Source organism: Temnothorax curvispinosus, unplaced genomic scaffold (assembly GCF_003070985.1).
Source record: "Temnothorax curvispinosus isolate PA1 unplaced genomic scaffold, ASM307098v1 QBEX01017960.1, whole genome shotgun sequence".
In the NCBI taxonomy this organism is placed as follows: Eukaryota; Metazoa; Arthropoda; class Insecta; order Hymenoptera; family Formicidae; genus Temnothorax; species Temnothorax curvispinosus.
Genome location: NW_020227740.1, coordinates 1 through 60,152, shown reverse-complemented (window position 1 = coordinate 60,152; position 60,152 = coordinate 1). Strand labels below are relative to the sequence as shown.

The following is a 60,152-nucleotide window of genomic DNA, read 5'->3' as shown; positions in this document are numbered from 1 at the left end:
AACGAGATATGTTACTCCAACAGCATTTTGTCATTATATGTTGCGAGGTTTGTACATTTTACATAATATTACAAGGACCATAATGAGTACCTTGTTAAAGTTTCTGTTGTTATAGAAGAAAAGCATTTGCCTCGGCGTAGATTACTGTTGCAAAGTTGACCTCTATACACGCTCGTCCTGAAATAAGCGATTCATTTATAGCGAAGAACTTCCGAAAACAGGAGACTCATTTAACAAATTTTGCTCTACTATGATTGAGTTTCGTAGAGTTCGTAGCATGTTATGTCGGCAATCTAATGCAACTCGACTATTAGCTGAATGCCGGACGCAGCTGGTGAACTCGAGAATCGCTTCCAGTGTCGGGCAAATATTCAGAGCTCAAAATTCGAACATGATGGACTTAGCGTGACGAGAATTAATTACTATACATGTTGCGTCAAATTCATTATTTCGCTCGCATATGTCTTGAATTAAAGAACATACATATGCGCGATAAATTTAATACAAAGAAAAATATTTTACGCTAAAACAAAAAGTTTTGCAAAAAAAAATTCGAGTAACGAAAAGCATTCCAATTTGGAAACAACAAAAAATCGGTATAGCCGAGGGAAATATAGTAAAATTTGTACTTCGCGAGAAGCGCTTTTCTTGCGCGCCTTTGTGTATTAAAGCCATCATTGTTTTCGAATCTGTATGGCGCGATCAATCCTCTTCTTTCTCTGCTTTTTCTGTATGATATTCTCTTTATAATTCCACTTTTCTTTGTCATGCTCGGAAACCGCCGAGTGAAATCGCCTCCGGAGCTGGTGTCCAGCGACGGCGCTTTAGCGCTTCCAGTAGTTCCGGTCGAACCGACAACTCGCGCTGCGGTTTATGAATTACGAGACGTGATCCGCGCAAAGCGACAAACCGGAAAAGGAGAGAGAGAAAGAAGGAGGGAGGGGGAGGGGAGAGAGAGAGAGAGAGAGAGAGAGAGAGAGAGAGAGAGAGAGAGAGAGAGAGAAGGGGGAGAGAGAGAAAGAGAGAAAAGGGGGAAAGAGAGAGAGAAAAGGGGGGAGAGAGAGAGAGAGAGAGAGAGAGAGAGAGAGAAAAGGGGGAGAGAGAGAGAGAAAAAGGGGAGAGAGAGAGAAAGAGAGAGAGGAAGAGAAAGTGAGAGAAAGAGAGTAGTATGACGGGCGTGGGCGCGTCGATGTACTGTCGTCGTCGTCAAAGGGTCCCAGGCTAACTCGTAATTAATCGAGTTCCGCCCGCGGACGCGCAGCGGACTATTCCCGCGAGCCGGTTTTCTATCGCCGTACTTTGTACCCTGTGTTTTCCAAACCGGCTGCTGCCGCCAACCGGCTTTTAATTGATACATCCTGCTCGTTAACCGTGCCGCCGGTCATGGCTCTATCCTCTTTGCCTCTCTTTCTCGCTTCCGCTGTTGTCTCAAATGCGCCGTCGGCGAAAGGTTCTGTGTGTATATGTGAGTGAAATGTAACTCGGTCAACCATCCGCGCCACAATGATTCCTCTCTTTTACCAAAATTTAACCAAAAGATAGATTTTCACTAAATGGTAATAACGAAAATCGCATAAACATTAAAATTTTATAAATAAGCTCTTAACAGATAATTTTTATATTTTGTTTTGACGTATATATCAAAATTACTTAATTAATCTTTATATTTATATTAGTTGATCGAAATTATTTATTTATGCAGAAAAGAATTCCTTCTTTTTCTACTTCTTTTTTCAAATTTTTATAATTTTTTTTAAATATATGTATATACCTATAAGTAATTGATATGCAATTTTTTAATAAGAGATGTGTTACATTAAGGAAAGCATTTAATAAGAAAGAAGACAATTTTCGATAAAATTGGATCGTATACCTCCATTTATCCCTTTCTCAATAATCATATTTACGATCATAACTCTACTTTAATCGCACAGTCTCTTTCGCATTATTCTAAATGTAAGGAACAGGAATTCAAGTAATTAAGCGCCGAGTTAAATCTTCCTCGAGAGGAAATCGGATTTAAATTACTCGCACGGACGCATTTGAATTACTCGCGCCAAATATTTCCCGATAATTACCTTTTCGTAAGACGCCCGCCGCCGTCCAACACGAGTACCGTGGATGATAAAGAGAATTTCTAGCGGAACTCGGACCACAGTTCTTCGTAATCCGTCTCAAAGGTGATCGGTACGCCTTCGCCTCTTTCGCGAGGGAAACTTTGCTGCACGTATATCTCTCCGGGCGGGGTGCAGTAGTATAAGTCGACCAATGGATCGCCCCGAGGCGTCCGAAGTTTTAATTAATCGGGGGCACGGGCCTCGAGATATTTTTATTAATTTTCCCTCCGTTTTCTTTCTTTCTCTCTCTTCCTCTCTCCCGCCTCCTCAATCTTCCCCCAATATCAGCGCCGTCCCGGACAACTCGGCCGAAGCAGCTTCAACCCTCTTCAGAGACCCGTAGGAGGATAATTGTGCCGAAGTTTTAACGGTGTACGCGCAAGTCCAGGCGAGATTACGATTATCTCGAGTAAACTTTCTACGTATCTCGAGATACGCGCGACGCATTCCGCGAGCCAACGTGCCGCCCGCCGCGAGAACGAAAAAGGAAAACTTGCCCGAAGTACGTTGCGATAATTTCGTAAATTATGGGGGTTACGCGTACTACGAGGGTATTTAACTACTAGTAATATTTAACTGATTTTTTCTCGCCGAATTATCGCGTTCCACCACTGCGGCGGGAACACTTGAAGCAAAACTCGTGTTTCAAATTATAAACATAGAGATCATAATTAATTGTAGGAAAACGATCTTGATGAATCCTCGACGTTGACATACTATATGTGTTTTGTGTAAATTGGAACCTGTATTGCAATTTGCGATAATTATGTGAGGCATGATTATAGTGGCGACGATAATTCAGATTGGCTCTGAATATTAATGCGTGCATTATATACGAGTTATAAACCGTGGAGCGAGATGAATGACGCGCTATACGATAAGGATACGACGTATTCTGATCAATGCTACGATCTTCGACTGAGTTGCTAAATTGTACCAGCGAGTATGACGCTGTTAGATCCACGAGTGGCAATCATTAAGATAACCGGAGACACGCTCGTAATATTGCAATGCGGCGATTAATAACGGTGATAGATTTGTCATGTTGGGATTAAAATCTACGACTATGACCAGTCGAGCTGTGGCATGACGTTCCGTGCGATGCACATTTAACTATTTATGTGCAACAGCTACTCTATTTTCTACTCCTTAAATAAAACAAAACAAAAACATTTTTTTAATAGCGATTGTTATAACACGATACCTCGTCCTTCTATAAAAAAATTTTATAAAAAGTATATAGAATTTTTTTTGCTTGAGAGATATTTGAAAATATTTCACATAAATATAAACAATTACACAAAAATTTCGTATATATTAGAAAAATAAGTTAGATTATGTGTGACTGTAAAATTACAGAAAGTACTTATAATAAATATAATAGAATTATATAATATTTATTCTAATATATTGTATATTCTATATATTTAATTATTACTATATTCTGATATTCTACTCTACGAATAAAATATCAGAAAAAAATAGTGGGCATAGTAGCTTTTTTAATTGAGAGAAAAAAATATTAAAATTAATGACCAAAAGATATAACGATTCCGCGCACATGCAAAATATGATACTTTTTATATGTCATTGTTCAAGATGTCGTGTTGTTGAATATCGATCGTGGAAATGACAGTATAATACAATACTCGATTTCACAAAAAACAGTACGTTATTATTGAGTAATTTAAACTCTATTCAGACTCCATTGAGCGCATAATAAAAGAAACACGGTAGCAATAATGGATATGCGTGCACAAATGTAACGTAAAGCGATTACTGCATTAAAACATACCATGTTTAATTATTAAATAAGAGAAATTACGTAATCTATAATTTTCATATTCTTTTTAATGCAATTTTTAAAATGCTATTTGTCAATGTATTATTTCAACCGCAGAAAAACGTAAGTTTCAAATTCTAAGTATAATGTAAAAGCACAATGTTAATCACCGGCGTCATCTGTTTGGCTTTACAAAGGCGTCCTTTATCAAGTTAGCTCTTTTGTGTCACTGCTCATGGCAGAAACTTCTTTCTTAACCGCTTTTTACGAGATGCTGATGAAGTAAAATTTTATTAAAACGATAATAATCGTTAAGACCGTGCTACCGGCTGTCAGACTGTGGTAATATAATAGCTGTGCATGTCATGTTCCTAGGATGCGCCTTAAGTACGACGTAAAAAGTATTTAAAATCTCCTCCTCTGAAGGGATGCTCTTTAGTAAAAAAGATATTTAAAAAATCATTTTCCTATAATATAATCGCATATTCTCTCAAGATTCAATTTTGCCTTGGGTGGATTAATAATTAATTGTATAGGAAAACAGAGCATGTGTTTTTTATCATTGAGTTTTATTTAAATAAATCTGCACGAAAATTCGCTCAGTAATAAACGCAAGTGCGCTTTTTATTTTCTACAAGAAACGCCGTCTTCTTTCTGCTAAGAATCTCTTAATTACCACAATAGTATTAAAAAAATATCGCAATAGAGATTATTTCAACTTCGGCAAAAATATGCGAAGTTAATAAAATCCAAAACAAATTTTCCGCGTGGTTTTGCATTAATATAGCTGTCAGCATATCCAGTATCCCGAAGGACTCGAGTCCTCCTCGGACAGCCTCGCGTCCTTTTGTTCGTAAAGAGCGGAACTCAATAACCGTGAAAGGAGATTAAGCTTAACAAAGTGTCCTCGAGTTTGCCAAAGCAACGAGTTAAGCGGAATCCCCAACTCGTTGTCGATACCCAAGACGAGACTTTGGCAAACTCGTTAACGAGCGAGAGGGGCCTGTTGACCGCGGTGACCTCGATTTGCGAACCGAACAACGCGACACATTTTTGCGACTTCGAGCTCCATCCCCCCTAAGCTTTTAATCGAATAAGTTTCGCACCTGAGAGTCGAAGTATGAAAACGAAATTTCGAGCTTGTTGTTTTATTATAAAATTCATTAGCTTTTCCAAACCCAAACAATCTTCTCTCCATTGTTTCATATTTAAAAAGAGAAAGAAGAAACAGTTAATATTGCAAAAGGCGCGAAGAGTCTAACTCAAAAGCAAAATAAATTTATTATTCATTATTCTACTCAGAATAATCTTTACTCAAACAAGATTTTAACTTAAAAAAAAAAAATGCATGTTGTGTTGATCTGTATTTGCATTATTTTGTCGAATTTCAAATTTCCTGCTATTTTAATTCGTGTAGTTCTTTAATTATCAAAGATATTAAGTCAAAAATATATGCATTAGAGATCTAAGTGTCTCCCTAAAGAATTGAAGGATTAACGGTTCCGAAATCACAGTGAGTCCTAAAGAGAGCAATGTACTTCCGTTCACGATAAGCTGCCATCCGCGAACTTCTTAACGAGCCGAGGCTCTAGCGCACTTGCACGTTGCGGTTTTGACTCCAAAAATTGCAGAACTCGCGTCGGACGGATTCTGACTGTGTGTGTCGTAGACTCGTCAACGAGATTACCGTTAACTCGTAACTTCGACTGAGGTAGCCTCCAGAAGTTGCTTCTCTCGAAACTTGTCCCTTATTGGAGAGAGAGTAACTCCTGTGGGCTCGACCACGAAACGAGATTATCGTTAACCCTGTAGTTAATCGATGAAATAAACCGATTCCGGTCGAAATAATTTTTTCATCAACACACCGCAAGTTTAAATTACAACAAGTAATATTGATGGTTTCATTTATTCAGTATCATTACTCATTGTTAGCTTTCATCGAAGCGCATTTATTCGCAATACACATATCGTTTTATGTGTATATTTAAGAGATAAAAGACAATAAAATCAAATTTTCAAAATCATTTCCCAAATATTTATTATAAATGCACTTTTCCCTCGAGTATAACTTTGTTATATATTACGTGAATGTTGACATTCTGTTTGACGACATCCTCGAGAGAAAAGACATTGTGTAGAGCGTGCAGGAAACACGGAACTGGAATACGAATCCGCCCGCTCATCCTTATTGATCTACACAACGCAACATTGCAAAGCACATAAATGCTTACGGCAAAGTAAACACTTTTCCAAAAATATACGTAATTTGCCACATTCCCCAAAGCAGTATCTGCTAGATAACAGTAAAAATAAGAGATTAGTATATTACGAGATCTAATTTAGATTAACGATATTTATAATATCTCACAAGCAAAATATAACCACCACTTCCGGATTAACACTCCGATGCACAACTCAAACTGCCTGAAAATTACGCACAAAAATAACTAAATTTATATATTACTTACATGATCTCTATAATGATAAGTAGTGCATTTAAAATATAAGTTCTCAGGATAACTTTTAGAATAAAATTTTCAAAGCTATAAACAAAAAGACAGTTATGCAAATTTTAATTCCGCATAGTGCAGTGGAATGCGATGAAAACTTGCGCGAAATTAAGACAACAAATTGTACGAAATTTTCTGCAGCGTCACGTGCAGCGATAAATTTGTCCTAAGGAGCTGATGGTTTTATCATGCATAAAAGAGATTTTCTTTTTCAAAAAGAGAACACCATGCGCATGATGTGTTGCTGCACGAAGCACGTGCGCAGTTGCATCTGCACCGAGAAATCTTTTAAAAAGACGAAAGATAGAAGTTTGCATGGTCTAATTTTTTAACGAATAACGCGTGGTTTTAATAGCGAGCCAACTGTGGAAGAGTCCAAATATGTAGAGTTTGTTAGAGAACGCAAATGCGTTTTTCTTTCCGGTGTATCATGCGAGCGTAATGCATTTTTTTCCACACATATACATATATGCATACACAACGAATCGCTAGATACAATTTGGTAAAATGGCCGTGGGAACGCATCTCGGCGCGAGGACGCTCCCTTTTGCCGATTTATGACGCGCAAACCGGCCGAGGCAATGGCGAAACATCGAGAGGGTAAACCACTCGTGGAAATTGCCGCGCATGAGTGCGAAACTTTTTTTTTTTAATTTATTCGCGTACCGTCTGCCGACGGGACGAATATTAAGATTAACGTTCAAAGCCGGTGGAAGGAAGAGGCACAGAGGAACGAAGCGGAAGAGTTGATTCACGCTAACTTCGACGATAAAGTTCTTCGAAACATATCGAGATCGCAATTACCGGTCGCCCGCCCACAACCGAGAATCGACGGCGAAAGTTGCCAAGATCGCGCACAGCGACTCTAGTTGCTTTAAATTTCCATGCTTCACTTTCGCGGAGTTCTCTCGAGAAGTTTGATGATCGCGTCGACAAGAGTGACACTTTTTCTACCCCGGGAGAGTAATTTTCAGTCTCTCGGTTTATGCGCTGCGCGCTCGCTATCAATTCGATTCGCTTTGAGTCATGAATTTTTACAGTTTTTTTTTATTAACACTATCGGATGATCTTTTGTATTTTACACTCTTCGTTATCCACTTTAGCTTCAATTTTCTGTTTTATATCTTTGAACGCACTTTGTTTGAACAAAGAAGGACGCGATGGTATATTTTTTTATTTCGATATTGCCTACTTTCTATTATTACAAATATTTATTCAAAAACGTCCGTTCCGTCGTTTATGTGCGACACAAAATGTTCAATCGAGTAAACTTTTTCAACTCGGAAGGTTCTTAGAATCTCTCATTAAATAAGTTCATAAAATAATTAGCCAGGATGAAAGCAATACTAACGAATTATGAGGCCTCGCATGTCGACTAGCCGTTGGAAGTTTATACTGGCAAAAGCTCGACGTACTTTATATTATAAGTTCTCTGCACGAGGCCAAACTAATTAGATATGTATGAATAGCCCGAGCGTCGGTCGGGGACATATAATTAATGCGGCCCGCCGGCTAAGTGAGAAATTAATTATAATATGGAAATTGGAGTTGTGTGTGTTCTCTTTCTTTCTCTAGCTCTTGTACTCACCCCGTTTCTATTATTACGTGCTAAAACTCTATATTTGGACATATTTGGACTCTTCCACAGTTGGCTCGCTATTAAAACCACGCGTTCGTTGAAAAATTAGACCGTAATGTCGTTTCTTCAACGAACACTATTTACACGTGTAGCACGTGTGAATTTTAGGCTAGTAACTAAGTCGAACTCGTATTTGTCAATACCTAGTTAACCGTCACTCACATAGATAGGGTAATTCAGAACTCGGTCAAACTACTAAGCGCAAGTAGGTACCCTAAATAATTGCTTTGCATAAAGCTAACGCACCATTTTTTAATAATTCTGGAAAATATTTATGTACTTACTCGGATGCTCAGGCTCGTCGCTGTTCGCATCGTTATCGAAAGAAGTAGTTCCTTTCGACTGTGCATTGGCGAGCGATATCTCGATGCACGTCACCACTATCAATATCCGCAGCATACTGACGAACGTCTCTGTGATTTTACCCTCGTACCATCCTAACGTGGTTCGCGTCTCATTCGATTCTCAGACAATAAACTCTGTCAACAGACAATTATATATTGCCAGTAAAAGAAAAATGGAACAAAAAATGTACTTTACTATAAAAATATTTAAATTATCTTTTGTATATTTCGTATCATTCACACACAGAAAGAACGGTTTTACTGAAGTATATTTAGCTAGATATAAATCTAAAAATAATTTTGTTGGAACATCAAAATAACTATGCAGAACACTCAAACTGATTGCTAAAAGTCAAAATTTTTTTACATTATCATCATATTTCAGCGGCCTACTATAATTATGTTGATAGTGCAACAAAATTATTTTCATCTGTATCTAGCTAATTTTTAGATACTTCAGCAAAACCGTTCTTTCCGTGAAATTAGCACTACAGTGCATATAATGCTGAATCTCTTACCCTTTCATAATGCCGTTAAAAAATATTAAATTAAAAATTTTAAATGAATATTTTTAGAGAATTTTTCGTTTCTCAAAAAGCTATCGTTATTTCCCCTTAGCTTTAACATCATGAAATCCATCTCTTTTCTTGAGATAGATTTCACGATGTTAAAAGCTTCAAATACCAGGTATGGAGTTTCGCATTTCTGGATGGGTAACATTTTATTCGAATTCGTTTTCAGTGAAATTTCACGCCACGATAGCATCGACACGTGTAGCTGGCATTTAGCAGCAACAGCCACGTTTGATAACGCGTGACGCGTTCATTGTTAATTTCGCCGCCGTGTTTGGCGCGTGCTACGATATCGGATTAACAGCGATCGACGGTTTATCAGGGTGGGCTTCAGCACAAAACCAGGGTCAATCGATCATTTCAAACAACACGCGTCAAAAATGCTGTCAAGTATTTTGCCTTTTCCGGAAATTTTTGCGATAGATGTTCTCCCAATGAATTTTCCAGAACTGCTATATAAATGTGATCCGAAAATTCTCCCATTGTTTCCAACTAATAAACTACTTTCTATTTAATCTTTATTAATTAAAACTCTAACTTTAATTAAAAAATTAATTGTACAATTGTCATGCCATGTTGTGTATATATATATATATTTAGTGTCAGTTTGAAAAAAAACATTTAAAAATAAAAACCTTGGTCAAGATAGATATAACCGTACATTTTGCGTATACACAATATTTGTTTACAAATTTAATCTTTTTTTGTCCGTTATCCGTTTTTGACGGGCTTGAAGATAACACGATAACTTCAAAAAATCAAAAAGGTTTGTTTATTCGTAACAAAAAATAGTCATACTCTGTTGCTCTGTATTTGCGCAACGTATCCAACTTTTTTATTATTTTTCAAAGTATACCGAACGTCTCTTTGAAATCGTTTCGATGACAATTCACGGAAGCTTGCGCGTTCCGTTCTTTCGCGCGGGTTATTCTTTCCGGCAGAAAGATACGTCGCGTCGTTGCGAAAAGACGGAACAATGATGGGATTTCCGCGAGATTCGCGAGGAAAACGAGCAAAGCCACGACGCGAGCGAACCGACAGGTGCGCGATCGATCGTGAGATATCAACCGATTATAACGGAAAATTGTCCGCATCTCACGATGCATTTTTCTTCACGATAGATTTCGCGCATCGTCGAAGAGAGGATCGGGAATATGAAAGTAATGATGATGCACGGAGAGAAAAATGTTCGGGTCTTCCGAAGCTCCTCGCGCATATCGTGAAACTCGTGGGAAATCTACAAAACGCGGCAGTTGGATGGTATCCTTTGTGTGGGGACAATGCAACTTATTCGTGCCAGGCCTCGCAAACCTGAATCAGTTTATCGAAGCAACGTCTTATCATTCCGATTACCTACGTCATTATGTAAGCCATTTATAAATCATTGAATCATTCTCGCAATAAATCAATTATTATCATCGCTGCCTGTCGCCCGCGATTTTCATGATTGAAAAGATTTTATTTAATGAAAAAAAAAACTTGCTGTGTAAATTCGTAATAAAAGAATGCAGTTAATTAGATTACACAAGTAGATATACAAAGCAATAAATCAAATATTGTCAATTCTATTTAGTGGATGTAACGCTTGCTTCCTAATATAGAAAGATACGTTTCATAAAACAAGTTAAATAAATTTGCAAAATAAATTAAATAAATTTGATAAATGCATAGCGTATTTATTGGGTAAAATAGATGCATGACGCGAGAAATCAGCTATTTTTACATATATGTTATTGCGTTACATATTTCCTGATATATTATAAAAGATTTATTTCATGAAGTAAAAATTCGTAAAATAGTGATGGAATAGATGCACGACACATTCATTTAATTATGAAAATAGATATAAAGTGACGATCTACGGATTGTAAAAGAAATAACACGGTGTATATAAATTTACAAAAGATCAAATTACACAACAGGCAAGTTTTCATTAAAAAAATATAAACGTTCAAGAGATTACGTGATAAACAAATAGCTAACAATATAAATACTCACGATGCTGTGCTTTGCACTTTGCACTCAACAGAAATAATTATTTATTCGTTATTCGCGTTCGTTCGCGCTCGATTGCCTAATCTGAATACGATTTTAGAAATTGATGGTCTAAATGCATGACTATTTTATCCAAAGCACAAGAGACAGACCTGGTTCCTCTGTTTGCGCGATTTTAAAAAGCAGTTGTCGTAATTTTCAAGTTCTTACAATGTCATAATTACAGTATTTATACGGTAGATCAAATCAATATTGGAATTCTATCACAACAATGACGCTACGCAAAGGTAAATGTTTCGTGATATATTACTACTTGCTAAAAAAATAAATGGTGCGCCGCGATCGTAGTCCGATGTAAACGCGACTACGTTGTTGACGAAAAGCCTGCAGATATGCCCAGCACGAATAAACAAAGTCGCGAAAAATCGGTGCTAGCACACACGAAATAACATGCACTGTTTATCTGCGCAGGTTGTAATGACAACGAAGAGAACTCGTTACATTCTAAATTCTTTTATATGATCCTATGAAAAGCACAAGTATAAATATAATATGTAAATGTAAATATAAAAACACGCAGAATATTGCGTAAATCCCTTAAATATTAATAATAGATTTTTTTGTTAAGTAATATGAAGTTGCAACTGGTAATCTTCTTTATTTTTCTCGTTAATATGAAGATTAATAAAACAGTATTATAATCAGCATGCCCTACAAATCTCAAAGCTTTTCTTTTCAACCTTTCTGAGCAAAAACTGATTGAAGACAAGATCGCAACGGCTAATAACAAAAAAAAATTAAAGACGATCCGGTGAAAATCGAATTATTGAAAATTGACCAGATAGAGACGGAGAGGTGGGAAAAGTGAAAAAAGTGAGATTGAATTTTATACGGTTGGTTTAGTCGAAGGGCTGCTGGTCGCCAGATTTAATCGAAGATTCCTTTTCATCGACAATTTGCTATCCTCGATTCTTATCCATTCTTTCCCACTTTTTGCTTTCTCATCCAAGGATCGTGCAATCTAACGCTTCCGGTCATTTCCGGCGAGTTGTAAAGCAACGAGCATACTATATCTCCCGAGAGCGGAGCGCGAGATCGATGTTCTAGTGAACGAACTACGTCACTTCCTCTTGCTGACGAGACTTGCGAGCTTGATGATTTCGCGAGGAGAACACGAGAAGGATAATACAGACTAAAGTTGTATTACATCTAACGAGGAAATGCCGTAGATAATGGAGAACGAGATCTGCATCCCCCTTGCGGCTAAATTTTCGGTTACGACGGTTAGTTAAGTAGCCCGATAAGATTTTAACGCGTATCAATGATAATTACCGAGTCGATGATAATAATCACTAACCGTATACTTTTTTAATCTCTAAATCTTTTTATTATTGCTCATGCAATCTAAAATGACTCGGAAAAAATACTTTGAACTATCAACGAGATTTATTTAATTTTTTTTGTATGTCTTGTATCAGTTTTGCATTTTTTAATAACGAAATGTCGTTTTCGATAAAATATATATGCACTGTTTTTTCCAATACTCTCTATTGGCGACATTTCTATCTATAATTTTTACCAATAATTCCGTTGGTTATCGAAACACCTCGTTAGTTTTTACGTTGTTTGGTCGATTAACCTTCGTCTGTAATTTGCAAAATTTCGACATGGTATTTTTAATGCACAAGTTTTCCCGATAAAGTAAGTTTCGATACGCCTCGGATAATAATTGAAATTCTTTTCATCTCGATTTGGCTCTCGATACTTTACCTCTCGTATATTTACGCCTCGAGTAAAAAACTTCTCTTTACTTCCGGTTGAAAGGAAAAACGCGACAAGCATTGCCGCCCAAAGTAAATGGATAAACCAGTGACTTGAAAGGCGTGTCTACGCTTCACCCGCATAATTTCTGGAAAGCAAATAGTGCAACGATTGGTAAGAGGTGTATCGATACTATCGATGTAATGTCAATTCTTAAAAACAATTCTTTTCACGACTACTTTCCTCCGACATACCTATTATTTCTCAAAAAGAATTTCTTGAAAATCTCATTAATATTAGTATCACAACATCTTTATCCACGTTACATATTTATGAAATAATTTTAATTAAGTATAATTTAAGTATAACAACATGAAATATACGATTTTTATTTCGTTACATTATCATTCGCTTCATTATGAAATTTGCACTTCAACAAACGGTAATATCATAATTAAACATAATACAAACTTTTTTATAAAAAAAGAAATACGTAATATTTACAGAAATAAATATTTTACGTTATAAATTCAAAGTTTTTCCTCTGTATATATAATTGTATCTAATTACATATATAATTATACATACATATATAATTATATATAATTATCTCTTTAAAATCTCGTATTAAAAATGGTCTCTTTGTTTTATATCTTTCTTTAACGGTATTACAGTAATGAATTAAATTTTGAACAAAATAGAAAATAAATCATGTAAGAAAAATTCATAAATCAAAATGGGACTCTTTTACAGCAAAATTCCATGGCAGCTAAGTCAAGCGAAGAGACGGCGAGTGATTCGATTTCTAACGATAGATATAGTGACATAATCGAAATAGGCACGCAGACCTTCCGTCAACATCGCAAAACACGTACTTCGTACTTCGTGCGCACGGAAGTGCTTTTTGTTCTTACCGACTATTCCCTCTCTTCGGCTTTTGTCTCTATCGATGTGCGCACTCGAAGTGAACGCCGGAAAGTGGTTACAACCCGTGTTAGTACGACCGGCGGAAAGGAGAGTCGTTCCTCCGACGGCGACGTGTTCTACGGCGGACACGCGGAGATAGTTCTATCTATATCTTCACGCCGAATCATCGTATTACAAATTACAACCATTACGCGACAAAAGATTTCTTCGGAGAAAAAGACCATGTTAAAAGATAATAACAATTTTATGAAGATTGCGATTCTCACGATAAGAGGTATATATTCTCGGTTGCATCTTAGAATATCAAACAAGCTAAATAAATTATCTTTAGAAATTGAAGGAAAAGTATATTCTCTAATCTTTCATTATTTACCTGCACAGCATACACTTTATTTTTTCATGTTAAAGATCTGAATAAAAAAATAAAAATTAGAAAAATGAGAATTATCCAATATCATTAAACATAATACACTTGTCATCTTATCTTTAACCCTTAACTAGCACACGTCCGCGATCGAACGTTATAACTGCACACGGGAAGTTGTACACCCCACACACTTTGAACGTTGGATACGGCGAAATGGAGACTCCAATAGGCTTGGAAAAAATCAAGTACATACATTAAACACTGGAAAATGATATATACCCATTAGCCTAAACTATGAAATTTTTTGTTTTGAGGCTTTAAAAAAATTCTACACTTGGGGTGTTCAGCAGCCCAGCAATTCTATAAGTCTGATTCGGATTGTGTTTGGAAGGGCACTGACGATTTCTGCCAGGTGGAACGTATTGGAATATGTCATTGGTGACTTTTGGGGTGTTTGACACCCCGCGTGCTAGTTAAGGGTTAAGCTACGAAATGGCAACAAATATCTTTGTTTTAAAATATTGACGTTAGAAGATAGAGCAACTTAATTAACAATTAATAGCCACACATTTAAATTAAATGGATTAAAACATTTAATCCATTTAAATCATCTGTAAATTCAATATTTAACATATAATATCTTAAATATTAAATGGATTAAATGTTTTAATTTGGATGCGTGGCTATTATAATTAAAATAGTATGAGTGTATTATTAGTCTACTCTCTGATGTGTTTTCCCAATTTTAACTACTTATAAGATCTCATCAAAGAAAACAGTATCATTTCCCATGCAACGCCCATAAAATTCAATATGCCAATCACACAAACTCGAGCCGATTCGAAAAAGAATCGAAAGTTTCCAGCTAATAATCATGACGTCGAATTAGCGCGAAGAATAATGGGGTTTGGAGTGAACTGAGAGAATAGCTACCCTAGGAAATTCCGATAGACGAGATATCGAGGAACCCCGAGCTGCTTCTGGGCTTTTCATGAAGCTCTTAAACGGCCATTACCGGGTTCGAGTTCGCGAGAGCGACCTCCCTGATACGACTCTAAAGATCGAAGGAGAAATCCGCGGAAATTCGTCTTGACAGGCATCACAGACGAGTGTTCGACGATAGCGAAACGACGGCATCGATGTGAACAATGTTAAATGGAAAATTAACTTGCTTAAGATAACCATCATTTTCAAGAGAATAAAATTAATTTTTCCTATTGTCGTCACCTCTAATGGATCACTTGATTATGTTATTTTATTAGTCACTCGATTCTTTCTTAAATTTTCAACAGCTGATTATAAAGAATATGTGCGCGAAGTTACGGAAAGCAAATTATTACAATCTGTTTATGGATACAAAAATTAGAAATTATATTTTTACATTAAAACAATCGAATAATATCAAGAAAATGTAATTTATTTATTATTACGTGTTAATATACACGCAATTATGTAACTGTGTTAATGTTGTGTCCGTGTATTAATTTATCTATAAATTAACTTTAATGTCGCATTCAAATTGTAAACGTTTATCCATTAAATTTAAATTTAATTTTAATTTTAAAAAAATTATACAAAGTAAAATAAATGCAAATACATGTATTCCACATAGTGTTCCCGTGTTCGAAGATATCTGGCAGCTTAGCAGGAACTTCCCCAAAGAGACATTGCAACAACAAACACGTCTTCGATGTCTCGAAGTGGAGATAGGGATCGTGCTCTAACAAGTTTTCGTGGAACACGAAAAGGCGGCGGGCCGTTTACGAAACTGAGGCAACGAATTTGTCGAAAGCTCGCTCGCAACGAAACACGCTCCCAGAATTTTAGGTCAATCGCTCGCGCAACTTCCTCTTCGAATAAACGTGCCGCCCATGTTACAAAAGTATGTTGTTTCTGCTTCGACCCCAAATGTCTCCAGAGGGACTGGTTTATTGTACGCAGGCCGCTTAATTTGCCTTAAGTGCACGGCTAGTTGATGAAGGTACCCTCCCTGCATTTTTTTATTCTCGCGCCGCATCGCGCCGTAAGTTGTACCACGGAAGTTTCGAATAGTCCGAATAGATAGTTATTTGTACTTTCGTTGGTAATGCTTTGCAAGTTCACGAGCGGAAAGAGCTTCCTTTTAGAGCGTTACTTGCCTGACAAGAAGTCGCGTTGTTTCTCCCGACGTTTAAATGTTGTCTGCTCAAATGTCGCGGACAAAAAGAATTAGAAGCAAAAAAAGCAAAAAAACTTTACAATGTTGAAAACCACCAATGTGTGATGTCGCGAAATGTGGACAGTATTAACGAGCGCGCAGAGTAGCTAATTAACAAAATCGGTTTTTATGTTGATGATAAAATATCAAATAATTATTTGGAAGATAGTAACTTTTAAATACGTAAGAAAAATAAAGAAAAGTTAGATGCGGGGACCCTGCACCTCGTAAATAGTAATAAATTAAAGTTCAAAACAAGTACAAAACACATTATTACATTTCTAATTCTATTCCGGTATTCATAATCCTATCTCGTATGCTTACAGATCGACGACAATAAATCATTGAGTAATGATTGATTGTCGTCACAATTGAGATTATTTTTCATCAGCTTCTAATTGAAATGCATTTTCCGTCCGCAAGCCACTTCACGTGTGCATTCAATTTCGCGGCGAATGTTCACACAATGCGATATGTTCATTACATATGCATCGATAAATAAATAGTAAAAAAAGCTTTCAAATCGTCATAATGACAACTATATGTCGTTGTATTGACAAAAGTCAATTTGTTATCAAATAAACGACATGTGTAATAAAACAATTGAGCCTTGACGTGTTGCTTGAATAAATAAAAACCATGAGAAAATTTTCAAACTTATTAAAATATTCTTTACATTTTTATTTATCTATCCCTGCAATTAGATATTTCTCGTCTTATCAACTAAACTCGTCTAATGATCGACAATTTCTATCTTCTGACCAATGTACAGTAAGTAAATTACATAGTCATTATAATAATAATAAAAGAAACAACGCATCAGACATACCAAGCAAAATATACTCTATGAAACTGTTTGGTATTAATTGTAAGCAATATTGTGAAAAAGTTCGGCAAATATATTTATGTAAAATCGACGAGTTCTTTTTAGTAAATTTAAAGTATATAGTATTGGGATGATTTGTCAATAAAAACGATTAATCAACCAACTAACGAACCGTAAAGCTATTGATTTCGTTCGAACGCAATCCTTTCACGAGTGCAAAAGGCATATTGTTTTATTCGTATACATTTATCGAAAGCTAGTTATTACGTTCTGCAGTAATCAGTCGGAGGCAGGAGGAGTCGGATAACAACTGAAGCGTGGCACATCTATCCTGTTAATGTTTTGCCGGATTCGGAACGGAAAATGCTTTTGCGGCTCACCATGAATGCATTCTCTGTCAATATAATTTCGACGGAAGCTTATTGGTACTGGCAGTACGCTGTGTATTTGATTTTCTGCGGTGATTGTTATTTAACTTTCGTAATATTGCAATCAGATACACTAAATACAGATATCCAATGTATTTATAAATGAAGCTCCGATATTTTTTCGAGCCGCATTCATTTTCTTGTTGCGTATATACATTGCAATTATATTTGATGGCAAAAAAATTCCTTGGGTATTATAGCGAGTTGTATCGTTATTAAAATTGTGAGTTATGCCAACAGAAATTCATAAATCGTAATATATGTATAAACTATCGTTGAATAAACCATCCTCTTTCGATTTGGTAAATATATTGATATAAATATCGACAAAGTATATAGGATTACTATCTCGTTTGTAAGTTAAAACGCTGACAAACGCTAAAAACACTATAAAAAAAACATTCACAATTAATCATATTCTTTACCGTATTAAAATACAATGTAAAGAATATCAATTATGATGATGCGTAAATAATTTATTTGAAAAAAGAATCCATTAGCTTATTAATAATTTAAAAGTAGAATAACTGTACCCATATATAATTGTAGAATAATTACGTAAATTTTACTTAGTCACAAAGTAAAACAATTATTTTTTTTTCCAGAAATGATATTAAATATCAAGTTTAATTCTTCTGTGAAATAAAGATAAAATTTATGTGCGACTGATATTGTTCAATAATACTTTTAATGTGTCTGCAATCTTGCATATAGTTTGACATTGTAAAAAATTTGAAAATTAAACAAAATTTATTTGAAGACTACATCGAAGAAAATGAGGAAAAGAAATATATGCAGCGAAATTGAGCCCGACAGGGGGAGCATAATTAAGTTCGTACGGACCACTCCTCTGGGTAATCTACAATTTTTCAAAGTTGAAAACACACTGGACGTTCCGAACTACTATGATTCGCGCTACAAGCACCACCAGGAAGATAAACGGAATTAGAACCGTTACCTGAGCCGTCAATCCCTTAACACTCGATCAAAACGCACTGCCAGATGCAGCTTGCACACACGTTACACGCATCACGGCATCGCCGCGACAGATCGTCCCGGCGTTAACGTCACCCCCGGTCGTCACCGTCGCCGTCGTCGTCGTCTTCGAATGACGTCGTGAACACGTGGTGTCACGAGCTGTCATCGACGGTCGCAACGATTTGCGACCCTCTCGCCACTATTCACTAGATCCCGGAAATCATTCCCATCGTCGTATCGTCCTCGAACGTGTGTCGCATTGTGTCACGCATCTATCAATCCGCACCGCCAAGAATCACGCACGTTTCTATTCCTTTTTTTTTCTGTCGTTGGCTTACACCGTCACTTCGAGAATAAGCACTATCCTTTAGCGATGGAAGTCAAAAACTGAGGAAGATCGCCGTTCGATATAGACGTCACAATGAAACGAGAATTAGCGCGATCGTTTCGCATTCGAAACGAACTTTCAACGCGTTCTAATTTTGATCGTTACCTACTCGAGAAGATTCGCGACGGATCCGAAGGATCGCCGAGATTCGATCTTCCCGCGTGATAAACGAAACACGCGCGTCGAGCTCCGCGATGTCACTGGATGCTGCCAACGAACTTTCGCGCACGGACAAACGTACCCTACTCCCGATCTATTCCCACCCTTGCTACCTCCTCTCCCGCCCGGACGGGGCGCTACCCATCCCGCGCCGCGTACACATGCAGACTCACCCTCCCGTATGCCGACACCCGTGCTTCGTGCAAGCTCGATAATCTTCGTGCAAGCTCGCGGAACTTCAATTGGGAGACGGGGGTGAGTACGCTACGGGGGTAACAGAATGACCAGGAGGCAGTTCGAAAAAGAGGAAAACGCGCTTTCCCTCGACGTGCACTCGCAGAAACACGATGCAAAGGCGACGATGCATCAGCGTATGACCAATGAATTAATTTTGTATTATATTTCAAGAATAAAAAGTTATAATGAGAATAATGAGAATCTATTTGTAATTGTTAAATATGTATACTAATTTCTCTATAGATATTTATATTTATTATGTAATTACATAAATTATATTATATATATATATATATATAATTTAATGTGTTTATTTAATACCTTGTTACTATATATTGCTAACTAATTATTAAACTTCAACTATAATAAATAAAATTAAAAGTAAATTAGAGTGAAATTTGTATCTAGCATGAATTATTTTCTGAAATACATTGCAAAAGATATAGGATATACATTTCTATCTCAATGCTAATGTTTTCACGATTTTTAAGTATTTCGGTACCATTGTGAAACAAATAATAACCATTATCAGATATCAAAAATCGATAACGTCATTCAATGTCAATCAAAAATCTCATAATTATCTATCTATCAATTAAAATTATAATTAATTAATTGAGCTCATTAGATTCAGATTCGGAACAAGAAAATTCGTTGAGAGTTGATGTTATAGCGAATGAAAGAGATAAGAAATACGATGCGCGATAACTTCCTCATTTCTGTCGACTAGAGCTATTACTTGATACTATAATTAAGATCGTCTACTGGATTAGAGCTCACATTTACATGAATGATAAATCACATATTTAGAAGAGAAGTACTACTCGCTTCCTTTCTCATAATTTTCTGGTTTAATATTAATTATTGTTATTATTTATTGTTGAAATAAAACCGATTTTACGATTTCCTCGCGTAAAGTAATATTTATATTTCATAACAGTTTTACTCTAAAATTTGTTTTAATGATTTAAAACGATTTGACGCATATAACAATTTCCAACAAATTATAAACAATTAATAAATTCATTGACAAGTAGTAGTTTACGAATTCGGTGCTCGAAGAGCGCGAAATGATTCCATTTTCGTTCGACATTCCGTATTAATGAGGTTTAAAAATAATAACGGATTTCGATAAAAACGTCGTAGGGACATAAGCGGATTTAACTCGATGCACTGAAACGGTTGGCATTTCGATAGGTACGCGAATTTTTTACCGTTTTGAAACGATTTATATACGTAGTGCATCCATTGTAATCGCCACGGGATTATCATAAACGAGAGATCGCACATTAAGCGCAGAGAGAATACTGAAATTCCCGAAATGGATTCCACTTTTTAAACGTTCAAACAAATGAGACCGGATAATTGTTAATAGCCAAAAATGCAGATGAAAATGCATTTGCCATAGTAAATATCCTCATTGTTTTAATTCACAGTCATCGTAACATAATAAGCATATTGCGCAAAACGTTATAAATGTGTGAGTAACGCTTTAACCTTTTCACTATCAATTTCTATTCTTTTATAAAACGTATAATATTTTCTTTTGATAGCAAAAGGTTTAAAACAGTCATTGTCACTTAAAGTATCACGTTTATTCTGTTAATAAATTCTACAAAACAATATAAATACAATATAAAATACAATATAAAAAATTTAAATTTATCTTTCTTATTGAATATTCTGAAAGTCTCGAACGAATCAAACAGAACATTTCATCTCGCAACTATCGTGCGATTCGTGCGTCGTACGCGCGACGAAAAACTTTCTTACTTCAGACTCTGACGAGCCAATTTGTGTTATAATCACTCTGGTTTTCGAATCGCTCGGCGTGCAGCGAACTTCGGGCGAACGCTAACGAGCAAGTCCGTCGCTCGTAATTAGCGCTTTCCAAAACTTAGTAGGAAACGTCGACGGCCGACTGGAATATAGTGCGATTACGGGGAGGCACGGATAGGCGCGAAAGCTCGAAAGGGGCTCGACAATCTCGACAGTCGGTCCCATCCGAGATGTGACCATGTGGAAAGTAGCTCGTTATACGCGCCACCGTAGGAAACTAATTACCGTATCACTTGACCGTTCGTTAGAAGCCGACGCGTAGTTTGCGCAGTTCCAATCGCGATCGCACATATGACAGCGTATATCTTCGTATGTGTGAATCGATTTCGCGCCGCAACGAGATGCACGTACGTCGATGTTCTCCGCTGTTTGCTGTCGAGTCGCGCGATACTCTATCTCAGAAACCTAACTGCGATTCCCCATACCATGGCGATAGAGATTTCGCGCAGGTATAACCTCATTTCTACGGCTGGTTTATAGTTATATGGCTTTGTGATTGGCTGCGTGAAACTTGATACATCGAATATGGAAATGGATGTCTTCTCGCGCGATACAAATAAAACGTGTATGCGCTGCGACGCGCAGTGCATCGCGATGACATTGCATTTAAAATACCATAATTAACTCAACTTATATCGATAATTGCAATTATATCATATTGATCCTTCATTTCGAATGCGGTACTTTTAATGTAATATACTTTTCATCTTACTTGAATTATATTTTTTGCGATCTTAGCGGGTTTTCGAACCAAATATGTTCTTCTGGCCTATCTATGTACCTATCCAACCTTTCAACAAAATTCATACGCAACACCCTTTATCATGGTCCAAACGACATCGCAGTGATCAGCTCGGTAACCGGAGATGACTGCGAGTTCGATACATCCGTGTTTGAGATCTCTGATCAAGGCGACATCGAATTTGCAGTCGGGGGCATGTACATGCCAGTTCGATGCACTTGAAATATGTAAATGTGAACGCAAATGTGAGAAGACACTCGCAACCTGGATATTATCTCGGCAAACGTGAAAGAAAATCATGAACGTGGTGTCGATAAACGGAGCACGTCTTATATATATACCGTAATGTTCTTGAACATGTATGCGAGATGTTGAAATACACTTGCTGAAGGCATTTCAGAAATCGTAAATTAATATTTTTTTATGATGTAAAATTTTACAAAAAGTAATTATTTTTATAGGATATAAAATTTCATCAAAGACAAAAACATTTCCGACCTTTTATATTATTTAGTAAAAGTATTTTTAGTTACAAGCTGTCAATTACACCTGATACATTGCCTTTGTTCTCATTTTTGTATCTCAATCATTTCACACTTCTTACATCTGTTCATCTATGACTGTCGCGATACGCTATGTGGTAGATCTAGTTGGCAACAACCAACTTTCACAATGTTCACTTTGAGGTGGTGGCTTCACATGATTGCGCACGTCGGTTGGTTTCTGGTTGCGAAGACAAGCGTTATCAATTCCGTTCTACACAACATGTATACTTCCGCTTGCATACATAGGCATACATATGTATGACTGCTCGCATATATAGTGAGAGAAGTAAATTCATATATTTCGCCATGAAGACCTACGAAAGATACGACGTGTGCCTTAACTCGCGTGTACGAGAAATTCGCTAGTAAATCCTTGCTTTTACGAACTCAAGTTAAGCTAACACTCGAATGTTAAATCACTGCGTCACGCTACCTGCCTGAAATTTGAAAAATTTTCGTGTTTCGGAATTTTGGAAGTTAGAGTTGGGATCAACGCTTCAGCTTGCTTGTTGGATATTTGACGAGTACAAGTGCGCTATGTGTATATAGTTAATTAAAGTACACTTTCGCGCACAGTAAAAATTAAAGAAGGAATCCGAGGGGAAATTCACAACCCAAAATTTTTTACACTGCTGTACTGCCGAGCCAATGCCGAATAAAATTCGGACACTGCTATATAGCAATGCTATGCAATGCTTCCTGTATTGCCACTGACACCAATCATTATTACCACTACACAACCACTGACGACAATTTGTTAGTCTTTAATTGTGACTGAGAAAGTCATTATAAGTAGTCGACAAGGGCATCACTTACATAAAAGTTCGAGACATCATTCGAAAAAGTATCATTCGGAGAAATACAATAAATATATATAATGGTAAGCTGTGTATTAAACGTTAATTTGTTACAATTAATTGGACAATTGATTAAATTTATTTTACACTTGTAAGATTTGTATGTAAAACATTTTTAAAGAAATTAAAACATAAAAAGATGTCATATCAAGAAACAGTAATCTCTTTTACTTTACTCTTTTGCAATGTATTTTACAATATTATAAAAATGGCAGTCAATCTCGCCTTTCTTCAAGTATTAATTTATAAAATACATGTAATAATTTTAATCATCCATTTTATCTAAAAAAGAGTACTCTTTTTTAACTCATTAAATGTTTTGAAATTTTGATGAAATATACCATTGATAAAAAATCAATATTTATCTACTTATTGAATATCTTTTTATTCGCATCAGGAGACAGACGATTCGCTTGCGATGTCATCACGTGTAGGAAAAGTATATCTCGAGCAAGGATCTTACATTTCGGATTTTCTGTTTGAAATCTTAAATCGATTTAAAGAACTTCGCCGGCAAACGTCGCCCTTCGTGATCGAAACCCATGAGAGCAGCGATCTTTCCCATCCGACTCGGACGGCCAAATTATATTCAGATAATTTGACTTCCTTCAAATTCCACGTGCGGTCGCGTACGAAGGATTCCGAAGCGCACCTAGAACGTCCCTAGGACCCGAAGGAGCCGATCTTATCGAAGGTTTTTCTTTGTCGACTTCGTAAGCGTTCCCAAAATCCTCGCGCGCGGTAGAAAGGATTGGATCAGCGATTGGAATTCTGAATCCGGTGAAATCAGTGAGGCGAAAATGCTTGATACGGCAAATTCGAGATCTCGGTCCATGAGAAGTGCGAGAAGAGGGCAGAGAACGACCAGCGCAGGGTGAAGAAGAAAAACAACGGACGTTTGCGCGCGGAACGAAATAACGGGCGTTTGTGAGAAGAAAGAAGTCTAACGACAAAAATACGCGTTGACCGTTGTATTTCTCGTTCGATGCCGTTGCTCCTGCTTAGTGTCGACGATTTCTTAATGGCCACTGCTTTTCATCATCAAAGTACGCGAAAATGCATACATCGAAAAGAATCGGAAAATTCCGCGTGGCAAAGCATTGGATCCAACGGATACATAGGATGCAATTTTGGACACGCGGATTCCGATCGTGGATGAATAGGGCTTTTCATATACTCTGCTTTGTCTCGTTTACCTCAATGTTCACATTTCTGATCAATGTTATACGCAAGTTGAAATCATTCAACTATTAAAGCATGAAATATTAATTCTGATTTTTCATTTAGACTCCAATACTCTTCTGTAGCTGATCACATCGTAATATATATATGTATCAAATTACGTGCAACCAGCAAATAATTTGTAAAACTAAATTTTTAAAAAAGTAATGTGGGCATAAAAAATTATACAATACTTAACCCTTTGTGTGCATACGTTTTTTCGGTGCACACTTTCCCAGTTTACACGTGGGCCTGTCATGTTCGACGCTATTTTTCCCTACCTTACAAGTATTTTTTTTTTAATCTGAAAAAATTCACAAAAAAATTTATCGGAAAAAATCTGTCTACATTGTAGGTAACGATTTTATAATCATTTTGATGAACATCGTTTATTTAATATTTTCTGGCAGGCTTGCAAGTTTTACAGTTACGAGCAGATATAATTTTGGCTTGAACGCCGTTGACCCACGTTTACACATGGAGAGTTAAGTAAAAAAAAGTGCAAAAAAAAATTGAAAACACTTCTAAAAATTATTTTCTTAATAATATGTTATGTAGTGCGTATAATTGTAATTAATGGAATGGAAAATATATCTGTAGGTAATGCGTTCAAGTAAATTCCCCAAAAATTATTTAAACATAAGCTATAATACAATCATGCAATCCAAGTTCCACATTCATATGAAATTCACATTTTACTTTCGCATTTATACGTATCTAAAAATATTTCTTCATTTTATGTACATCGCGGATCAAACTAAAACGAGACTACATGAGAAAATAAGCCGAGTTTTCGATATCAAAATATACGACGTTAATTCCGCTTTAAAAGCGAGCTCTCGACAATCAAAAGAAGCTTGGAGACTTTCCGCGTGTCCGTTTCCGCATGTAGCGTCGGATTGTGCAACGAAAAGTTGCATCCTGCAAACATCCTTGTTTGAGAGCGAATTCTTCGGTCAGTCATCATAAGTCAGTCACGAGCGCGAAACTTAGCAAATCGGACGTATTTATTCTTCGACCAAAAACGGCACCGTTACTCGCCATTAACACACTGAGAAAAAATTTTTTAGATCCAAGAAAATATTTCTTTGAATAGTCGTAATAACATATTTACTAACGTACGCGTTAGACCCGGTCTACAATCAGTCGTATGTCGGAGTCGGATGTCGCAACGTAGCCGATGGTCCAATGAGAGTATTTCTTTTTCGGAAACGAATTTTTCTCATTGGATCATCGGGTACGTTCCGACATCCGACTCCGACATACGACTGATTGTAGACCGGGCATTACACGGAGCAGCCCGCGTACATAATTATGATGTGGCGCGACATATGATGAAGAACGGCTCCGAGGCCAACTCCATCGAACGAGGTATGGTCGAACTGAAACCCGTACTCGAACCAGATTATTACTTGTACCCATTATATGTACAGTAGTAATATAAAGCTGGCGCACATGAACTGCATCCGACATCAATGGATGGTGATGCACGCCGTCGACGAAATAGCATACGGCGAAGATAGAAACACACCGACTTTGGACGACTAAGTTCTAATCATAAAATATCTCATAGCGTCTTACGGTCATACGCGTACAAACACTACGTTAAGCGCGACGTCAACGACGATGAGATGAAGGAAACAACTATCGAATGTTTCCTAAACGACACCAATAAGGCCTTTTAACTTAAAACACTGGCCAACAAATGGGAGAAATGCACGCGTAAAGATAGGGATGCGATGCGCGTCACGTCTAAACCACTCAGAGCCAAGGACGTAGCAAAGGAGATGATACATCCACAAAAGTCTACCATCGCAAAAGTCATAAGAATGACAGTTCGTATCACGGATGAAGAGAAGGCGATAGACGACATCGCCGATTACTTGCGACAACACGTGCAAGTATTTCCCTCTCGCATAATGGGAGAAAAAGAATCATCGAGCTACGCGTGGGGTAGATTAGACGACAATCACAAACGTCTGTCGTACAAGACCATGAAAGATAACGTATGACAAGCGCTCGCCTACTGGGAAGGGACCGTTCCAGAAGATCAAGATCAACATCGTTAAATGTATCAGGAAAATGTGCTCGAGATGCAGAAATGTTTGTTTTGTCAACTAATGCAGGCAAAAAAAAAACATTTTGCATGTTCTGTAACACGTTTTAAAGTAAAAGCTACAAGGAGACATCATTCTCGAAAATGCATTGGTCCTAGAAACAAAGATACAAGAGCGGTATCAGTTTTAGGAAAAACAATAATAGGTCGAATACATCCTGAAGCGAATATAGTGTCTTAAGATTACGTGTTTTTCCCGTATTAAAAGAAGATGACATAGTACGACTAATACGATATAACGAATTAATAATTGCATTCGGAAATCAACAGTGTGAAAAATATAAAGCATCAGAGCATAATGATAGCATGATAAGACAGAAACTAAGAAGAGTCGGCCGTTTACTACAAATATTGAAACATAAATGTTCTGACATTACAGATTTTGCATCCATTTATTTTCCACGATACAGCAGTGCCTGTATTGAAGCAATTAACACATTAGCAGGTTTATCTTTATGCGGAAAATATTATAAAATTCCATCATTAGCATCGTCACTTTGAGGTTTAATAAAAAAACTTGGAAAAATGTTAATTAATCGATATATTAGAAAAGAAAACTGTGATAAAAAATTAATTGCTAAAGATTTTTTAAAAGTATTTTCAGAAGATTATATTACAACTCATATTACGAAAACAATATCTGAAACAATGAATCAAAATAAAAGACGTAAAAGAATTGTTCTCCCTTCTAAATCGGATATTATTAGGCTTCACAACTTTTTACAAGAAAAACGTCAAACAGCTTATAACGTTTTGAGAGAAGGATTTTCTTACGAACCATGGCTTAAACTCGCCAAAGTAACATTGACATCAGTACAAGTATTCAACCGTCGTAGAGCCGGAAAGATACAAAGAACACACTCATCGAAGATTACAAGGTTTACGAAGGAATTAATTTATCAAACAAATGAAATGTATGAAGCACTTTCAACACGTGCCAAAGAGACAGCTAATATGTACGTTTTACATTAAGAGGTAAACTTGGACGAACAGTACCAATTCTATTGACGGGAGAATTGAGAGATTGCATTGATATAATATTAAAGCATAGAAAAGCTGCAAAAGTTTCAACAAAGAATCCGTATATGTTTGGTCTTCCTTTTCTTGTAAAAAATAAGCATAGATACCTCTTGGCATGTGATCTGTTGCGACAGTATGCAGTAGAATGCGGTGCTGAAAATCCTGAAACTTTGCGTGCAACTGAATTACGGAAACATATAGCGACCATGTGTATTAATTACAATTTATCAGAGAATGAAATTTCATCACTGGCAAACTTCATGGGTCATGCAGATAAAATACACTTAACTCATTATAGGCAACCTGTCATAGAAAAAGAAATCATATAAATACCTATCACAATACTTGGAAGCAGCACAAGGAGCTGGACGAGATGAAGAAGATAATAGTTCAGACGATAATTCAGATTCTGAATGCTCAGAATCTAATAGAAATAACAATGATGCTAATCGATGATGCACGTCGAAATTCTCATAACGCAGGGAACACGAAATAAACTGCGCGTTCTGAAAAGAGTTTGCCGCGACGCGACGGGCGCTTACCACTTCTGTCGTGCCTGTCGAAATTCTCGGAGTTCCGCTAACTCGAAGAAACTGTTTTAGGCAAAAGTAGAGTGAAACGGCGGCTTTACTCCCATCGCATGAGTTTTATTACCAAACCTACGTGACTTCAAAGTCCAGGAATAAGCAATGGACGTACGAGGAACATCGGGTTTTTCCAGTCGCAATCCGTATCGAGTTATGATAACGATAACAATAATGGCCTCGCACAAAACCAGACTGATTGAAAAACCTCCCATTCTCTCTACTCTTCGATACATCTCTCTTACTGTGCTTACAGTGGCTCTTATAAACTGCGTTAAATATTGTCAACAAAAATACATTTTGCATTTGACCTAGTTTCGAAAATAATACTGCATATTGTTTTCACATATCGTGAGCACTACAAATTCTTGCGCACCCTGAACACGTTTATACGATATATCTACGTACACTTCTATATCGCCCGTTTTCATTCTCTTATTCTGCTGACCTTCAGGTCTCGGGCACGACTTTGCTTCCTGTAATAACCATCTTACCCGTGTTTACCCTATATCAAGAGATAAAATCATAACAATTGATTTTCTCGTTAACACTGCGTTAACTCAAAAAGAATGGGTGAATTGTGATATATTATCATGAAAAAGAAGCGAATATATGCAGTGCAACGAAGCTTCAACGGTCGAATACACACTCGCCACGCTATATACGATCCATAGAAATTTTTGCAAACATTACGGGGACGTTCGATCATAACATGCTTGCATGGCCCGAAAAGAACGTAAAGACGCGTATCGTGAACGCGAATGGGCAATCGATTACCATAATACGGCGATTCCGGTGCATTCGACGAACATTCCGGTGTATATCGATGGACGGAGCGTGATCTATATAAAGAATCGACTGTATTAATGTATACGACGCACACGAAGCGAAGATTCAATGAGATTTCACGCTATTGCTTTTTCCGAGTTTTACCATTTTTCTTGTTCCGTAAAATTATTTGGACGCAAAAAAGCATATTACTAAATTGCACAAACGTTCAATCTTTTTAATCCGGGCTCGTTCCGCTCATTGTTCCCGATGCATAAATTCGCAGCTAAATTCGCAATTGCCCTTTTAATAGTATATTTTTAATCCGCATCGAAATTTCTGCATTGCAGCAAATTTCAGAACAAAAATTCCAATATCATTAAGCAAACATTGCGGTGTGTGACCCAGCAAAACTGGAATTAAATTTACCCATTGAATGGTCAAATGTGCTCGCCGGCCGGAGCTATCGCGCGGCATAATAATCGCGGTGGAATTCTCACACCGATTCGTGTCCTGTCCGGCGATAACCCCTGCTATAAATTGAGACAGATAGATCCGAAGGCGCGTATCGAAGAATCATATGGGCGATAGATTATCATAATACGGCGATTCTAGTGCATCCCGCGGCGGGACTCGCCCGCCTAAAACGAAAATTCATATGGGACCATGCGCAATTTAAGCCGCCATAGTATTTTACGTTCACTTATTTGTACCGGTAACTCCAACAGAAAGACGTCGCTATATGACCGCGCGTATTTCCATCTGAACAAGCATTATATCGCATGCGATCGTAGTCGCACGGAAGTTAACGGTGATGATTAAATGATATGCCGCATCGCCGGAATGAGAATGCCGCGATTAGAAATACTAGGTTTGCGAGACCCTACATGAAATTTAACGATATATATCGCGCGTGCGAAACTGGATTCTCGCGAACCAGTGTTCTCATAAAACGGAGCTATATATGGATTCCAACGACTACCGCACAAAAATCTTTAAATATTACCTCGTAATACGGCGTAATGTTTAAAGATTAATTAAAGTCGAAAATTCTTGGACAAAAATAATCTCCAAAATTTGTCGAGCTATAAACAAAACGACAAAAATTGATCGGTGGTATCGTGTGAACTATACTATGTATATATCTAATATTTATATTTGAATTGTACATAGTATTTCGTTCAAAAACTACGACCTCTTTTTTTTTATTTCGCATCGATAGAAAAATTCTGTTATTGATTCACACACAATGCTGTAAAACTTCATCACGTATTATATATTGTTGGTTTTCGCGGATCAAATCCTATCCAATATTATACATATATGTTTTCCCATAGATATCATTACGCGTAAGATACGAGCTTTCGTGAATAGCCCGGATACGTTACGCGCACTAGTAACATTTCTCATTGTCACGCGGATGTTCTCGGACCATCGAATTCAAGGACCGCTTCACTGTTTTCGCAGCTTTTGGTTCTAACCCTGCCATCATTTCGTATGACTCTTGCTCTATTCTGAATCGGTCGCGATCATTCAAGCGAATCGGTTTTCAAATAATTTCGACGAATCATATTTATCGCAGATATTTATCAACTCGTAACATTCCGATAATTGACAAAAAATATTTGGAGCGGAAATATTTTTCGTAACTAGACACCTAATATCTGAGAATAATTTAATAACTAACTTTAAAAAAAAAATAAGTTAAAAACAATGATTTATAGAGAGTGAAGAGCGACTCGAATTTTATGTAATTTTACATTAATTAAGCTTATTAATCCTCGGAAGATCGCGTGGAGTGTTAGGCACCCCCAGTTAGTATATTTTTGCGATCATAATAAAAAATTTTACCATTGTTGGAAGTCTTTTTTTTTTTACTTTAGAAATTATGTTAAAGATAAGTCTAAAGATTTATAAAATCATAAAAAAAAGTAAAAATTTTTTCTTCATTAACATTTACAAAAAAAAAATACTCTGGGATGTGATCTACACTGTTCCTGTTTCAAATTTTGACGCGACCGTCCGAGGATTAAGAACTTGATTGATCCAGTCATTACTAAAATCCAATAATCCGCTCAAGTAAGCTCATGTAAAGATGCACGGTCCGATCTCGCTGCTTGTGCATGCATTTGGCGCGAGACACCGTGTCTCTTCATTTTAATTGCATATTAGTATAACATAAAAATCGAGAATTAAATAAAAAATTTATTGCAAAATACTAATAACAATTTCGTAGAAAATCAAATAAAGCGTTAAGACGAAAAGGACGGTTATCCATCCACATAAAATATGCCATAGAATTCTAAGTGTGTCACGAGTAACAGGGACATTTCAAAACATCTCTGCACGGAGTGCTGTGGAAAAGAGAGAAGCTCGTCCTCAAGGAATGCGGCTGCGAAACGCATGGAACGTTATGAAATTTTCAAGGGTTTCCGCATTTTATCGGGTCCGATTTCCGCTGGGGAATCGGCGCAGGGAAACGGGGCAGCAAATGCAATTCTTAACGCTATGCGGAAATCGTGTGGTGAAGCTGGAGTATACGACTTCCAGCACGCTTCCTCGACGATGAAGTCGTCGAGCTGACATGCGTCACGGCAGTTAGTGGAAAAATATTCTTCATTCCTTTCTCACGCGTTAGTTATGGAAGATTTTTTTTTATTCTCGGCGCGTTCGTCGCAAGAATCAATATTACTTACTTGGATTTTCAGAAATATCAAGAAAAAGAGAGAGATATATATATATATATATATATATATATATATATAAAGACTGTATTTAATGTCTCATAAATTACAAATCTTTAACTATTAAAATTTTATATTCGTCATCAATGTTGACATTTATAAGAAGAATTTATAGAAGCAATAAATATTAACTTCTTGGAAAATGAACATTTCTAAATATAATTCTAATCACAACTACTTTAGGTTCTAATTACTATCTACAATTGAACGCTTAAGTGAATTTTCTTCAATAGTACACTTAAAGCATTAAAGAGAGCTCCACTTCACAAAGACTTAATTTATACGAGAAAAGTAAATCCGGTGATGGCCGTAAAAACATTCCCGATAAACAGCCCTTTTGCTAAAGAAGAATTCCTCGCCTTAGTTTCTCCCTCCGTAGTTCGACCCTTGGAACATTCGAGCAGGAATGGAGTAATAAATCACCGGATTCTTTCCAATAACTGCCTGCGCGTCGATAAGAAACGGAATAAAATTCCGCTTGAGAAAGTACGCCGACGAAATTAATATATATCCCCGCGCGTATTGATAAATTTTTCTCCGCCGAACAAACTTCGTCGATGACTAATATTTCGAAACTCGTTTGCGCGCAAAAATTTTATGTCATTCGCTTTCCCACAATTTTATTATCGGTATGAAAAGATTAATTCTTAACTATTATAAGTATAGCGCGATGGGATCTACTATAATGCAGATACTTTATGAAGAATATAAAAAAAAAAACAAATAAGAAAAAAAAGTAAAAAATATCACGGCGTTAGTTGACGCTTTAATCGCGATCAAGAAATAGCAATATTTCTGGATTGAGAATATCCTTCATTTTCCTTTTTCCCCGTCGCTCGTAAATCGGCGACGTCGCCGTCAGGAAACACGATGTCGTTCGCGAATTAGTTAATGCTTCAATTGAATCGCTATGCAGCCGGGAAAAAAATGACAACGACGACGACGACGACGACGACGACGACGACGACGCGACGGTGAAATCGGCGAGACCAATGACGGTTCGCCGATCTTTTCAACGATCCTAGTCTTCAATTACATCATTCCTGCGCTTTCTTCTCGGTGAATTCCGACACCTCATCCGTCACATTCGCGGACAGTTCTCTCTCGACCAGAAATCTCGTGATCGCTTATTTCATAAGAATCTGCCAAAAACAAAATTTTGAATGCAAATTGCCACGAGCGAGAAGAATGAAAACAATGCACTGCAATTTTCTAGTTTGAAAAAATAGAAAAAGGAAAAATTCAATATATATGTATAATATAGACTAAAATTAGGTCTTAATTTAAACACAATATTAAATTTTAGAACATCATATAAATTTTATCATAACATAACAGATATAAGATTAAATATCATTTTATTGTCTCAAAGTAAGCAGAGAAAAGTTTCAAAGAAACTATTTTCATCCTCTTGTCTTTATCTTTGTATAATGAAAATCATATAGAGCATAATTTGCATTCGGATTATATTAAAATTGTATTAATTACGTGTGGAGAGATTTATTCCGGATCAGAAAGAGATATATGCATTACAGATGCATTAGCTTATCGTGTACATTCTAATTATGCTATAAATACTATTTGCAACACAATAACCCAATCGTAGTTCAATTATCGACAGTAATAGCAAATATTTACACCCAATGGGAAACACGACAGTTTCCCCTTTTAATCAACGTAGGTTACGTGCAGAGAGTTTAGAAACTGTCTGGTAAAGTTTTATCAGTAAATTTGTCCAGTATACCGTCTCTTTTTCTGCTCATTCGATCGAGTCTATCATAAATAATTCTGTTAATTATTATGTAAGAAAAATATTTCAAACAAAAATCACAGAAAAAAGCTATTTTATAAAGTATTAATTTATTTATTTAAAAGAGACACGAAGAGAATACTATTTGTACTTGTCTTATACTTTAATAAATATTTTCTTAAATAATATGCATAGTCTATTATAATGTCAAGATCTTAGTACATATTTAAGAGCTACTTTAATGTAAAAACAGGGCACCTGCAGTTCTTTTAGATTGTTTCTCATTTATTGTTAAATTAAAATTCACACAATTTAAATTATCAATTAAAAAAATTGTTTGTACTTGTTAAGTACGATGTACGATTTAATAATTTGAAATTTATGATATTATCAATCTTTTTTGTTTCGTTTTTTCCAAAGACGTCAAAATTGCTTACCGTCTTTCATTTTCACAAGATAAAAAACGACAATTCCCCACTCCGATGTCACAGACGAAAATTGCGATTTCCTCGTTCGAGAAAATGCCTTCCACCCGATTTCGCGAAGAAGTGCAAATAGCGTAGCGCGTAATGCGCACGAGATGAATCCGCGCATCGGAAGATTTTCTTTCTTCCCGAAATAAGTAATCCCAGAGTAGGTAAAGAGAAAGTCTAAAGAGGGAGGAAAAAGGGCAAAAAGGAACAATTGTTTGATAAGTACGACATGTCGTTCGTTCATTGTCGCTATCAAAAGCAGTACACTGTGCCATGTATTAAATCGAGGATTACGACGAGTATCATGAGAATGAAGTTTTGCGCGAGTGAGCGCGCGCGTAAACGCATTTACGTGAATTTTGAGGAGTTAAATTGCTCGGAAAATGAGTAATCTCGCGAATAATGGAGAACGCCGGAAGTAGAATGAGGCGAGGAGTGCAGCGGTAGCGTAAACATTGTACTGACTCGAGTTTAATCAGAAGGAGCCAAATGAGCTTCGGGGGTCAGCCCTCGCGGCAGCCCGACAACGGGGTCGCGTCTCTCTCCTCGTAAGGATAAGGAGCAATGTGCGGGATACTGTATCCTACCGATCCGCATCGGCCAAACCAGGTCGGAGGAGGGCTGAGCAAGGAGCCATCGAGCAACTTTGAAAGTTTGGAAATTACGGTCGACTTGCCTATATAGCTTGCACTGGTCTCAATTGATAATTAAAAAAATGGAGCAAAACTTTCTTCGCGTTATATCCCAATCGATCATCGTCACGAACACGTCCATCCCATAAATTTAATTTTATATAACAACTAACGAAAGGAAAAAAAATGGTTTATCCTCCTTCCTCGCACTGAGAAATTGACTTTATAAAAGTTTAAAATACAATATAACAAAAAATGGCGACACCGGCTGATATTTGTAAACTCATGCTCAGCTGGCACGATGGATATTACTATTTTTGTAACAAAAATTATTTAAAACAATATTGTTTCGCAATAACTATTTTCACGGGCGCGGATATGGCGCTCTTTTTTCTTTTTCTTTTAAAAAAGGTAATTTTTAAGGTGATACATTTTAACACGTATACCGTACAATACAATATACAAGTATAATACAACTGAATCAACGGTTAATTAAGATCGTCCAAAAATAATCAGAAATGTCGCACATGTATTTTGTTTGCACTATAAATCCCATAAAAAATATGTTATTAATAAACTGTCGATATATCATGTTACTTTTTTTTAAGACGATTTAATACTTCGTATATTATCTCACACTCTCAACCTATTAGAAACACCCAGCAAATTACTCTTGAAACGGCGAAAAATTCAAAGCGACGATACGAAATATAGATATCCGAACACGAGCATCGTTTAAAGAAACAATTATCGTCCATAATAATTATAATGAAAAAGTAAATTCAAATTCCGTATTCGCTATTGCTTTGATTTTTTGACGTACGGATCTCAAATGTATCCGGATCTCAATTTATTCATGTAAGTAAAAAAAATTTGAGTGATTCTTATTAAGGTAACTTTGTGATACAAGACATTTCCAACATTTTGAATATTGATAATAACTGATTGTTTGTAATATAAGTTGATGAAATATGAAGAATCGTAAAACTATTCATTAATAAATATTTTAGTGACTTTTGAATAACGCGCATATAAAACTCACCAATCTTAATAAATTTAATTTTTTGATCAAAAATTAAACTGCTTATATCAATTTAAGCATTAGCGAATTACTTAACTTTTAAAAAGATTCATTAATCATTGTATTGAATAAAAGTCATTATTTATATTTATATCATATTTTTACAATGTGACCAAACTAATGCCAATTTAACATTATTTTAATAATTTATAATTTATTTATTTTATATGAAATATTTTCAGGCATCCGATGATCTTTTGTTACATCTCGCACCTGCGAATCGAGGAACTAGAAATGTTCAACCATTTTTAGTTTGTTCCAAGACAGGACAAGAAAGAAGAGGAATTTATTATATAATGACCGATGGCCATTTGATCCAAGTTGGAGCTAATGCTATCATAGCATTCGACATTCTACTAAAGTTGCACTACTGTTTTGACGTAGACTTCGCATCCGATTTGGTGAACTTTTACGATTTTATAACGGCCTGCGTAATGCAACTTCATCAACCAAAAGGATGCAGCATTGCATTAGAAACAACGTTACAAAATGTAACGCTAAAAGAAAATGATGAAAGGTATGTAATTACTGGACTAAATATTTTTTTATGTTCTCGTTACTGACAAAACGCACTAAAAAGTTTATAATTATATTAATAGTGACGATGGGATTGAGGATGATGAAAACGAAATGAATTAGGAATTAGACCGGAGCACATGTGGAATATACGGCCGTGCAATTTTATAAACATCCGCTAGCAATATCTGAAAATCTACAGACATTAAAGTGAAAGCAATCAAAGATTATTGATAATTACAATAAAACAGTGTCGAATGAGTTGTTTTAATAACCAGAGTGCTCCTAAAATGTACTTTTCACTTTATAATAAAGATACTATGAAGTAACTCATCAGGAGCGTCGAATTATTTATGTCTATTTCTACCAATAAAGATATATAATTAATATTTATTTCACTAATGTTTATTTCTACCAATGTTATAGATTAACTTTAATCTCGATTTAGTTTATTTTTTATCTTTTTTCTAGTTACAAAAATTAGAAAAGGATAAAAAGTAACATAAACCGAGATTGAAGTTAATCTACATTGGTAGAAATGGACATTAGTGAAATAAATATTATCTCACTCTAAAAGAATATTGAAATCTTCACTCCACACTAGAGTGAACCATGTCACTCTTTACCTAGAGTTGAACAATCACTCCAAGTAAAAAGTGAATAACGGGAGTGAAACATGTCACTCTTTCCAGAGTTGAACAATCACTCCAAGTAAAAAAGTGAATAAGCACTCTTTCGCAAAGTAAAAATTCGCTCTATTTAGATTGGCAGTATTTTCATTATTCGTAAGAGTGGGATCTCACTCTTTTCAAGTAAGATTCTACTCCAAGAAATTTAGAGAGTGCATATGCGAAGTTTGTATAAATAAAAAACAAATTTGATTTAAAATATAAATAGATATGTGCCAAGTACACTCAAGATAGTTCATCTATACATAGAGAGACGGCTTCCTTTCTCTACATGAAACATATTATTGCTTTAACTTTAACCCATCGAATAATAAATTATGCGAAACATAACCGAAAGTTTACACACACTCATAAAATGTCTCTAATATAAAATCCATGTGATTAAATGTGTTTAAAGTTTGCGTGAAGTGCGAAACGTGTCTCGTATGACATGATTGAAGGCATGCGCGATCGGGATAGCGACGTAGTATGTGACCGGCACATTAGCAACAACGTTTGCAAATTAATAAATAAATTTAAAAAAAAAAGACTAGGACTATTGATTTTCTCGCACTCTTTAACGTAAATTCGGACGAGTAAGTGCCCATCTATACAATAGGTGTTTTAAGCCCTAAGACTTAAGAAATTGTTCAATCACAATTAAATTTGAGGAGAATAATTGACTGTGATTGGCCAATTTCTTAGGGCTTAGGGCTTAAAACACTTATTGTAGATGGGCACTAAGAGAAGTACGGTCCCTGTTCCCTGATTGAGGAAAACTCGGCTTCTTAATACCCCGACCTGACCTGACGGTCTTCCGCCTACGCTATAATCTTGACGATTCCCTACTACGGTTGGAAAGTGAATCGGAAGTGTCCTGCAGTGATTAAACCAACCCTCTAAGGAGGTGAAATACGGATCCTGAAGGTTCTCACCTTTTCGCTCTACGGAAGTTTCACAACATTCCTCGCCTTACAATCGAGTGAATGAGTGGATCCAACTGGATCATGACGATTTGTTCCCTAACAGAGCATCCTTTGACCAAGGTACGTTACGTCTGCCTCATTTAAAATCGTTATACGCCACATCGTGTGAGACGTCTGTCATTTTGAACGATCCTTATTTTGAAGTACGATGACGCCGGAAAACAATACTGCATGATCGCAATTATTTGTGAAATCGTAACCCGTTCATTTCTTCAATTATTAAATTATCGTAACCCGTTTATTTCTTTAATTATTAAAATTATTTAATTCTACGCGATTCCAAAGTTTACGATATACATTGATTAATTATTAAATTAATTGCGTCTCAAATTTATGTGAATTTATATATGCTTTTAATTAAAATTACTATTTTCTTCGTCAATTAACTTTACTATTTCAATATTCAGTTCATTTTCTATTATATACATATTAACCTACTCATATTAATTTATGTTATTGATTTTGACTACGTTTGTGTATTTTAAATTGGTTTGAATTAATTGTAGAATATTCCTTTAATGTATTTCAATAACAAATATATGTATTAATGCTACTCGGCTATAACTGACAATGGTGAACTTTGTTTCCGTATCTTTCTCGTAGTAATCTACCACTGAGGTAGCTTCTGAAAAGATCCCGCTTTAACAAAATGAAATATGAGTTTTGTGTACATAGTAATTTTAATTCTTCTGCTTTATTTACGATGTACAATATAATTATGAAATTGGATTGAAATAAACCTTTTGTGCGAGAAAATAATAATGACAGAATTTAATATATTTATAGTAGGTAAATCCGTCGCCTAATTGCACGTCATAAATACCTGCGTCGAACTTCCGCGCGGTTGATTTAAGCAAATGAACTCGCGGCATAGTGCGCGAACTTGTGAAAATTAGCATTTTGATGATTCCGGTTTTAAATGCCCATAATTGATTAATCATCTCTAATGCGAAGCGTCGGTGTGCGAGTCGTTATCCCTTTTCTATGTAAACTCTGCTAGCAATAATACAGTAACCGGATCTGTTTATTCGACTGATTACGAGCGAAACAAACCAGCTCGCTGATTGGTGGTTTTCCCGTGTTTTCCCGGGTAAAAAGCAAATCTCGTAAAGACGTAATTGCTATCACAAGTTACATCGATCGTTTGTATTTGCAATGACGAAGCTATTCGCCAAAAACGAATATTTCATATTTTATGCATTAAACCGTTTTATGCATTAACATATTTAACGTATGTATGAGAATATATAGAAATCGTACTTTTATATCATTAAACTCCGATTGGTTTGAGAGCGAGTTCAAATTTCGATGCTAAATATACATGAGAAGGCATTATATAGCTATTTACGCTCGAACGACGGAAACGTGACACTGAAAATGCATAACATACATTTTTCCATATTTATTACCTCGAAAATGAAACTCTCTGAAATGATACTGAGGTAACGCTCAGCATTAAAGTAAAAATCTCGGCCATCATCAATCGATGGGAAAACGTGAGCAAATATAAAATTGTGTACGTTAATGCACAGTCAGCATCGCTCCATCTACACGATTGCATTTGAGCTATACGAATATTGCTCAAGCAATATGCCACGCGTCGAGTTAGGCGATATCATACCGGTGCAGCGCAACTCTCATCCCCCAGTGTGAGCTCACAACAACTTCGGAAACATCCGCCGCGGGAATTATCCCCGAAATATCTGCGGCGGCCGCGTCCCAGGTTTCCCGTATACATACGCAGTGCGAAACGCGAATTTATGCTTCATAAATAAACCGACAGATAAGTCGAGAGGAAGGTAGAAAGAGAGAATGCGCCTTCTTCAGCCGCCAGTAATTCCCGGGTATTCACTTTCGAGAGTGCACCGGGGCTCATCCGGTGCACGCGAGATCCTTCCCGCGCGCGGCGAACCCGACGGAAACTTTTACCCTTAATCGTGCCGTATCTCGCGCGACTACCTCCACGAGCGTGCAACAAATCGGCTTTAAGGCGTACGCCATTATAAAACAGACTTCGTGCTGTATCCCAGCTTGCTGCTTGCGTGTGGCCTTGTCGCGCTCTTCCCCCTTTACCCTGATCTTTCCCCGCGACTTTGAAAATATAGAGAGGTTTAAGTAATGTGGCAAGATTCAAGATTTCACGCTTGCCGGAAAAAATTTGTTGCCGATAACCGCGGATCTTAATAAAAATCGCGGAGACGATGAATGCTCGAAAATGAACGACGAGCGGGAGATTGAGAGATATAGAGTAAAATATTCTCTAGTTTTACTCCGTTATCTAATATTTTAGTAAAGTAGTTTTATCTCTGCTCACTGCTTTATGAAATTTATGCTCGCATTGTTATAAGTTATAACTAATTACTTAAGAGAAGAAAATTCTATTTGAATAAGATAGTTGTTAGCAAAACAATAATACATGCGCAAATATAGTATATTTCGCATGATGCTAAATAAAGAAATAGAAGATTTTGAAATTTTAATGAGACATAAATAACACACAAGTCATTGAAGTATATAGATTAAAATTTTTATGTTAATTTTAACATTATGTTAACATGACTGCATTTGTACACAGTTATTGGTGCAAATAACACAGTAAATTAATAACGCGCAGAAACTGCGTTTGTAATATACTTCGCAATGTCGCGGTTAAATATCTTAGCAAATGGAAAAACATCATGAGTTAAAATATGCGTTCTCTCTAAATATGAATCAGTGAATATAATATATTATAGTCACTAATTCAGATTTAGAGAGTTTGAATAACATTTGTCGCGTAACTGAGATTCCTTATCTATTTCACTGTTTACGTAAATTTTATAAAAATAGATCAACGTTTTCTGAAAAGTTATACACCGAATCGTTTTTGAAAACACCGGTTAACAATACCCGTGTAAATTCATCGAGCGAAAAATGGCTTTAAAAAATTGCGGTTGCCTTTCTCTGAAAATCGCATGTATTAGTCACGAAACGAATGGCGGCCAAAGATCGAAATCAAATTTGACTCCGCATAACGGGCGATACATTCTCGCCAGAGAGCCATTAAACGATAAATCGCTTATTACCGGCAATTAATATCGCGAACAACGGACATCCCGTTAATTCTCGTTTAAACAAGCGCCGTTTCGGTTGGAATTCATTCCGCGTAACAGCAAACTGCGTTTTCCCCGGGCCATCTTGAACTATGCGCGCGTTTATATCAGTTCGCGGATGTAGCTACAATAGAAGCAGCAACAGCAGCGGTAGCAGCAGCAGCAGCAGCCGTCGCCGCCGCCGGAGATGGAGCTCGACAAAACTAATTTCTCTCGGAAGCCGACTCCTTTTGTGCACTTTTTAAAGTACTACTTCTCTTTTTTGAGTGAAATTAAAATCCTCGCATACTTCGTGGAGGACGCGGGAGCGGTAGATAGATTCGCCTATTTCCAGCGTTGCGCACATAAACCAGGATCAAAGAATGTATACACACCTTAGGCATGCAACTGTCGCGACATAATGCGGTCCTGGCAACAAAAGGCTGAAGAAACGAGCGGGACAGAGAGCGGGAGAAAAGTGCGATCTATTAGCACACCCTCAGAAAAGATTTCTAATAACGAGACAAAAAGTATTCTTGACATGTTTAATCTCATCACAACCTGAAGTAGTATAAAAATAAAACAATATTGAGATTAAATCAATAATTCCTATTCTCTTCTCTCGAATAAAATAAGATTGACTTAATATCTTGAGACAAGAATAATAATATAAATTTAAGCTTATATATTCTTGCGTTTAAACTAATCTTCATACGACGTTAACGCACGCGCCATGTTAGCGCCATAACATTAGGCGCGATCCGCGCGACCGCCCCCCGCGCGCCGCGAAACCGATGTGTGTGCTACCCTCTTTTGTCGACGTGATACGTGTTCACGCACCCACCGCGAGACGACTCATTGCCATAACGGCTGCTTTAACGGCAACTTTTGCTCGCTTCTCGCCGTGGAGTAATAATAAACACGTCAAGTGACAACGTGCGCGAGTGAGAAGAAAACGTTTCGACTCGTCCGGCCAAAAGAAGGCGAGAGAATCGGGAGTCTGCGAAGGAAGGAGCGTCGTCCGGTAGATCCGCGGCCAGGCGGGCCTGCGAATTCTTCCTCACGTGATTCAAGGCCGTCTAAAGGCGTCCGCAGGCATCACGAGTGCGTGTGTACGTGCGTACGACGCGAGACGACGCCGAAAAAGCTGTCAGCGTCGCCGAGACTTTCCATCCCGGAATATCGAAGAGATCGGGGGGACTCGTTGGGCTGTCCCGTCGAGCGACGACGACATCCGCCAAAACCCGATACACCGAAGATCTGAGTCTGGCGACGAGGGGAGAACCGTGCCAAGTTCTGGTGGTATCGCGCACTTTTTTACGCTTTGTTTTAAATCTGTGACGTTATCCTGGATCTGAAGTAATGATGGATCTAAAAATGTTAACTGTAGAAGACATATTAAAAAATATGGAGATGTCGCATCTCGAATCTCATTTCTCAAGTAAGTATATATACATATATTTATTTATACATAATATGTAATTGTGTTTAATTATTAATTGATATTAATCGAAGAATTAAGGTGATGTATGACTAGTTTTGTCGAATATATATATGGATATGTTGCTGAGATATATATACATGATCTGATATTTGATTTATATATACTTATATAATGCTATTTTACTTGTTACATTATAAGCTTTCTTGAACATATATTAATTGACTACAACATAACCATCAAAAGAAATATATTTTTATCCGATTTTTCTATGTCAAAGTGTTACTTGGTAGATATCAGCTTATTAGTATATATTCGACAAAACTAGTTATACAACATCTTAATTCTGATTCGATTAATATCAATTAATAATTAGACTCACAATTACATACATATATATAAAGAAATAGGAAAAAGATTATATGATTAGTGCTTAGATTTTCTTATAGTTAAAATGCTTATTATTTTCATTTATATACTTATTAATTTTATCAATATTATGATCAACTTTTATAACTTTATTTGTAGAAGCTTTACTTGTTTTAACTCTAATTTTTTTCGATTTCTTTAGACAATGGTGTGGACTTGAATACATTTTTGAACTTAACTCCAAGTCAAATTCCTGTGCTATTTCCCACTCCATCTTTTACTATAGGAGATCAATTGAAGTTTATGCACAAGTACACTTCTTTTATGGTTTCAAATAAACTTGTAAGCATGATCTTTCTATTTCCTTTTTGGTATTCAAGGACATTTCTCTGTTTTAGATTTAGTTAAACATTACAACTTTTTATTGAATATGTTTTTATTTTTAATAAGAAGTTGTATAATATTATTCAATAATTCTATAATTATTTTATTATTTTCTCTTTTTAAATCACTGGTGCATGAAAAAGATTATATTTTGTGCTCGTGTTATGATTGAATGCATTAATACATTTATATTTTGAAGTAAAAGGTATATGATATAATCTTTTTAATGTATAATCTGAAATTTTTGGCATTATTTATATTATTTAATATATTACAGTCAACCTGCCAAAATATATACCACATTATTATACAGATCTGTTAATTGCAAATTATATAAACGATAATTTAATGTTAATTCATTATTTTTATAGAACATTAACTCAGCATTTTTGGAATCGTTTTCCTGCACACCATCATTAACGTCTTCATCCTCGTCATTGCCAACTGTTAACAGGATTCCTTTAAATTCATCTCCTATCACTGACGAGGTATTTATTTCCATTTAAAAACAATTCAGTTAATTAACAAATTAATCATAAAATTATATTTTTAGATTTCTTTTTTAAATTTTCTTTTATATTTATATTTTTAATTTTACCTCGTTTTTGCTCTTTTCTTTTTTTTTTTTTTTATTTTTTCTAAGTTTTGCTTCTAAAATTTATTTTATTTTATTTATTAAGTAGATATAATCATCAAAAAAGTTTTATACATATCTAATACAAATACGTTTACTTTTTTCTTTTGAAGATACTTGATACTAACACATCAGATCAATATTTGGATACATCGGATATATCTCTGTTATCGGCAGACATATTAAAAGAATCACAAGAACTTTCACGATCATCATCATCTCAGTCAGTGATATATATATTAGAAGAATCACAAAAACCTTCAGAACCATCAACATCTCAGTCATCAGCACATAGAAAAGAATTACAAGAACCTTTGCGATCATCAAATTTAGTAAAACCATTACTTGATAATTCCCAACTGGGAAGTAAACGGCGAAATAATATAAGGGCTTTAGTTGAAGTAGAAGAAATAGTAAGTAATTAAATAAAAATTTATTGTTGCATGTATCCAAACATTTATAAATAGTAAATCTTTTATGGACAGTGAATTAGAGAATTAATTTTTGTTTTTAATTAGGAATTCTTATTCTGCATAATGTCATATTTGATCATTATACTGTTCTTTTAATTTTTTAAATAGTTGTGGTATAATAACCCTGTTTATTTTGTTTTTTAAATTTAGGATCTGGATAAGTTATTGAAATCAGATACCAAGGCTAATGGTGTACTTATTGGATACTCAAAATCAGGCACACTGAATGAAAATGATCGTAAAATTATAGTAGAAACTATTATCAAGTGGCTGCTTCAAATAACTGAGTTGTATGTTTGTTCACTTATTTATAAATTAATATAATTTAATATAATTATTTTATTACTTTTAAATTTTATTTATTTTAGTCCACAGCATCAGCATTACGAAATAATTGCCAATAAGATTTGTGAACAATTTCCCACAGAAGAGGTAATAATTTAAAAAATTAATGTGTTCTTTCTGCATAACGAATACTGCTAAATTTTATTTGACATTCTGTGGTATAGTTATTTTTCTAAAACTTCCAAAGTCAATTTGCTACATTCTTCTAGATCATACATGCTTCTATTATTTTCTAGATATCAATTTACTATATACCTCCAAAAACAGAAGGAGAAAGTCAATTGTTAGCTAAAGGTAAATTGCCTATAAAAGTAAAGAATGCTAAATCCTGGCTGCGTAAGAAGGGAGCAATTTTATCCTCGAAAGAAAAAAGAAACATACAAAATACAGATGATTTGGTTCCTATTGATGGTAAATTTTATTTTACATTTTTATTTGTTATTAAGATTTTTTAAATTTTATGTTTTTTATGCAATAATTTTCAGATATTTTATTGGATGAAACAATAGCCGCGCAAGAATGGCTTAAACGAAACAGAGAGCCATTTGAAGATGTTGTAGTAAATTGGAAAATATGCCAAAAAGCTCGTCTACAAAATCTTATAAGTAATAAAAAAATTTTAACTCAAGAGTACATTGATCAATGGAATAACATATTACAACAACCACAAGCTTATAAACTGGTATGTTTTTGTGAATCTTATATATGACAACTATCCATGTTTAAAAAATATATATATGCATTAGTCTAATTAATTTTTTTTTCATCAGATTTTGGAAAATTTTAATTTTTTACATTTCGTCACTGCCAAGTATGCTTGTTTGGAAGGCAAGCAGAACAATATTTTGCTAAAATGGCCCTCAATCAGCAAAAAATTGGAACAACTTGCAAGATCACAGGATTATATTGTACATTATGATACAAAGGATTTGGTATCTTATTTAGAAAATAAAGATCTATCGAATGGTGAGTGGAATTATAGAAAATTTAAATACTCATTTTTTGAAGAATAATTCAATATGGTGTAACGAATACATTTTTGGAGGTATATAGTAAATTGATAGCACAGAAATTACATATATAGTAACTTTTGAAAAATAAAATTTGGTTTATCTTGTTTTTTTTTTTTTTACAGATGTTAGAGATTACATTTTATTATACATCTTATCTGTTATATGTAAGCCAACAGGTAGAGTAAAAGTTGGAAAAAAAGTATTTAAGCCATCAATAGAAGAGGCTAGAGAAGCATTTATTCAGAAAATAGCTGTAAGTATAAATAACATTTTTTTTAAATTATTGTATTATTTGTTACTCTTAGTGCAAATTGATAATTTTTTGTTATTATTAGATTGGTGGTGATGTGTTAAATGCTATAAAAAGACGAAAGGAATATTATGCCTCTATCAATGCTACTGTCCAGCCTTATATAATTATTGTCGGAAATATAGAAGACTCGATCACTGCTGCGTATGTCTGTGTCAACAACATTCTGTGGAAAGTAGGAAGCGTTTTACAAGCGGTTGACGTATGTTTCAAAACGTTTTTTGTCCTTGACGCTGAATATCAAGTTCAAGCATATCACTTATGGTTATTTGTTCAGAGAGCTTTGTATGATATTTACTTATTAGATGAACGCTCAGTTACCAGTGTAACTACACTCATTAGCCATTTAAATCAAATAATACTATAAATTATATTCCTATAAGATAGAATTCGTACAGAAGATCGAATTTCTATAAGATAGAATTATTCATAGATACTGATTTCTTATTTGCTGTTTATTTGCGATTTCTTCTTTACTATATTACATTTTGATATAATTACTTTTCTGTATGAAAAATATTCAATGTCATCTTTTTGTATTTTATTAAGTATAAGTGTTTAGTATAAGTTATTAGTATATAAGTATAAGTTATTAATATATTAAAGTATCTTATTTTGATATCAAAATATCAATGAATAAGTTTTATATTGATATTTTTATTTTTTAATTTAATCATATTATAAAATTCGTTTACGTTAAACGTTATTTTCAAATTATACTTATATACTTATTAAAATAAATATGTTTAAGTGCTTTGTTTGCGACAAAAAGTACAATACAGCAGATGCTGTTCTTGGTCATATACGTTTCTTTCATTCAAATGAAATTGCTCAGAAAAGATTAGTATGTTGTTGGTGTGATTGTATAAGAGTTTTTAATAATCTATCAGCTTATAGGAAGCATGTTAAAAGCCATGAATTAAAAAATTCCAACACAAAAAATACACAACTTGAGTGTACTTCCTCTCACATTTTATTTTCAAGTGATGATAAAGATTCAAATGATAATAAAAGTCCAGTAGATGCGTTCAACTATGAAAAAAATAAGAATATTTCTGATTCTAATATTGAACTTCGTGAAATCAACAATAGTAACGATTTTCATCAGGCTTTAACAAATGCTGTTATCACCTATGTTGCCTCATTGTATGACACTTTTTCATTGTCTGAAGACAATGTTCAAAAAATTATTGATTGTCATAAAAGTCTTTTAGGAGCAGGATTTTTAATGATTTTAAAAAAATATGTTTTTGAATTATTAAACAAAGCCAGAATGCAAACAGAAATTTCTCTTTATGAGATGAATGAAATAACAAGGATGTTTGATTCATGTCAAAATATGTTTGATGGATTTGAAAGTCACCATTTACGTACGAAACAGTTCGAATCTTGTGGATCTTTTATTAAGCCTGAAACATATGTAATAGGAACCACTCTAGATAAAAAAAATTCTGGTGGTGAAATTACAATAGTGCCTAGTCTCGTTCATGGACAGTTTATTCCTCTCCGTTTAGTATTAAAAGGGTTTCTCGAATTACCAAATGTCTTGAAAATAATTTTGGATTATATGAAAATACTTGAAAATAGTTCAGATTTTCTTTGCAACATTATTCAAGGCAAGCTTTGGAAAGAAAATATTGTTCCAAAATTTCTTGACAAATTAGTGTTACCCTTAATTTTGTATTTTGACGATTATGAAACGAATAAAGAATTAGGGAGTCACACTGGTGTGCATAAACTGGGAGCTACTTATTGCAAAATTGCCTGTCTTCCACCAGAATTCCAGTCATCGCTTTTGAAAATATATTCCTTGTAAATCTTTTTCATTCATCTGATAAAGTCTTTGGGAATGCAAATATTTTTCGTAAAATTTTAAATGAACTGAAATATTTAGAAGATACTGGCATAACTGTAGTAACAGAAAATGAAAGTGTTCAGGTTTATTTTGCTATGTGTCTTTTTACAGGAGATAATTTAGGTGCTAACAGTATTTTGGGCTATGTAGAATGTTTCGCAGCGAATTATTATTGTCGCATATGCAAAGAGCATAAGACAGTTATGCAAAAGCAAACTATTTCAAATCTATCAATGCGTCGAAATATTACAAATTATAATGCTGATCTAATAATTGATAATAGTACTGATACTGGTATTAAATCTGAATGTATTTTTAATGAATTAAAAAGCTTCCATGTTGTTGAAAATGTTCACTTAGACATTATGCACGACTTGGATGAGGGAGTGTGGAAACAAACAATGATTGGTATAATTAATACTTTGATACAAAGAAAAAGGTTTGACTTAGATACTTTAAATAATTTAATTCAAGGCTTTTATTATGGTCCTTCTGAACAGAATAATAAACCCCCTCTTATAACTAAAGATTCTAATCGAATTAGATTAGCCTTCTCAGCCAGTGAAATGCGTTGTTTTATTCGTTATTTTGGCATAATGATTGGTCATTTAATTTCTGACAACGACGCTGATATTTGGAAGTTATATCAAACTGCTCGTCATATTATTGATATCTTGACTGCACCTTTTATATCGCTTACAGTACTTCCATTATTAAAAGATCTTGTAAAACAACATCACTCACTCTATTTGGATTTGTTTGATAAAAATCTAACGCCTAAGATGCATCTAAATATCCATTATCCAGATATCATTCCTGAAATAGGTCCTCTTGAGCCATTATCATGTATTAGAATGGAAGCTAAACATAGAGAAGGAAAACAAATAGCCCATTCGTCTGCCAACAGAATCAATTTACCTTATTCTATAGCTAAAAGGCACCAACTTAAATTTTGCTGTCGGTTACTGGCTGGGAGAGGTTTATCCTTGAAAATATCATTTTCATCCGTTCAGACTGTCCATATATCTAAGGTAAAAGAATTTTCTAGTTTTCGTTATATATTACCTGAAGATATATGTTTCGAAAAATGGAATATTGTTAAATGGATTAAAATTAATGACTCTCATTATGAGAACGGCATGTTGGTTGTTGTAGATTGGGAAAGAAGTAAAAATCCTCAATTTGGTTATATTCATACAATATCTGTATCCAGAGATAATATTGTATATTTTTTACTTAAGAAACTTACCACAGTAAATTTTAATACTCATTTCCATGCTTATGAAATTGATTTCACTGATCAATGGCATTACTTAAAATTTCAAGATTTGGCTATCCATACAGCAACCAACATTAGAATTACTGCTAATGGTCAACGATTGGTTTCATTCCGTTTTATTCTCCATTGATTTATCTTTCATAGAGAAATCAATGGAGAATAAAACGGCTTTCTATCAAATACGTTTTGTATGATCATAAATGTAAAATCATACAAACAATCGAAAATTATACGTTTTGTATAAAAACGTAATAATAAAACGTTACAAAATAATAGCTGTGTTTTTGTTCATGAATACCTTTACTTCATTATATCACAAAAAGGATCTTGAAAGAATAATATAATCTATATATATAAAGGAAGATGTCCTGACTGACTGACTGACTGACTGACTCATCAACGCCCAGCCCAAACCCCTGAACCGAATTTTTACCAAAAGTATATGAAATAGGGGTAGAATTTTCCGGGGAGTGCCACTATGTGTATAGTTTTTTGTTACCGATTTTCTGGAAACCAGTTTTTCTAATTCCTTTAATTTTTCGGGAAATAATTCACCGAATCTCAAAAAATTATAGATCAAACAGGGGTAGAATTTCCCGAGGAGTACTATGAAGTGTATAATTTTTCGTTACCGATCTTTTGGAAGCCGGTATCGAAATTTTTTTAATCTTTCGGGAATTAATTGACCGAATCTGAAAGAATTATATATGAAGTAGGGGTAGAATTTTACGGCGAGCACCATAATGTGTACAGTTTTTGTTACCGATCTTTTTGGAAACCGGTTTTTTTAATTCTTCTAATTTTTCGGGAAATAATTGATTAAATGTCAAAGAATTATACATGAAGTAGGGGTAGAATTTTCCGGGGAGTGCTATAAAGTGTACTATTTTTTATTACCGATCTTTTTGGAAACCGGTTCCGAATGACCGAATCTCAAAGAATTGTACATAAAGTAGGGGTTGAATTTCCCGGGGAGTGCTATCAAGTATATAATTTTTTGTTACCGATCTTTTTGGAAAGCGGTATCAGAAATTTGACGAATTTTTCGGGAAATAATTAATCGAATTTTAAAGAATTGTATTTAGAGAAAGAGAGAGAGAGAGAGAGAGAGAGAGAGAGAGAGAGAGAGAGAGAGGAAGAGGGAGAGGGAGAGGGAAAGGGAGAGGGAGAGAGAGGGAGGGAGGGAGGGAGGAAGGGAGGGAGAGAGAGAGGGAGGGAGAGAGAGAGAGAGGGAGGGAGGAAGGGAGGGAGGGAGGGAGGGAGGGAGAGAGAGAGAGAGAGAGAGAGAGAGAGAGAGAGAGAGAGAGAGAGAGAGAGAGAGAGAGAGAGAGAGAGACTATTTGCGTGTCTGATTACATATGTCCTCCGGGGCGAAGCCCGGGTAACCAGCTAGTAGATTTATAACAATCTACAAATTCTCTTTTAGCAAGAATAAAATAAGATTTCTTTCAGATTTGTCTATTCTTGAATCAAGAATATTATAGGATTGTCACAAATATCTGCATCTTTCTGAGAAAGTTAAGAGGGATAGTATCAAGATTATTTTATTCTAGACTTAAGAAATTTTCTATTTAAGATTACTTGAATCAAGAATATTATAGGATTGTCACAAAGTTCTATCTGCATCTTTCTGAGATAGTTAGAAGGATAGTATCAAGACTATTTCATTCATTCTAGACTTAAGAAATTTTCTATTTAAGACTAAAATATTATTGTTTCAATACTAAATACGATTGGCCCTATTTCGATCCTATTTTACGATAGATTCAAGAGTAATAGCATTGTATCTAGAAATCTTTTCTGAGGGTGCATGATAAAATAGATTGCATTCTCTAATGGAAAATAATCACAGCTGCGAGAAATTACAGGTATTGTAAATGTCGTTTCGATTTTTCTCTGTTGAAAATTTCTCATATAAAAAGACGTATATTCGAAGAGTAAGAAAATAACTCAATAAAATTTTACATCGAAGGACTTTTTTCGTCTTTTCTATTGGTGAAGTTGGAAAATGAATAATTAACACAGTAATTAGCATTTTTGTAGAGGTAATATATGGTTTCATATAATCTGAAAAGTTAAGATGCAAAAAACGTGCACAGTCTAACTATATAGAGAAAGAAAGTTCAACTATAATTTGCCAAAGAATTTCCAGTCAAGAGGAAGTGCATTAGCCTTATTGTATTAAATATTTCAACGTTTACAGCAGAACCATTGAAAATAATCTTGCAATTTTGTCTTATATTAGCGAGCGCGTAAGAAAAGAGCTATTTACGACATCAGCGGGCAAAAAGAAAAGGTCGAAGAAGACACCGGAAGGATATAAGTAAGGAAGGATGGAGAAATATATATATACATATATATATAAGGCTGCAGGCAGGAGCCTGCGAGTCATAAATCGCGGACCTTGCTGCACGGATGTCGAGATAGGAACGTATTTTCCGACACGCGGGCGCTGCAAAAGTTTAAGAACTTAATCGGCCGCGTCATGTTTCATGAGAGGAGCGGCTTGTTTCTAATTAACACTGATTACTGGATGTTCGATCCAGTCAATTTCGGTTATTATTGCGCACGTTGAAAATCATCGAGCAAGTATTTAAAATTAATTTCAGGACGCACTGTCATTGTATTTTAATCATTACAAATGGTAATACAAAAATCGTACGAATATAATTAATGCATCGTAAATATATATCATGAGTATAATTAAAGATTAATAAATTATACAATTTTAATTAAACAGAGAAAATGAAAAAATTGATAAGTTTTTCATATTAGAGTCATGAACATTAACAGCAGTATAAATCAGTCAATTTTAATTAATACCAAATGTATCCTCATTTACAAAGACCAATTTGTCGTGCTAAAATTCCGTATTTCATATACGGTACAAATACATAATTAAATCAACGCAATCAAAACTTCCAACATATTGTCTAAAATTCTAATAATTCTGTTAACCACTGTTATGTGACTGCAAGAAAACTATATACAATACAAAACTTAGAAACGCGAGGTTTTGTGATTTTTGGAGTTTTGTGAGTTTTGGACAGATTGTCGCGTCAGAATTTCGAGATTTTGTCCTCGGGAGCGGAAGTGGCAAGGCAAGCAACGTGAGCAAAGTTTTCATGTAACAACGTCAAACAACCTATTGTAATCTCCATTGATTCCGCGGCACGAAACTTGGAAGCTACGCGTCTCGTAAGTCTCGTAACCGGAAAGTTCAGAAGTCGATTGGTTCCGCCACGCATTCGATTGCTGCTCTGAAAATTGGGTTTACATAACTCGCTTGATTTCCGGTACGACGTCTAACCGTAGCACAACTTGATCGAATTCTTATAAAGAGTTGTTGTATATTTCTGTCATGTTCTGGCGACGCGATGTCGACCGTATTAATTTTTTCGTTGAAAAAAAAAAAAAACAAGCTCTCGTAACACCAATATCCAAGAACTTTTCTTCTTATTTGTCATACTTAACAGTGCATGTGTTAAAAGATGTAAGAATCAGGCAAGCTATTTAAATGGTTTTTATAACGAAAAACTAAACGTTAGTTTTTATTACTTTGAAAATTTCTAAAGCACTTGCTATTTAAGTATTGTTAAGTAATTACATTATTAAACAGATTAAACTTTACAATTTCACAGATGAAGAGCTTCAGAAATCTACTTCAGTTTGAGCGTAGATAATAGTTTTCATATAAAACCCACTTTTCCAAATATTACAGAAAAATGAAAATCTATTTGTGTGATGAGTGAAAGTATTTTTTTATTTTATAAGGTAATGGATCTGTAAAATTACAGATATATGTAAATTTTTATAAATTCATTACTTTAAAATGGATGAGTTATAATTAATAGTACATATTTAATCTTAAAATATGTAAAATCAATCGATATATTGTGCATACGAGGGTACACAAAAATTAATAAAATACACTGAGAGAAATGTTTTGTTGAAACAACCAAAATTTTGTTACTGACGCAAAAACTATTTGTTGATATGTGATCAAACAAACCGTTGGTTATCACGCATAATATTATTTTGTTGACTGTTTGGTATGATGTACAATAATCCTTTGTGAAGAAAAATTGAATATTTTGTTACCGGAACAAAACATTACATGAGCGATAAGGAGAACGCACCCTTAGTTCTTCGCACGGCAAGCGTTAGGCGGACTGTCAGTTATTGCCTGTCGATCTACCTGTTCGTCCTTGTCAGTATTTATTTATTCTAGACACTGCATAATAACAAAGCAAGGGCAAAGAAGGACCTAACATCTAAAGTGACTGTTTAGGTTTTTGTGCGTTCTTTCTCTCCTCACATAACCTCACATAACCTTATTATGGATACAACAGTCAAAGATTTATTAAAACAGTGGGAGTTTCCTGATCTCATACAACTGTTTGAGGGTAAGTAAAGACTTTTATTTCATCTATATTTATTTATCTTTATCTATATTTTACATACACAATGGCTAGTATTCTCATCTCAATTGTATCAATAAATCAATATAAAGTATTTATTTATTTCTGAAAATGAAATATATGTAACGTGAACTATATATAAATGCTGAACGCATTTTGAAACAAGTAATCCTGTGACAGTAAATTGAGTAAATGATACAAACAATATCACATCTGAAACAGCTACTCCTAATATAATCGTGGAACGTGCAAGTGATGCTGAGATAATTGATACTGTACAGGTTGACAATGTTAAAATAATTGTTGATAAGGAAAAGGGACTTGTTCAGTCAGATGAAGAGGAACATATCATCAAGCAGAAAGAAAACAAACACATAGAATTTGAAGTGTGCGAAATTGATGATTTTCAGCTTGCCAATGCTGTTCGTCATCTGGTACGTATTTATGTTTAGCATATCCTTTATATTTTATGTAAAACAATTTTATATATGTAAAAATATAATTGCTATAGTTGAGCTGAAAGAGATATTTATTTCTTGTTATTCCAGAGTTTTGCTGATTTTGAACGTGATATTGAACGTCAAGGAAAGGAACAGCTGCGTTAAATTTGACTCTGCAACCATTTATTATTTTCGTAGGATGTGACGCTAGCTCAGTTAACGTATACTACGTTTGCATCGATAAAACATTATACAAAATTAAAAGTGCTCTTAAAGCTGTCGACGTATGCTACAAGTGCTTTTTTGTTTGCATGCGTGCTATTGCGTGCTATCCTAAAGAATCTCAACAAATATGGCTTCTGATACAGAAATGTTTATATAATATGACAACTGAGCACGATGTATGCAATAGCAAAGTTACACATCTATCGAAATGACTTTAAGGAAGATGTAAAGAGATTATTTTTTTATTATTTTTTAAAAATATTTTTATTTTACGATAATGATTGATTGAAACAGCCGACTAAAACAGCCGCCTATAAAATTACTGTTATATATAGATACGTTTTCCTTCGCAATTACGACAATCAAATTGATAATAAAAAAGTGCTTTTTGCTACGATATTTTATCTTCATGGTAAAATACCTTATTATCTTATAAGTAAATATATTTTTTAATTAAAAAAGTGAAGAATACCAATGTTGCATTAAATTTTATATTACTCTTCACATTTTTGCAAGTTTAAAAAAGTTTTCAATTTGCAAATATAGTATATTATTTCTTCAGAATAATTTATAGTATAATTAATTGCCGTCAATAAACTAAAAAGTTTATAAATTAAAAAAACTCATAAATCTAATTGTAAGTAAATATTACTATATGTAACAATAAACTAAATAACAATTTTGCTTATCTTGTTATTTGTTATATGATACTCATGATCCAGCATCATTATTCATAGCTGTCTAATTAAATCAAGCCTTTATGATGTACTTATGATGTACTTATTACTTTAAGTGTGATAAAAAATTTTTAACAATATTCAGAATTTATTGACATTGGTCTCTTATAAATAAGTAAATCAATAAAACATTAAAGACGCTTTCACCTTAAAAGTTGGATTAATTCTCTGCCGACGATGCTCGTAAAATGATCTTTATCTTTCTCAACCGGAGGTCATGCAATATATCTAACATTTTTTTTACTTAGAGCAACACATTTATTCTATGATATATTCAATAATAGTGTTATATGTCCACTCACATGGCTATAATATATCTCAGTACATGATTTAATCGTTAAAGCAAACTTATAAAAAATAAATTTAAAAACAAATTTAAATTTCTTCCTTAGAAAATATAAATATATGTATCTATTAATCCTCCGTCTGACAACGTTATTTGGGATCTTTCGATTGACAACGTGGATCGGTGGATGTGTCGCCTTTGACGTTATTTCCCCATAACCTTAAAGTATTTTAAAAAATCTTAAACAATTCATAAAACATCTGTGTGTTAACATTGTAGATAACGTTTTTATATGTAATCATTTTGATAAACATCGTTTATTTAATATTTCCTGCCGGGCTTGTAAATTTTACGAGCAGATGTTGTTTTGGCTCGAACGCTGGTGACTGTCAAACGGAGAGCTAAGAAATTGTTAGGTTAACTGCAGATATCATACCGTTCTGTATTGCTTTGTAACTACGATCAAACTTTATAATTATTACAACCAAATGAGTAACCAAATGATATTGTTTAGTTAACTCAAAAAATTTACCAAATTTTGCTTGGTCAACCAAAAAATTCTTCCATTTTGCTATCGTAACAAAATTATTTATTATCTGTGAACAACTATATTTTTTTGTTACCATTAGTATAACTTTTCTCTCAGTGTAGAGCTCATTATATTATTAATGCACCATATTTATTGGCGTAGTTTGGTGTATTACGATAGAATAATTACGAAATAGAGTAGTCGCATTCATATAAATATTCGAAATTCATATAAATATGCAAACAAAAATAGAGAAAACAATAGAAAATATTTTATAGAGTAAGCTTGATTAAAAAAGCCATAAACGACAAATGAACGACAAATAATTTCAACAAAAGAGAAAGATTTTTTTACTTTTTTTTTTAATTCTAATAATATAAAGTAATAAAGATATTGTGATTATTAATTGTGAATCATTAATTGTTTTTATTATAATGCACTAATTTTAATCTCTCATAGATAATATCAATTCATATTTATTAATAATTTGAGTTTATTTGTTATTGAAACAAAATAAAATAAAATAAGACGAAGTAATTGTTTCATCACGGAATAGATTTTTTTACGTATATATTATATCTTTCTTAGAGAGATAATTGATTACATATCTTACGAATTACTTCTTGTTTTGCTTTCGTCGATGTATGACATCTGTTATAGGCTGTTACCCTACGATTGCTCCACTACTATGCTAATTTCTCCGATCTCCCATCAATACCGGCCCTACGGCTTTAAATCTCCTACAATTGACATCATATTTTATCGCAATAACAATTAATAATCGTAATATGCATATAAAATATGTGTTCTTGATATGATACTAGAACGATATTGTAAAGCTATCAGAAATCATTTTTGCGTAAAGACCTTAATACCAGGTTTCATAGCCACAAACTCCTCAGGGAATGCGGCGCATACAGTTATTAGCGCAAATGTGATGCAAATGTATTTGCACTCGCTTGAATGTGGACCTAATGACGTTAAGTTAGTAGAATCGACGAAATTGCTACAGATATACGTAGCTTCCTTGATAACGAGTTAATCTGTAAGTCTGTTATTTCGCGTGAATTGAGGTGCCACTTTGTAATAACATTTTTATCGAAGATAAAAATATGGTGACAGATGCGCATCGATATTATATACGGTAATACCTACGGTTTAATTTTTAAAATAATTTTTAAACAATGTAATATGATACAATGTAGTTGAAACAGTCTTATAAAAAACAATATTATAAGTTTTACAAGTTTTATAAGTCCCATATTAAAATATATTAAATTTTTTTTATAATAGATAAAAACTTTGTATTGCGGTATTGGATAACACTCCTATTAACAAGATATAGGGTATCTCCGTCAGTATAGAAAACACAAGAGCAAAAGTAGCTGATCAGTATCACAATATATCCCATAATTGAAACAAACTGGAAATTAAAATTAAGAAAATATAATAGGGTATCTCGGGGGAATATGCCACACTTAAGAAAAATATGATTTTTTTCCTATTTCTCTTTCTTTTTGAGGTATTTTTGCATACCGGTCTTCTTTTTCCTTCTTTTATCTGTTATTTATATATGGTTTTAATAAAATATTTTGATTGTTCACTATTAAAAAGAAAGAAATACAATACAAGTGTTGCAAAGTGGCATATTACCTCCCCCCCTTGCTATACAACCGAGTTATCGACATTAAGACCCTTAAAATACTCTCGAAGTGATGATAGATGAGAATAGACCGAAACAGACCATGATAAGAGGAAGAACGATATTTGACTTGTAAATCTCTCGCGAGGAATTATGTGCCCGGAGGGGATTATTCATTATTATAATACCGTATTATAAATAATAAATACCCTATTATTTTTTCACACTTTCTTACAAGCACCTTGTATATCCGAATTTATCGTCGATATCAGCTTGATATCTGTGGTTAAATTCATTTAACACTTAAACGTCGAGAATTATTAATTCGTGCCATCCTGCATCATGCTCAAATGGAACGTATTATAGTTATGGAAGCTCAAGGGAGAGAAGCAAACGGCTCAAGTGGGATTTGATGCTGCCGTTGTATTGTAAGGGGACGCCATCGTTAAGCGGTAATAATAATGTCGATTTTATCTGCGATAAGGCGGATAATGAGTCCGTGTCGGGTTCGAGAAAACGGAAAGAACGTCAATTAACAGAGAACAATTAAAGTGGAATGTGATCCAGCTAAAATGCCAGCTTCTAGTCAAGAAAATCTAGGTCGTCTGTACTCACAATAAGAATTGAAAAATCGAATATCAGGACTTAACGCGATAGATGTGAGGATAGTCGATGTAGAAATTTGCCACAATAAAAAATGACTGTTTGTTAATATTGGATATAAAAATATATTTTCAGAATAACGTGCGAATGAAAGTTTCAGTTTTTTTCTTAAAAATTAATTAATGCACTTTTGGATATAATAAATTAGATATTATATCATAAATTAATTATGACAGATATCAAGGAGTCATAAAGTTGGTAGGAAATTCACGTTTAAACTGGCGCCGCCGCAATTTGGACTGCAAAGTTGAGTCTCTAAAATATATAGCCGGCTTCTCGACTAACGCTCCACGGTCACTTTGAGGCGTTTCGAGGGTCTCTACGGAGCGGAGCGGAGGAACCTGAAATTCCCAGTGAAACCGCGAACCTTGAGAAGGAAGTGCTGCGGCGTACCACGGGTTCGATCCTGGGATACAGTTCGGCCTCAACGAGCTACTCGTGTTGTAACCAAAACAGTTTGACATTGACCGTCGCGAGCGATCATCCAACTATCGGAACGAAATACTTAATCGCAAGATCCAAAGTCTTTCAGCATTACTTTAATCTCGGAGTTATTAAATCAAAATAGCTATCAAATATAATATGAATTAAATTAATAAAAATCACACCGCAAAGTAAAAGTTATCGGAAAAACATCACGTATAACATATTACAACGAATATTCCGAATATATGTATATATAATATTATTACATGTATTATATAATATATTATATGATATTAATTGAATACGGAGATATTTTAGAACTATAAGCTAAAAATTTCTTCTCTTGCGTATATTAAACATGGCTCTAGTAATGGCGTTTATGCCAATAAAACCAGGATGAAAGAATATTTCTTTGTCCGAATAAATTAATCGTCTCGCAAGCCGCAGTTTATACGTTTATTATAAGGCGCAAGATGTTGGAATTGCAACTCATTCCAGACAGAATGAACCGCAATATTACATCGCAGAACGAAAAGTCAGGAAGGGTTAAAATTCCAACGCCCCGCGACGGCAAATTAGAATCTTATTGTCGACGAATACGAGTTGGTAGTCCGGCCGTTAGAAAAATTCCAACAAAACATGAACCTTCTTAATCTCTGGTAGTCAAATTTAAAGGATTATAAAATTAAAAAATATTACCGCGATATTTATCGAATTGTAAGGAGTATTCAGATTGATTCTATTTCGTCAAGCGGCAAGCTGATTTTCGAGGTCTCGATAAAGAGACCGGAATCGTTGGCGGTGCGTTTTTCACATCGATTTGCAAATTGCATTAGAATGTCGATGCGCTCACGAGTAGGAGAGTAATCCGCCGTATTACTTTCCGTGCCGTGCATCCCTTAAACGGCGGCGGCGGCAGCGGCGGGTTACATGGCCGCGAACGAATCGATTTTCCGCTTCCGCTCGCTATCAGTGTCACCCAGACCGGGAGCTGAGTGCATCCATGGACGATATTAACCTTAGCCGTTTTATCGGAAAGTATCGACGCCCGCCAGCCGTTCCTGGTAATAGGAACTGATACCGATGTAATTAATCGCCGCCGGCAACTGCTCCACGCACCGGGAAACACCGAAGATCAGTCTCGCATTTCATCGCGCGACGATGCTGTCTGAACATATTGTATGTATTGAACATACGTGATTTATTAAATAACTATACTTATGGTCTATTCTTTTTTACTCTAGAACATTGTTATATTATTCACGAAAAGAGAGGGGTGTCTAATGACGGGAACTAACTTTGCGCTGTAATAAAAAAAGGTTTTAAAATCATTTATTCTCTTCGGGAACAGTTAAAAAAGAATAAAGAATTTTAAAAAAGAACAAATTTTAATTATTATTTATTTCTTTATCGCGTTTATCAATGAATAATAATATTATGATTTAACGCGAAAGACTTTGTTCCACCGTTAGTTTTAGCAGGGTAAATTTGTGTTTATGTATAAAGTATTAGCGGCTCATTTAATGCGTTAATCCTGCTTATAGTAACGGCGGCGTTAATTCGTTGTAAAATAAATGCACGCGCCGGTATTCACTAGTGAGAAAGGAAAATAAAAGCTCTCTGCGTCGCGCGCTGCGAGCTAGAACGAGAATGAAACTTAAAGGTGGGGACCTAAATATTCCGCGTGCTGGCGAATATTCGCGGTTCGACGAAACTCTATCCGTCTGAATAACGCCCGACTCGATCCAAATGAACTTTTCGTGCGGAAGAAGCTCGTTGGTCGGTAGAACCACCGTGCACACTAGGAAGTAACTTCGTCCTCTTACGGAAAAGCGCTGA

The 60,152-nt window shown here is 34.9% G+C and overlaps 2 protein-coding genes across 2 annotated transcripts; both read left to right on the top strand.

The window, feature by feature from the left end:
* Nucleotides 1–26,171: 26,171 nt before the first annotated feature.
* On the top strand, nucleotides 26,172–36,398 carry LOC112467998. Its single transcript, XM_025036988.1, has 3 exons — nucleotides 26,172–26,438; nucleotides 35,783–36,117; nucleotides 36,200–36,398. The coding sequence occupies exons 1-3, from the start codon at nucleotides 26,172–26,174 to the stop codon at nucleotides 36,237–36,239; spliced, it is 642 nt and encodes a 213-aa protein (XP_024892756.1). The 3' UTR covers nucleotides 36,240–36,398.
* Nucleotides 36,399–41,877: 5,479 nt separating this feature from the next.
* LOC112467997 lies at nucleotides 41,878–45,196 on the top strand. Its single transcript, XM_025036987.1, has 8 exons — nucleotides 41,878–42,282; nucleotides 42,854–42,993; nucleotides 43,407–43,523; nucleotides 43,783–44,082; nucleotides 44,293–44,432; nucleotides 44,511–44,574; nucleotides 44,724–44,898; nucleotides 44,973–45,196. Exons 1-8 carry the CDS (start codon nucleotides 42,204–42,206, stop codon nucleotides 45,194–45,196), a joined length of 1,239 nt encoding a protein of 412 aa, XP_024892755.1. The 5' UTR covers nucleotides 41,878–42,203.
* The last annotated feature ends 14,956 nt before the right edge of the window (nucleotides 45,197–60,152 follow it).

Bases quoted from the DNA above. Each gene is read 5' to 3' on its own strand.
- LOC112467997 (XM_025036987.1), top strand. From the start codon at position 42,204: ATGATGGATCTAAAAATGTTAACTGTAGAAGACATATTAAAAAATATG. The intron at 44,083-44,292 runs GTAAGTAATTAA...TTTTAAATTTAG, and splicing joins TAGTTGAAGTAGAAGAAATA to GATCTGGATAAGTTATTGAA. The intron at 44,899-44,972 runs GTAAATTTTATT...AATAATTTTCAG, and splicing joins TGATTTGGTTCCTATTGATG to ATATTTTATTGGATGAAACA.
- LOC112467998 (XM_025036988.1), top strand. From the start codon at position 26,172: ATGCGCGTCACGTCTAAACCACTCAGAGCCAAGGACGTAGCAAAGGAG. The intron at 26,439-35,782 runs GTATGACAAGCG...AAATATTTTCAG, and splicing joins ACAAGACCATGAAAGATAAC to GCATCCGATGATCTTTTGTT. The intron at 36,118-36,199 runs GTATGTAATTAC...TTATATTAATAG, and splicing joins CTAAAAGAAAATGATGAAAG to TGACGATGGGATTGAGGATG.